The sequence below is a fragment of the Mus musculus genome, chromosome 2, assembly GCF_000001635.26.
Source record: "Mus musculus strain C57BL/6J chromosome 2, GRCm38.p6 C57BL/6J".
NCBI classification, from domain to species: Eukaryota; Metazoa; Chordata; class Mammalia; order Rodentia; family Muridae; genus Mus; species Mus musculus.
This window is the reverse complement of record NC_000068.7, coordinates 64340451-64412539: the sequence shown is the minus strand read 5'-3', so window position 1 is coordinate 64412539 and position 72089 is coordinate 64340451. Positions and strand designations below refer to the sequence as shown.

General features: G+C 38.2%; 1 long non-coding RNA gene across 5 annotated transcripts; it reads left to right on the top strand.

Moving 5' to 3' along the window:
* Positions 1-18658: 18658 nt before the first annotated feature.
* On the top strand, positions 18659-48841 carry Gm13575. Of its 5 annotated transcripts, XR_374581.1 has the most exons (4): positions 18659-18771; positions 22427-22509; positions 39603-39868; positions 41824-42193. It is a non-coding gene; the product is annotated as a predicted gene 13575 (long non-coding RNA). The 5 variants fall into 5 exon arrangements; XR_374582.2 differs by lacking the exons at positions 39603-39868; positions 41824-42193 and adding an exon at positions 46928-48841; XR_374583.1 differs by lacking the exon at positions 22427-22509.
* The last annotated feature ends 23248 nt before the right edge of the window (positions 48842-72089 follow it).

Sequence of the window (72089 nt, the reverse complement as noted above, 5' to 3'; positions counted from 1 at the left end):
CTTGTGCTGTGGATAAACTTTCCTATAACGTGTCTATTGTGAGTAACAGTGTAAATAATGTAGTAGTGCAGATATTCTATTATATACTAATGTCAATTATTTTTCATGTGAATCAAATAATGCAGTTGTTGAACCTCTTAGTGATTATTTTGAGAAAACTGGAATCTTTCCATAATGGCTCTGTGGTGGTACATGGTTCTGTTTTCTTTATGTACATTTTCTTTTTCAGTAAGAATCATCTAGTACTCTCTGACAAATATTGATACTGAGAAATTTTCCACATGCCTGCCTCATAGAGATTTGTCTAATCTTACTGAGAAATATTTCCTGAAGTCTCTTGTTCATTTTCATTTCAAGATGACTTTGTTTTGTTTGGTTTGGATTCTTTTTTCTTTGAGATGGGGTTTCTCTGTGCCATCCTGGCTGTCATGGAACTCACTCAACAGACCAGCATGGCCTCAAACTGAAGGGATCTCCCTGCCTCTGCCCCCCAAATTGTGTAATTAGAGGCACCTGCCACCACCACCTGGCTAGTTTCAAGATTTTTGTTTAAAAAATTAATATATTCCCTATTGATAGATTTTTGTAACCTGTCAATTTACTACGTTTATACAATCTATTCTGGTTGTTCTCTCTCTGTCTTTATCCCATTCCCATTGGCTCTTTCACATCCCTCTCAGTCCCTTTCTCAGATTCATGACTTTGGGTTTTGTTTTATGAACTGTTTGTCTTAATGAGGGTCATCTGTGCAGTTATTGGATTGGGAGATCCCATTGGAGCCTGATAGGAATCTTCAGTGGCTCTACAGTAAATGTCAACAATTTCCCAGGTAACTGAATCTGTCAGTAAATAATAGCTCAGCAATGAGTGTTCTGAAGAGAATGCCTGAAACTGTTCAGCAGTGATATTGGTCTCTAGTTTTTTCTCTTTGGTGTCTTTACCTGATTTTAGAATCAGAGTAAAACTGTTCATAGAATGTGTTTTTTCCATTTCTATTTTGTGGAATAATTTGAGAATCATGGGCTATAGGTCTGTTTCAAGGGTCCTGAAGACTCCACTGTAAAGCCATCTAGACATGGACTTTTCTTAGTCAGGAGGCTTTACAATTATTGCTTAAAGTTCCTTATCTGTTATATATTATTGTTATATATAATTCATTTTCACCATTTATTTTCTGGCTACTGAATTTTATTGGTATTTTCAAATTTCTGGGAACAATTTATTTTATTTTATTTTTTATTAGGTATTTATTTCATTTACATTTCCAATGCTATCCCAAAAGTCCCCCACAGGATCCCCCACCCACTCCCCCACCCACCCACTCCCACTTCTTGGCCCTGGCATTCCCCTGTACTGAGGCAGATAAAGTTTGCACGACCAATGGTCCTCTCTTTCCACTGATGGCCGACGAGGCCATCTTCTGATACATATGCAGCTAGAGACAGGAGCTCTGGGGAGTACTGGGTAGTTCATATTGTTGTTCCACCTATAGGGTTGCAGATCCCTTTAGCTCCTTGGTTACTTTCTCTAGCTCCTCCATTGGGGGCACTGTGTGTCTGGGAACAATTTTATTGTATATATTGAACCTTCATTTTTACGGGTTATTTTCTTTATTTACACTCCAAATGTTGTACCCCTTTCTGATTTCTCCTCTGCAACTTCCCATCCAATCCCCCTTCCCTTCACCTCAGTGAGGATGCTTCCCCATCCACTCACCCATTCTTGCCTCACTGCCTTTCCATTCCCCTACATTGGTGCTTCAAGTCTTCATGGGACCAAGGGCCTCCCCTCTCATTGATGCCAGATAAGGCAATCCTCTGCTACATATGTAGCTAGAACCATGAGTTCCTCCATATGTACTCTTTGGTTAGTGGTTTAGTCCCTGAAAGCTCTCCTGTTAATTGATATTGTTGTTCTTCCTATGGGGTTGCAAACCTCTTTAACTCCTTCAGTCCTTCCCCTAACTCTCCCATTGCGTTTCCTCGGCTCATTCTGATGGTTGGCTGTGAGTATCTCCATCTGTATTGGTCAGGTGCTGGCAGAGCCTCTCAGTCCCTGTCATCTCCTGTCAGCAAGTGCTTCTTGGCATCAGCAATAGTGTTGGAGATTGTTATCTGCAGGTGGATCTTTAGGCGGGGCAGTCTCTGGATGGCCTTTCTTTCAGTCTCTGCTCCATTTTTTGACCCTGCATTTTCTTTAGATAGGAACATTTCTGGGTTAAAATCTTTGAGATGAGTGGGTGGCCCCCATCCCTCAATTTGGGGCCATGCCTGTCTACTGGAGTTGGTCTCTACGGTTCTATCTCCCTTAGTTGGAGCCAGAGACAGAAGAGAAGTACAGAGGTTCAGAAAATTGAACAGAAATAAATATGTAGCAGTGGGGATGGGAAACTTGAGGTAGGCACTAGACATTTCCAGATACCAGGGAGGCAAGAGGCTCCCAGACCCAAAGAGGATATTAGTTGAACCCTTAATTTTTAAGATGTCTCATTTCAGATTCACTTTGAAAATCAAAATGGTGTACAGGAGCTATATTAGAAGAGTAAGTAGGATGAGAAGAATATATTCTCTTCATGTAACAAGGATCTAATAGGGTTTAATAAACCTAATAGGCTAAAACTGAAGAACCTTTTTTCATTATCTGTACATAAATTACCCTGCTTGTATTGTATGTTGTGTTTTAAGTAAGATGATTTTTGTTTGACTTGTTGAGATTATAGTAAATAATTATTTTGTGTAGGATATGCACATTCTATTGACTTGATGATACATATAATTTTAATTAAAACTTAGTTCACAACATGCTATCTGAAACTTCTGGAAAAATGACATAAATGTCTAAAAGTTTGTTCAAATGTACTCTTAGGCAAACTCATTTCACAAAATTCCTTTACTTGTAAATGAAGAAAATATCTAATTAAAATATTGTTTAAAAATTCCTTTACTTTAATCTCTAATCAGCTAGTCTATAGCCTATCTCTACTGAGGGAGGTTGGGAGACTCACTCCTGCTTGAGGTCATGGGGAAGTTTAAGCATTATTAACTCTCATTTAAACGTGGCTAAGCTATACTAATAGTGATAATAAGTGGCACGAAATCCCAACTATTTACTTTCCTCTAAAAAATTCAAATATTTTAAAGAAAATTCTGTATAACTCCCTAACATGACAACAAGTGCTGTCATAGCTGCCTTGAGCAAAACAACCATCAATCAGGCAATCAGCAAGACTGTTTTCTATCCCAGAACTAGTTGTTTTGAACACTGTACAGGTACCTTGATGAAACTATATAGTAAGCCCTACTTTTCAGCTAAATAGATGTGGCTGCAACCATGATAATTCCAAGTAGCCTGAACTGGAATTTCCCTGCAATTATTTCTACCCAATTCAGAAGGGAGAAGAGAGTCACTCTAGGTGACATAATATATATTTACATACCTATATATGTATATATACATCTATATATTGGGTTTATACCATATGCATTTTATAGTGTGTGTGTGTGTATATATATATGTATATATGTATATATATATATATGTGTGTGTGTAGCATATATATTTTATAGTGTATATACATAAACCATATATATTTACTGTATATATGTTTATATTAGAGATATCATTTTACATATATACATATACACACACATAGAGAAAGAGAATGAATCCACACACACACACACACACATATATATATATATATATATATATATATATATATATATATAAGAGAGAGAGAGTGAGAGAAAGAGAGTGAGAGAGAGACAAAGAGAAAGAGAAAACAATTGGGGATTGTATAAGCACAATTTTTCTTTTACACAAAGGTCTCTGCTATGGTTTGTGTAAATACCAGTTTAGCCAATGTTGTAACCTATCTTGGTGAACCATCTTGAGTTGATTGACTTGGCATTGCAATGCTAGGCTTCTATGAAATAATCTTCCCTGCCTCCTTTTGATGTCCACTATTACTAGAGTGGGATAAGTGCTGTTACTGAGTGGATGACACAATGAAAGGAGAGGTGGTAGTGGTAGTCGCCTTCAGGCAAGTGAGCTGAAGAGGTGGGCTGGAGAGGGAATGGCTGGAAGTTTTGAGAAAACAAGTTATCTCAATATATTTCAATGCTTTTGCCACAGAAGTGGAACTGAAGGGTGCTCTGAGGGCTTCACCACTGCACAAAAGCAGATGGTGGTCAGACTACCACCCTAAATATAACAAGAGGAATGCAGCAATAGAGACATAACAGGGGCAATGGTGATAGCAGCAGGTGGCATAATAGTAATAGAGACAGCTGTGGCAGCTTTCCTTACACCAGAAATAATAACCGCACAAGTGACAACAGAGGCAAAAAAAGTGGTAGATGCCACCCCAGGCATAGCAGTAGTGAGAGTGTTCATGGCAACAAGAGGCAGTTCAACATTCAGCAGGATAATTAGGGCAACACAGCAATCATGGAAGTAACAAGGTGAGTATAGTGGAGATGCCACTGAAGAAGGATTGAAGACTGAAAATGTTTACTGAGATGTTGCATGTCCAGATCAACTGAAAAGTTTCAGAGAGCTGTCAAACTTAAGTGGTCAAAGGTCTTAGGAACACTAAGTCATAATGGCCACTGTCAATGGCCAAGGAATCTTGAAAAACTAACCTAGGAATTATAATATTACATACTATCGAAAAATGGCGTTCTCATATGAAGTACCTAAAGTCAAAACACTAGCTGCTGTAAAGGGTTAGGAATTCCCACTTCCTAGAACTATACAACAGCTATAACATCTATTACTGTACAGATACATAAAGATATAAGAGACATACATAACAGTTTTAACATTGTCTTAGGATCCTGGTACCCAAAACTTGTGCCAAACTGTAACACTACAGGAAGCCACCTGCTTCTGTTCCCTTCTTCCTGCTTTCTAATACTGCTTTTCACTGCTATCAAATATAGAAGGTCATAAAAGCTGCCCAAGACTAGCATGAGAATAACTCCATTGCCTCCCTGAAATGTTTTTCTTTGCAGAAAAGCAGTACCCTAGGCAGCTGGTTGATAGCACTACTAAATACAAAGAATGAATTTTCCATGCCCCCATGACACCCAAGATGAACCTCTCTATATTCATTGCATCTAGGACCTTGTTGATTTCTCAGGAACTTTCCTCTGGCATCATTAGTGCTTCCTTTCATACTACCTGTCTTCCATTAGCAAATAACATCAACAGTGGCTAAATGCCCTGCTGGGTGCCTTGTTGGTATGACACACGCTGCTAGCTGACACTAAACCCGTTTTATCTACTTCCATACAATTAGCCTACATTTCCTAGTCAGTCACTTACAATTAGGAGTCATTTTGTCTGTAATCTGCAGCCAGTAAAATGCAAACAGAAATGACACCCTTTCAAGTTTGTTCCTAAACCTTCTCTGTGTTAGCTGCATGCTGTCAACTTTTCTATGTAGATGCTGACAACAGCAGAGTTGTGGACAGTTCTGCAAACCCTTAGGTTTCCACTAGAAAAACTATTAACTACTCAGGACTCACTAGGACATGATATAAACATCAATAGTGTGAAACTAAGCAGTAGTCATTTGGACCAGTCTATTAGAACAACTAATGTTACCTTAGCAAACGAAAGTGGCGAGATTAAAGGAAAACTATCAGGAGGCTATTGGAAGGCTCCATTTTTCTACTCTCTAAAAGCTCCTCAAAAATAATTAACAACGTTCCCAGTGTCTTTCTTCCAGTCAGTTTTTTATGTCAACACCAACTCCTTCCTCCCCATTTTCCAGAATCTAAATGCTAATTAAGACAGTCATAGATCAGAAATGTCATTCTCATAGCTCTTTGCCATTCTTCTTGATGCTCGTTCTACCTCACAGAGCTCAACTCATCACACCACGTGTAGGATTCTCCTTAGCATCCTGACATTTATTATGTTTCAGCAAACCTGAGCTTGACGTCAGACTATCCTCTTCTGTCTCCAGCCTTGGGTGATGTTCTTAACCTCGTGGTTACAATTATCATCTACTGGAAGGCTTGCACACATGTGATAACTCCAGTTTCTGCTTCACTTATCATTTCATCTGTGGCAACATAGTAACTCATTTATCTAAAGCATTGCATGTCCCACTGGCAAATCAACTATTACCGACCTCAGAGAAAAGCCGCTTTCTTTTCTACCCTTTACACCACTCATATTTTGATGAACTCCATTTGTTTAAGTAGTAATATTAAGTAAATAGAATCCTTAAGAACCAGAACAAATAGCAATAATAAACAAAGCATAACCAAACAATAAAAGTTTCTCAGCAATGCTATGTATTCTCACAATATGGTCTTTGCATATGCTGAATTTTCATGTTTTACACACACACACACACACACACACACACACACACACACACACACACACACACATCCAACTATACTACAGATTCATCCAAACTCATCCAAACCATCCAAACCATACTTTCTTTTTCTTCCAGGCCCACTCTCCACCTGCTGACATTCATCTACACTATGTACTTGCATCTTCTGCCTACTGACCCTCTTCTACCTGTTATCTACATAATTTATCCTTGCACATTCACCACCCTCTGCTCAGTGCTCCTTTTCCAATAATCCTCCTCCTCCAACATAGAAATACCGGCCTTCCCTCAGGCATAGCTTTCTGTCAGCTTGACCTGCATGTTTGTTTTTCCTTGACAACATAAAATATCTCTTGGCATGTAATGTGCTTCTTTCTTCATCTGATGATGTTAGTAGCTGGTGAATGAAAAAAATGTCTCCAATAAAAAAGAAAATAAATATGATAAGTTAAGGAGAAGTTAATGGCCCCTTAACTTTTTAAAGAGAAGGGCCATTCTTGACTTCTTTCCTAATACTGCCACTGACTTGTCAGGATAGCAGATACCGTACTAGATCTTGAAAATTCCACAACATAAATTTTCAAAACTTCCTGACAACATGAAACTTAGTGTGTTCAGATCATAGAACACATTCATGTGTTAAAAGCTGGGAGGTAATGATGGAGTCTTGAGGAGGGGGCGCCTAGTTAGACATCTTCATCCTGAAGGATGAAGGTCTTCCTTCAGCCACTCTTTGCTCCCTGGCTTGTGATGTAAGTGGCTTTGCTATGTCACACACACTTTCATCAGATGCACAGAGCTACAGATCCAGTAGATCACAGACTGCAAATGCCAAAAGCAGAATCCAGAACAAACCTTGTTCTTTATGTTAATTAGCTCAGATATTTTGTTATAGTAATGGGCTATAGTGATAGAAAGTGACTTATTTCTAAATTTTCCAAAATCTATATGCATTATTATGTAAAAGTAAAGCCATTATTTTGTAATATAGTACAATACTAAAAATATTTTAATGAAATGTGAATAAATACTGTGGTTTCAGAAATAGTAAAAATCTAACTAAATATGTTTGATTTCTGATCTGCATAGATTTGCCATTAAAAAGATCTCACTTTGAATGTGTTCCCTAAATATGACTAATTTATTGGAAATGTTTTTTTTTTCTGATTTGCTTTTATATTCCTTTGTTCTGTGAAACCTACTTAAAATACTTCTAGAGTTAATTGGGATATGCATGAAACATGAAATGAATGATACAAAGTAGATTACATGAGACACCTGATTATGAGTATGAAGATTCACCATAATGCTCTAACTACACAGTCTGGGTCACGTCTCCTTCATGTACAATTGGAACAAACACATCTCAATCCTACAGTATCATTAGTCCTTTAAGTTTCATATGTAACTGTTGAAGCAAATAGGTACAACATGAGAACTAACAAATACGTTTTCTTGGGAATAATTAACAAATTTATATGTTCCAACTTATATGCATTCATACCCTGTGCTTTGGAGACTCTCTAAACATATGATCCATCCAAAAGTTCATTAAAAAGAAAAAACTAGAAGAAACCAACTATTTGGAAAATAAATTCAATAGATTTTTCCGCTTAAGAAATACTACTATGACACTGCATTTGGGACACTGTATGAGCATTCACTTATCTAATCCCATCTCAGTTATCACCAGGGTGGGGATGATGTAAATAATACATGTCACTTTGCCTGAGATTTGGCCCCAGATTCACACACCCAATTGAAGTTTTTCAAACCCTTTCCAACTGAAGCATCCTAATACTAGCCTCATACTGCTATGACCCTGCCCAACAAAGTTTTCTCTTAAGTTACCTGTACTAAAAACAAAACAAACAAACAAAAACGCCACAAGAATCTTCTCCAATTTTGAAGCTTTAATTGTGATGTTCCCTGTACTTAGCCTCTCCCCACCCCACCCCACCCCACCCTGCCCCCCTCATCATCTAATGAACCCAGAAAACTGCCTTGGAGCATATCTCCCTGCTTCAATGTCTTCAAGCCAGACTAGCCAAAAATGATTCTTTTCCAGAATATAAATCTTACTTGCTTAGACAACAATACCTTCCCTCAATATTTTTTATATCATCTAAATATCATTTTTATTAGATGTTTTCTTCATTTACAAGTCAAATGCTATCCTGAAAGTCCCCTATACCCTCCCTTCGCCCTGTTCCCCAACCTATCCACTCCTGCTTCCTGGCCCTGTCATTCCCCTGTACTTCGGCATATAATCTTTGCAAGACCAAGGGCCTCTCCTCCCATTGATGGCTGACTAGGCCATCCTCTGCTACACATGCAACTAGAGACACAAGCTCGGGGCCGGGGTGGGGTGGAGGGGGAAGGTACTTGTTAGTTCATATTGTTGTTCCTCCTATAGGGTTGCAGACCCCTTCAGCTCCTTGGATACTTTCTCTAGCTCCTTCATTAGGGACCCTGTGTTCCATCCAATAGATGACTGTGGGCATCCATTTCTATATTTGCCAGGCACTGGCATAGCCTCACAAGAAACAGCTATATCAGGTTCCTGTCAGGAAAATCTTGCTGGCATATGCAATAGTGTCTGGGTTTGGTGGTTTTTTATGGTATGGATCCCTGGGTGGGGCAGTCTCTGAATGGTCCTTCCTTCCATCTCAGCTCTGAACTTTTTTCTCTGTAACTCCTTCCATGGATATTTTGTTCCCCATTCTAAGAAGGAATGAAGAATCCACACTTTGTTCTTCCTTATTCTTGAGTTTCATGTATTTTGCAAATTGTATCTTGGGTATTCTATGTTTCTGGGCTAATATCTACTTATCAGTGAGTGCATATCATGTGTGTTCTTTTGTGATTGGGTTACCTCACTCAGGATGATATCCTCTAGTTCCATCCATTTGCCTAAGAATTTCATAAATTTATTGTTTTTAATAGCTGATTAGTACTCCATTGTGTAAATGTATCACATTTTCTGTATCTATTCCTCTGTTGTGGGACATCTGGGTTCTTTCCAGCTTCTGGCTAATTATGTATAAGGCTGCTATTAACATAGTGGAGCATGTGTCCTTATTACAAGTTGGAACATCTTCTGGGTATATATACCCAGGAGAGGTATTGCTGAATCTTCTGATAGTACTATGTCCAATTTTCTGAGGAATCGCCAGACTGATTTCCAGAGTGGTTGTACCAGCTTGCAATCTCACCAGCAATGGCAGAGTGTTCCTCTTTCTCCACATCCTCACCAGCATCTGCTGTCATCTAAATTTGTGATCTTAGCCATTCTGACTGGTGTGAGGTGGAATCTCAGGGTTGTTTTGATTTGCATTTCCCTGATGATTAAGGTATTCCTCAGTTGAGAATTCTTTGCTTAGCTCTGTACTCCATTTTTTTTCCATTTTTTATTAGGTATTTAGCTCATTTACATTTCCAATGCTATACCAAAAGTCCCTCATACCCACCCACCCCCACTCCCCTAACCACCCACTCCCCCTTTTTGGCCCTGGTGTTCCCCTGTACTGGGGCATATAAAGTTTGCAAGTCCAATGGGCCTCTCCTTCCAGTGATGGCCGACTAGGCCATCTTTTGATACATATGCAGCTAGAGTCAAGAGCTCCGGGGTACTGGTTAGTTCATAATGTTGTTCCACCTATAGGGTTGCAGATCCCTTTAGCTCCTTGGGTTCTTTCTCTAGCTCCTCCATTGGGAGCCCTGTGATCCATCCATTAGCTGACTGTGAGCATCCACTTCTGTGTTTGCTAGGCCCCGGCATAGTCTCACAAGAGACAGCTACATCTGAGTCCTTTCGATAAAATCTTGCTAGGGTATGCAATGGTGTCAGCGTTTGGATGCTGACTATGGGGTGGATCCCTGGATATGGCAGTCTCTACATGGTCCATCCTTTCATCTCAGCTCCAAACTTTGTCTCTGTAACTCCTTCCATGGGTGTTTTGTTCCCAATTCTAACGAGGGGCATAGTGTCCACACTTCAGTCTTCATTCTTCTTGAGTTTCATGTGTTTAGCAAATTGTATCTTGTATCTTGGGAATCCTAGGTTTGGGGCTAATATCCACTTATCAGTGAGTACATATTGTGTGAGTTCCTTTGTGAATGTGTTACCTCACTCAGGATGATGCCCTCCAGGTCCATCCATTTGGCTAGGAACTTCATAAATTCATTCTTTTTAATAGCTGAGTAGCACTCCATTGTGTAGATATACCACATTTTCTGTATCCATTCCTCTGTTGAGGGGCATCTGGGTTCTTTCCAGTACTCCATTTTTAATGGGGTTATTTGATTTTCTGTAGTCCAGCTTCATGAGTTCCTTGTGTATATTGGTTATTAGTCCCCTATCAGATTTAGGATTGGTAAAGATGCTTTTCCAATCTGTTGGTAGCCTTTTTGTCTTATAGTAAAATGGCTATCTCGCCGAAAGCAATCTACAGATTCAATGCAATTCTCATCAAAATTCCAACTCATATAAATATCTTACTTCTTATTACCTTACCTCTCACGGTCATCAGCCTTATTTTTCACAGTACAAGGCTCATTCTTCTTCTGTACCTTTCTTTACCAATATTGTAATCTATAACCATGTGAAGAAACCACAATCTTTCTGAGGGACCCTAAACATGTGCTCCTGTCATCTCTAGGCTTAGACAGGTTCTAGTGTGTGCCTCTCATTTGCTGAATTTTCTTGGTCCTTTGGTTTAGAAATGAAATATTTGTTTTAAAATTATTTTTTTCCATTAAATGTAGTTATATGTCTCTTCTACATAGGGAGCATCCACCCTTTATGCTCATTGTTATGGCCATTCCATGATGGAAGAACATCCATATTCCTCACAACACAGTTCCTTTCAATCAACAGAAAGAATTTATGTACTATTTATTGAAACTAATGAATCAGTTAGTAAATAAATAAACAAACAAACAAATAAATATATAGAAGAATGGTTTTAGGCATTTGGAAAAACACATAGAAACCTAAGTAGATAAGAGATTTGGTGTTTGGGAAAGGGGAAGGAGATCTTTGACTTGACTCAAGATTGGTGACAATCTTGTCTGGAGTGATTTCCAGGGAACAATTCAAGATCCATGGAGAAGCTGTCAAGTACAGAGAAAAAAAGAGAGAGAGATTTATTCAAAGTATTTTGTAGTATAGTCTCAAAAACATTAAGAAATCATAGATGATTAACTGGTGCATTTAGAGGATCAGGGCCTACTGGGAGTTATGAAAGAGAAGATTTAATAATTTAGACTTTCTTAATCTCATATTTTTTATATTTAAAATTTTATATTGTAATCTGGAAACGATGTAAGTACACGTATGTAAATAAATTCAATGATTCATATAGAAAGAAAATTAAACAAATTAGGAATTAATAAATCAAGTTAAATGTTGATCCCTTTGAATGGAAGTTTTTAATCAAAAGAATAAAAAAGGTTTAAATATGACTAAGACACAATGATCATTAGGTAAAATTCAATTTTCCTTAATGAAAATAGCTAAAAGTTTTGGAAAATGAGTACAAAAAGTGAAAGTGGTAAGTTATTAAAGGTACCAGTCTATTTTGAGACATGGATTAATAAAACTTTCACAAATGATATTTTAAAAGTAATATTTTGAACAATCCTGAACTTTACATCATAGAATAAAAATGAATAACCAAAAAGATAAGCATAAAAGTAAATATATTCAGGTATTATCTCTCTGCTTCCATTTGTTAACCTTCATTAATTGACATTTCAATTTTAATTTTTTAAAAAGTTTAGAAGTTTTCTTGCAATTCCACTTTTATCTTGAATATTAATATAGTGAGTTTATACATTCAATTACAAACACTAAAACCTAATAACCTTTTGTTAAATCCAACTTTGCATTTCTGAGTATATTTAGTTTACTTTAAAAATATTCTAATTTTTCAAATTATAAAGTAAATGTATTTGTACAATGAAAACCTTGAATCATAGAATAAAGAACGGAGATAAAATCCTCAAGCACTGGGATGCCAGCATAGAAATCAAACTCCTAATACTTTCATAATTTATACCCAGTCCTGACATTCAGCAAAAAAAATCTATCCCCAGGTTTCATGACCATTTTTCCAACTAATGAGTATATATTTTGTTTTTCCAATACTAAATTGTCATATTTAGATGTTTTACACATTTTCACTACTAACTACAGCTTATATAGTTTCAAGAAAAGTTTATCTTACATTTCTGTTTCATGGAGACTGTACTAAATAGCAGACATTAAATTTAGTCTACATTAATGCCACATGCTGTTTACATTAATTGAGCTTAAAAACATCTCAAAGGAAGATGGCATGACATGAGTCTGTCCCAGTTTCCAACTTTCTTACATTTTAATGGTGGAAACAAAGCAGGGGCAAGCATAGTAAAATTGGTTGGGCTATCTCTCAGAAGACATTCAAGTTGAATCTAAGTCTGAACAGACTGAGTGATCTTAATAAACATCTGCCTGTTCCTTCAAACACACATCCAGTTATCAACTATGAGCAGAATCTAAGTCACTGCCCAAGGTAATGAAGCTATATCATCATTATCTTAGAGTCAACCTAAATTGATGCCCTTTTGGTAACACTGGACAATGAGCTCTTGGTGGTAGATTTGTGTCTTTATCTCCACATCTAGTACAGGGTCAGATAATTAGAGCTCTCAAATGTCGAATTTTGAACACATTTTTCATAGAGATCAGTCTTCAAGTTGATATCATTTATCACTAATAATTAAAGGTACTTATAAAAGAGCTAAAACCTTCACTGAGTGCCTTAAATGCTATTTCATTTAATCTTCCTGTAATGTTGAAGCAGTTCTCTATCAGATGGCTAGCATTAACTTTATTTTAAAGATGAGGAGGTCTATGACCAGTTTAATGTCACTTAGCAAATGGCACCAGAAGCAGAGATTGACATGTCTGTCAAAATTGGAAGCTCACGTTCCTCCTGTGCTTTCAAGATCTTTTTCTCTCACTTCTTGCTGGAGTGAATAAACTATCAGAGAAATTAAGACTATGTGTTCTGAAACCTGTCTTCAGGGCTTTGGATTTAAACACTAGCTAACCAAATCCTAGCTGCATAACACATCAGCCAACAGCTTCACTTTCTAAGCCTCTGTTTTTCCGTAAGTAGAATGAAGACATGGTCTCTATTCCAGGTTACTGTGAAAATCTAATACCGAAATTCACATGAAAGTACTTGCTATATGATAAGTGCTCATAAACAGAGACAGTGTGGTAACACATGCTCATGGTCTTCTTTCAATATACTTTATATTTAACAATTTACAAATCATATATACACATGAACATATTTGCCGACATAGTGTACACAAACATGTAGAATATGTATTCATGCTGTTTTTTCTTAATTATGTTAAAGTAAGACAAGCAATAAAAATTTGTATTTAGGTAAATGAACCATGTTGTAGAGGGAAAGCAGTTAACTCATCTCATAGAAAATAGAGGCATTGACTCAGAGCATATAACTAGCCAGTCCAGTAGAACATATATGATACTCTATACATTGTGTTATCACTGAAGAAAATGAGGACATTTTGTATTCCATATGTAAAAGCTTCCCAATTAAAATACCAGAAATTATTTGGAAGGAGAGTGGGTACTGTCTCTTCAGCCTAAGGCTTCTTTACTCTACTACAGAACATGACAATGTAGGTATTTTGATATGCAATTGTGGAATAGGGGTTAATCAATTTATTTATTAACTTCTAATTATGTATCTTTGGAACTGTGAGATCACACTTTTAAAAAATCATTTTGTATGTCCTTTTACACATTTCCTGTTGCTAGCCTTGAAGTCAAAACAGGGACATTCAACCTTAAGTCAAGTGCACTATTGAGGAGAATGGATGAGGGGCAGTCCATGGGCTGGCCTGTCTTCACTCCTGCAAATTACATTCTTGACAAGAGGACTGCTACAGAGTGCAGACTCCCTGTTAGGTCAATGATTTGGAAATGGAAGTTGCATGGTGATTCTACAGGCAGTCTCTGATCAATGGCAAAATCGTCCTCAAAGACACAGATGTGACAAGAGCTAGGAGCAATGTGGGCTACTCTCTGACTAACGTCGGGCTTTTATATCATAAGCTTATAGGGTCCACTTGGAAAGTCAACTTAGCAGCAAGATGAGGGAGGCTACATATGCTGATCTGCCAGTTAGCAGCTCACATAATTTAAAAGCTAATTGTTAATATTGTGTGCAGCTTTTTGGATAAAAGCTGTTTTTCTCTAGAACCTAAAGTCATGAATTTTGTTAAGCAAAAATCTATGTTGCAGAAGGGTTGAATCACACACACACACACACACACACACACACACACACACACACACACACACATCTTCAATTGGCATTGCTGGAAAGATGAATGATGACATAGAGCATCACTCTGCAAGTTCGGTCTAAAAGACTAGAGAGAGTTTGGACCCCATATCTAATGTATTTTGAATACTTCTGATTGTGTCATGTGATAGAGACTCACATGATGTTTTGCTGAAGCAAGACCCATGAGAGGTCCCTTGTTGTCAGTGACAGGGCACTTGCATAGAAAGCCTTCACACACTTTCTTGGTCTCTTGTCTTCTATTATCTTCCTTTCTTTGAGAAAGGCATGGTAGAGAACTTCTGATGTTCCTTTTGGTTCTGGCTGCTATGGATAACTCCTGCCGATTCTGAGGAACTTGGCAGTTTCTACTGGATCATGCCACCACAGTTGATTTGTTTTTGGTATTCTGACACTACTGAATTGGACTGCTGGTATCCTGACAGCGGAGATTGGATTCATACCAAAGATCTACTTCTAAACAGGTCCACATCCCCTTGTTCTATTTACTGTATTTTCTCCCCTACATTTTGAACAGTGTATTACCAGGGGTGCCAAAAAGTATTAGAACCCTCATTAAAGTCGTTTTTTAAAATAAGAAGCCTACACTTACATGTGTAGAACACCCCACCCCCGCCAAGGGTAAGTAAGAGTGGAGCCCATATTTCCCAGAAGAAACTGTATGCCCATAGAAAAACAGTGTTTTCAAAAATTATATAGGGTTGACAAGACATCTCTCTAGGAAAGTTGCTTGTTAACAAATATGACAGTGAGAGTTTGATTCTTGAGCACCCCATGATGGATATTGGGCACTGACTTCTGTAAGTTGTACTCTGATCTCCAAAAGTACACATACATCCGCACATACAAACACTTACATATGGGCACTGTATGTGGGAGGTTTGTGATTTTTCCATCATGAGGTCATTTGATAAAAGACTTTATCTGTGCTGTTTCTGACTGTAGTGATAAGTTTAGAAGTTCATTTAAAGGTGTTATTACCTTCTTATGTTTGCATGTCAGGTTGCAGATTTCCCTGGCATGAAACTTTTTCATAGATTGAAATTAACATCTTTATATTTGACTGTCTGGGCTTGGCTGTTATCTGATGCCATGTTAGTTGTGCTACCAGAGTTGTAAGCCTGCCCATTCAGCCTAGAGAGTTCATTAGGCTGTCTATGAGGTGAAAAAGAGGAGCAGGAAGCCTGTGCGAGTTATTCATCGCCTTATGACTCAATTCTAATCACTTTAACGGTGTGACTGACAGAGAAATGCTCACTACTCTGATTGGGGGTATTGATTTCCCAACCCCTTTAGGGGCACACTGGAGAGACACAATCAGAGGCTTTGGTTTTCAAAAAAAGAAACCTCTTCATCTGCCTTAATCACCTGATCGATAATCAACACCAAGCCTGCGGATCTTCAACAAAGCCTCTTCCAGTGTCTTTATTTTCTGTCTTCCATGGGATTACAGATCTGCTGAGTCATGCTGATCTGACCAGATCTGAAAGAGAACAGTAAGCAATGGCAAGAGCAGCCTACACACAGGTGTTAGATCTAGACGGAAACAAGTGAGGTAACAAGAACAAAGAGAAACAACTTTGACTGTCTTCCTCTTCCTCCTCTCCACCCACATCCTTCATGGACCATTGGCTGGCAAACCATGCCCTGCATACATGGCTGGATACTTACACCCATCAAGGGAACTGTTCCCGCTGACCCAGCCAACTGGAACAAGGAGTGTGTGGGGGAAGGGGAAATATTCTCGAACAATGAGATTGCTCATGAGAGTCATATTTACAGTGGAAGCTACTGGCAAAGTTAAGTATATGTCACTGTAGCGAAGAACAGGAGAATAATGTAGACCGCGCCACTTGCCTGAATTTTGAATGTTTCTGGAAATAAACAAAAAATCCAAAACAAAACAAACAAACCAAAACAATAAAAAACAACCCAAAACAAACACAAAAATTATTTGATGCTTTTAAATGTTTGAAAGCACGGGTTCTACTCTAACATAAACGTTTCGTGGAGGATGTTCGTTCCACTTGATTTCTTCAAAGTATTTTAATCTGTATCTCTTAGAAGCTTGGGCATTTTAAATTAAAAATTGAAAAATAGATGTTTCTGTATCTTGTGGTTGACTTCAATAAAATGGTTAAAGTTGGTTCGTAAATGTTGGTTGTACCCCTCCAAAATAGTCAGCATCACCTCCCTTACAAGTTTGCTTCTGGAGTTTTAGGGGACTTGTTCACCCGACAGTTCTGCAGATTTCTTTGTGTCAAGTGGTTAATTTGCGAATCTACTTAACATATTTTTTATTCAGATCTAAGAATTCCCTCCTGAATGGGAAACAGTAACACTTATCAAATACCATCTACATTGCCAAAGTGTGAAATGTTTCCAATTAAAATTTCATTCATGTTTAGCCAATTTTTCAATTGAATTAAAAAAAAGAGCATAAAACATGCATCATGTAATGCGTCCTCTGTGAGGAGTGAGTCTTTCTATTTGCTGAATTCAGAAGCGCCACATCCAATATAATCACTGCATTCATTCCAATTACAGGAGCAAAGTTGCACAGACTCCTTCTATGTTATGTGATGTCAGGAAGAACAGTGCCTGAGCTCTAATACCTCCAGTGAAAGAGGCAGCGATTTCCCACAGCAGTGCCTTGATTTAAATTACAGAGTACATTTATTATGCTTCTGTTCCTCAGACTGTGAAATGCCATAGTACAGTAGCTTTGTTCTGACCCCTTCTCCAAAGCCCTGCCTCAAAGTGTGACTAATCTAGTGCCGGATGACAGCTAACTTCAACATCAGACAACACGAAAATTGAAGACACTTTTTATCCTCTTGCCAATCTGCGAGTGTCTGAATAAGCCTCGTCAACTTCATTACAAACTCATCATCTCTTGTGTAGATAATGATAGCCTAGGCTGGTGGAGAACTCGGCTTCTTGTTGTTTTTACTGACTTTCTCTGCCTCCAGGCCAAGCATCTGTGGGGATAATGAATGGAGTAATTCTTTTGGTACCAAACAAAAGGCTCTTGGGGTGGGGAAAGGCCCATGGCGTCAGTCTAGGCTCAGCCCTCCCAAACGAAAATTCTTTGTTATGAATTGGTTCTCAGAAAATCGCTTGGTCGTAACCAGAGAAGTGAAGGACACAGAGTAACTTTGTACTGAGGCAGGGAGGTTAAAGGCAGTGACCATGTGAAAGAATTTCAGAGGGATTCCATTCTTCTCTTATTTATTTATATTTTGCCTTGGCTAAAGCCTGTTTTTCCCAACGAGAATGACTGTGTAGGGCCAGCTAAACGGTTCAGAGTACTTGCAGCCTTTTCTGTCTAAAGGGTAGGCGTTCTGAATTATGGAGCTACCTGTGGCATAAATCAGGAGAATAAGGGAGCTACGAGGTTACAGCATAGGAAGTATACACCATCTGCGAGCTCATTCTCGGCAGGGCGTCATCTATAATTATCCTTGCCTACTAATAGATAGAGCACATACTTCTTTAGTCTTAGCCGGGAGGGCAGGAAGTTACAGACCCTATTCATGCAATATTCAAAATACTGAAAGTATACTTTATATAATTTTATAATTTATATTATTTAGAAAACTAAATGATAAATATGCCAGATTAATCTAGTAGCTTGATTTCATTTATGCATATCCCTCAGTACATTTTTATTTTATAATTTATATTATTTAGAAAACTAAGTGATATGTATGTCAGATTAATCCAGAAGCTTGATATCATTTATGCATATCCCTCAGAGCTATTTGGTCACTTAGCAGATTCCACTATTTTGAATATCAATCGGTCTCACATTTACTAAAATGGCTCTGTTAGTTACTTGAGATGAATATGATAAATACAACAACCACTTTGCCCACTCCTTCCTTTTTGCTTTGAGAATATAAAGCTGGTGTAACACTCCCACAGTGAAACCTACTCCCTCCAACTGTATTATGTACTCTGCAGTGATAAGGCCATTACATTATGCGGTACCTTTAGTGTTTGTTGCCTGGAAAAATCGTAAGTACCGTCTCCTGCTAATTTTACCAGCTTCTTTCTGTATGCACCTAAATAGAATGTGTGCAGTGTAGATGACCTATTCATTTTGTTTATGTTAGATTGACTCTTCATGTCATTTCCATGTGGACAGTAAGGAACAAAAGAACAAATAACATATATAGAGTCTTCACGTCAATTTACAGTGTCATGAGCAATTTCAGTAATAACTGTTAAGTTCATAAAATGAAGGAAACATCAACATACTGGAAGAAAAAAAAATAGCTGCAAATCTTTAGCTAAGAAGTAACTATTTTCTTCTTCTCCATCTTCTTTACCTTGTTATTATTATTACTATTCTTATTTTATTGTTTGGTAAATGCTATCCTTGGGTATTCAATTCTCATAATTAAATAGCCCATGCTGTATTTTACATGGAGAAACACTGATATTTTCTGAACAGAACAGATTAATGTAATGTTTTGCTACCTTTGACCTTGTATCCTTGAGTCTCTTGATTCTATGTCACCAAACATAGCACCGTAATAGAGTTGAGGTCCAGCTAATAGTGTGTGCCATTCTGACTGTCATGCTCCATCATTGTAACTTACTGCATGAGGTCCCCAAAGTAGCCTTGTGTGCACATGTACGGATGCACGCACATGAGTGCTTCAACCGCCCACACGAAATTCCCACTGACAAAGTAAAAGAGAAACCAGAGATGCTTTTAAATACAAATTCTCCATTCAACCATAAAAAATAAATCAACTTGTTCGTGGGTTAAATTCTAAGCAGTTATGATTCAAAGCATATTCAAATTCAGAGCTTTTATGAAGCTACTCAGGAAAATGAAGTAATAATTGATCCAGACCCTTGTATTTTGCACTGGGCCTTTGCACTAAAATGTCACCAGTCCATATTCTGTAATTATTAGGACTTACATAGTATGAAAGTGCTCTGTGATATGTCTCTTGAAAATGTTTCCCTGCACTGAGAGGTTTAGGGAAACATCTTAAATATATATTGTTATTTACTAACAAAATATTCTTTTACTATCTAGTCATCCCTTTATTATCTGGGTCCTTGTTCCTATATAGATATATAGGAACATTATGTGCATGCACACAAGTGTGTGTGTGTGTGTGTGTGTGTGTGTGTGTGTGTGTGAAGATATTCTTCCAATTAATAGGAAAACGCATGGCTGCAAAGCGCCTGACCACAGCCCAGAAGCTGTCATGTGATCCTTTAAGCTGAGAGAATCTTTAGGAATGCCACAGGTTTTTCACAAGGTATCTGTTTCTCTGTTAAAGGGATGCCAAGAAGTAACCCTTTCAGTTGTAGATCCTAAATGCATTTTTTGGTTTCAAGTTCCCATTCTGTCCACTCACTGCTCCCTCCCTCTCCTCCTGACCTCCCTCCTACCCCTCCCCAATCCTATCCCTTCTGCCTCAGGCTTTTCCTTCTCCACCATTATGTTAGGGACTTAGGCTCTGGACTTCAGGAGCCATTTTCTTTTATCTGACCATGATCATTTCTTTCCCTAAACCAATTTTGAAGCCAATGATTCTAAATACTATTTTAGTTCTAAATATTTAGTTCTAAATATTATTTTAGATGAGTGACCTATAACCGCCCAACATTCTTTTTTTTCTAAACAGAAATTTTTAAAACCTTGAAAAAGATGTGGACACTAGATAGAGCTGAAGCTGTGAAACACATTACAGATCCTTCATTTTTATAAGGAAAAATGGGAGCATTTGCAAACTTTATTTCCTGTGCATAATTACAAGCACTCGTAAAATTAAAAGAAAAGTCTTTTTATTTAGTAGATTATCAAATAAAAACTTAGACATAACCATAGTCATGGTCAAATATTGGATGTACCTGTTACCTAGATTCAGAAATGATTTTAGCCAATGAAATTTATTGTGCATGTCAGCATTTTCTTTAGTCTTCCTGAAATTAAGAATAAACTTAAACTTTACATATTTGTACCTGGAATTTTTTGATTCAAATATCAAGTCAGAGGTATAAAACTTATCTGCACAAGTTGACTGTTAGTTATATGAGTTCTCTTTAAAAATGTAGTCATGAGACTGTCCTCTAAGTGGATGCTGAAGGTGAAATAAACAGACTAGCTTTCTTTGAATGTAGCTAACAAAGGTACGGCTGGGCTAAGGCCGTCCCTAAGATCAGTGAGTATATAAACAGGATACTAGCTCCCAAGTCAATTAGAAACTCAGATTGAAAATGTCTAATTCTATAATTAAAGCAAAGGCTTAAAAGGGGAAACAGCACATTTCCAATTAAATCAACTAGGTACAAGTTAGTTAGTTACTACCACGTTCCATTTCTAAAATAGTAGCTTTTGTTGGCACGATGTAGGAAGTAAATATTTACCCAGAGAAAGGCAATTTCCCTTTTCCTTATTTAGAAACTGCATGAGCTAGTCTCTGCCTTCTAATTTTCTTTTTACTACTTAAGGTGGGAGAGGGAATTTCTCATTTTCTTCATTTTGATATTAGAATTGCACATTTGAACTTGTGTGTATTTAGAGGGGAAGGACATTTCCCTTCCCTTTGTAATTAGAAACATTCTACTTCCACTCTGTTTTCCTTAATTAAAAAAGAAAGTCCTAAACCTTGGCATAATATTGATGCTTATTTCCGAAGTTATTTTGAATAACATCAACTGACGAGAAGCATGCGCAGAACTTTCATGCCGGGAAATGTGATTACTAATAATTTCATCATGATTGCTATGACTACAATTTACTTATTCTTAATTTATTTTTGTAATGAACTGCTTCAGTAAAATGACAAATGATTCCATTAGTTAAGAAGCTAAAATGTCAATTTACATGCAGTCTTTGGTGACTAATTTGCTGAGCTGAGGTTTTTGTTTTCGTTATGATAATAATATTTGGTTATGCTCTCTGAGCAAAATTTATGAGTTCTTAAATATTAATCTTTTGATTTACTGAAACAAGGTAATTTCCAGCCTAAAAACTCTTAGCAATTTCTTTTTTAGGGACTTGACTGCCCTGGTTTTAGGAGCAATGTTCTGAAAAGTTGTCATCCAAAAAATAATGCTCACTGTGTTTCCAGCGATCACAACAATTCTTTGTCACTAATGACTGTAAATATCAGCCCATTTCAAGCACAGTTTCCAACAGCAAACATTACTCAGCTGTCAGTAAAGGCAAAGGGATTACATCAGCATTAGGGGGTGGGATGTGATGTTCTATTCTTCCTTATTCCATAGTCTATATTCATTCAGCCTGGAGCTAATGGAAGCCCTTCAGTGCTGTGAAATAAACAAACACAGTTGGTCAAATAGTGAAAAATCAAATCTCGTACAAAAGGTAGACAATACATAGTTAGTTCCATTACTGACTCCTCTCTTGGGAGGTCGGGCAGCTTCCCAGCCCTTCTCATTACAAACCAGCACCATCTGTAGCCAGTCTCAACCTGATTTGGGAATGTATAAAGTACATGAGGAAAAAAAATAGACTCACAATTGGGAGTCAGAGAATCCTATTTCAAGTTTAAATTTTGCCCGTGAAAGACTATTCGGTTTTAGACTCTGGCAAGAGCAGGCCTCATCACTCACAATGAGGAATGCACATAGCAAGGATTACTTCAGATCAGGGAGATTGAAGGTAATTGTTACGTTACAGGGGCATACATCTAGCTGGAGTACAGCTGAAGAGAGCTACAGAGTGGTCCTCTTAGCCAGAGCACTCCCGTGACTCTTCAGATGGTGAGCACTTTTCCCCATGGCACTCGTTTCGGGGTTATCATGTTTCTGTTGGCACTTCGCATTACTGAATTCTGAACTCCATATGGATAGCATGGGCACTATGTGAGCATGTGCGTGTGTGTGTGTGTGTGTGTGTGTGTGTGTGTGTGTGTGTGTGTGTACGTGTCAAATTTAGGAAAGGCTCTGATTTAAAAACAGAATGAAAATAAACCATAAATTATTCCTAATAGGAACTGACAGTGCTCTGTGCATCTGTTTGGGTCCTAATAAGGAGAGACACTATTGGAAATCTTGAAATCTGTTGCACGATTCTGAGCAGCATCTGGGTACTTGCTGGACAGACAGGTCCATACAATCCTTTCACTTTCATACCTCTCTTCTCCAACCCCATCTCTACCTTCACCTAGTATCAAAATGCATCCTCCTGAAACCCTAATTCCTTCTGTTTGAACCACTTTCACGGAAATGGTTGTATACCTTATGTGAACAACACAAGAAGCTCAATGCATGTGTACACACGAATGCACATAGCATTCAGAGAGAGGTGCTATACATATTATGTTTCTGGAGAGTTGTTGGAGGCAGAACTGATTATGTTTATTTGAGGGCATCAAAGTTGTTACTGAGAATCGGTCTGCTTCTTTTCCTATCCACCTTTGTAGTCTAATCCTAAAGAGGAATAAGCAACTCTCTAATTCTACTCATTTCCCCCCTGTTTTCTCCACAACACCGTGGAGAGATTATCTTATTGTCAGTCAAATGCTTTTCTGGCTCTCATCCACTTTCAAGACTGCCGTTAGTCTTACCAAAGGAACTACCTTTGTAATGACTGCTGATCTCAGACCTTGTGGTTTGAATGTGAAATGTACCCCCATAGATGCATGTGTTTGAACACTTGCACCCCAGTTGCCAGGGCTCATAACAAGATGTTGGAGCTTTAGGGAGCAGAGCCTTGCTGAAGAGAGTAGTCACTGGAGTCTGGCTTTGGTGTTTTATAACCTGAACTTCCCGTCCATTACCTGCTTCCTCTTTGGCCAGGATGTATGGAGGTGAGAAGTCCCACGCACACATGCCCACCTTCTGGAGGCACCTACTGCCATGCCATTCTCCCCACAGAGGACTGGATCATCTCCAAATGCTAGGCAGAATAAACACTTCCCTTCTCCCATTGCTTCTTACCAGACATTTGGTAATTAGGAAATAAGGAAAGTAAGACACAGAAATACTGTTCTATTTTTGCATTTGTACCATGCTGTTTATTTTGTCCAGTTTTTGATAAACTTGTGTCATAGCCCCAGTCTGAAAACTGCATTATAATCCCTGAAACAATGTATCCGATTATCTTCTCACATAGATGTAATAGTGAAAATAATGTGAACTTAACAAGTAGTTCACACTGCCAAATATTGAACTAGATACATTGTAGCACTTAAACTGCTAACATAAGAATGTATGACTGCTTTTGCTATCTTAATAAAACTGAAGTTGAGATTCAGAAAGTTTACGTGATATCTCCAAATTATCCTAAAGTAAGCTTCATTGTTGAGAACTGAGCATAGCTTTATGTATAGGAAAGATGACCTAGATTTTTTCCTCCTTTTTCTTGGATTCACAAACTATATTTTCCAGCATCCCTTCCAGAAAGAATTCTCCAAGGAGCTGGTTTTTACTGGAAGTAGCGCAGATTATTATACACAATTAAGATGTGCATTTAATTGTCCACCCTGTTAGAATCACTCCTACAAAATCCTCTGGGCTGGGCCAGAGAGATGGCTCGGTGGGAAGAGAGCACATGCTAGGTAAACATGTTACCCTATCTTGAACCCAGTGCCCATGGAAAAAGGAGAGAACCAACTCTCTAAAGTTGTCTTCTGACCTTCCCATATCACTCACTCACACAGACACACACAGACACACACAGACACACACACACACACACACACACACACACACACACACACACACACACACACAATCCTCCAGGCTGGATGCCAATAGTACATTTTAAAAATGGGTCTCTATCAACTTGGATCAATGTATGATTCCATGGAGTGTCACACAGGCATTGGCAATTGACTTTGAACTAAAGTAATCCTGTTTTAGGCATGGACATTGTTTTCAGTTATAAAATCACAGTTGGATATAGCTATCACTAATACAAGACCCAACTGCAAAGACCTTTCCATTTCTGCTATTTCATATCACCAAATGAACTATCCAGAAAAGTAGCTATTTCCAAAGTCACAAAGGAACCTTTCAATGTTCTTGCAGGGGCCTTGTCACACTTTCGATTTAAGGTAATTAAGCTTTTAATTATTTTAGAGTATTATAAAATGAGGGCCATTAATTAGAAAAGCGTTAGTTATGACTGTTACTTTAGGTGGCATGATATGCACCTATAATCACAACACTTGAGAGGGTGAGGTTGGAGCAATTCTCAAAGTTCAAGGCCAGCACAGACTATACCATCTAGAAATCCTGTTTCAAAGAAAACAAGAGGAGCAGAAAGAGAAAGAGGAAGGGGAAAACTCTGTTATTCTAAATAGTCTAAAATTGTCCAATCATGCAAAATGACAGACGATGGAATAGTCAGGAGAGTACCCTGGAACTCAGCCCTTAGTGAAATGCGTGATGGACCACTGTGTAAAGAGTGGAACTGCTAATTGTCATATGTGGTCATCACACACGATATATATGTGCTGAATTATTCTGTTGTTTTCTATAACTGTAAAAAATAATTATATATAAAACTTACCTTCAATACCATCATTGAGGATACTATAGCAGTTGAATCTCTTTGAGTTCAAGGCCAACCTGTTCTACATGTCGAGTTCCAAAATCAGCCAGGGCTACAAAGTGACACACTATCTCAAACAAACAAACCAACAAACACAATAAACAAAAATTTAAAAAGTCAAATAATCAAAGGATTAGAAATAATTTTAAAACAACTTAATAAAACACTAAATTTAAAATACCATAAATGTTAAGGTTTGATACGTTAGCTACCATTTTATCCCATATCAGGTCTGCTGAGCTGTGTTCCTACTGAAAAAGTTAAGCATCAGGTTAAATAGAGACAAGAACAATGAATCATATAATTTTTAGTCAAATTTCATGAAAGATTGAACGATTTTTTTAAACTTAAAAAAAAAACTATAAACGTTTCCTTTGAAAATCGTCCAGAAGTGTTTTCCACTGCACTCATGACCTTATGGCAAAACTGTGAGCTGAACTAATTCTTGTTAATCCATGTGATCAAATTTACTAAACTACTACTATACCAAGAACCTATGTGTGCTGGGAAATATAAACCCTTAATATTATTAAAATATTGCCTTATCATATGTGTGTGTGTTGTTTGTTTGTGTACGTGTGTGTGTTTGTGTGTGTGTGTGTGTGTGTGTGTGTGTGTGTATGTGTGTGTGTGTGTGTGTGTGTGTATGTGTGTATCCAAGTTGAAGGCACAGGTGACTGTGGAAACATAAAGTGTTTCCAACCAGGAACTGAGTTGTAGATTCTATGAGCAAAGCCCTAGGAGAGACCTACCACCCTCCCAGCCTTAAAAAGAAGCTTTGAAATCAAACAGTTTTATCTCTATAGCTATAGATATATTTACCTGTGTGCCTTGTTCTCCATACTTAAAAACAATGTGACTTTTAGAGAGGCTCAACTGGCCTTGTTTATCTCCTATGTGAAGTAGGGACATTAATTATACCTCTCCCAAAGGGTGGGTTTGAGGAAAAAGTATAAAGAACAGAAGATCAAATGACACATTAAAGTTCCATTTTATTAATTTTCAAGTACTTTAATTATTAACTAAAATTTTCAAGCATATTATTTAAATTAATCTTTACATCATAAAGTGCATCAATTAAATCCATCAAATGAAAAAAAAGTAAATTATTATATTAGCATTCACAGTGTCTTGCGAAGAAGACACATTATGAATGAAAATTGTTTCATAGATATTTCCAAAAGATTTGGAGTTTTTATTTCAGATTCCAGGAAGCAGAGATTTAATAGCTAATATTTAAATGACAGGAAAGAAATTTTTCATTTGGGGTCAAAAGCTTTCTCCTTCTGTTAATGTAATGAAGTCGAACAATTGCAGGACTCCACTCCTCTGCCTTCGTCTGGCCCCTGCTGATGATGAAATAAAATACTGTTTTGTCTACTGAGAGAACAAGATGAGTTAGGGAAAAAATAAATTATATATGGTCTATTTGTGGTTTTTGTTCTTTTCTGTGTGTGTATGCATTCTTTTTTACCATAGAAACTAAAAAGTATTTCACGTCTAGGTCTTCTATTTATCTCTGTTAAGTCAACTTCTGTGATTCTTAATGGAAGATCTGAGATAATGAACTCAGAAAAAGAAAATGTTCTACACAGGCTGGTGTAAGACCCCTGGCACACATGTAGCAGGGGACTGCCTTGCCTGGAATCAGCAGGAGAGGATGCACCTAATTCTTCATAGCCTTGATGCCCCAGGGTGGGGGACTATGAGGGCTTGCCCTCTCAGAGGCAAAGGGAAGAAACAGGTGGCAAGGGTGGGGAGCATTTGGGATGAAAATAAACAAATAAATAAAGAGAGAGAAGGTTCATTTTTATCTTACAGTTTGGAGGTCTCAGTTCATGAGAAGTAGACAAGAATATATGGGCAAGAAAAACCATTGCCCTAGTGATCTGATCAGGTAACAAAGAGTAGAGGGGGGAGCTGGGGAGGCTCACACCCCTCAAAATCATTTCCTGATGATCTGAAGAACCCCACCACCACCACCACACACACTATTCTCAATTTCCAAACTACAGAATTTCATCAGTATCTCGTGTCTGGCTCCTTACTCACTACCAAGCCATCGTACCTCCTGAATGTTATCTGTAACAAGTTAGAGTTACATGAAGAGGAGAATGAGGGGATGGTCTACAGATGTTGCAGGCTGACTATTGTGTTACTCAAAAGTCTCTCTTTTAGCACATCATAAAGGAATTTTATTTCAAAATAAACCCGGGGCTTGACTCTTAGTAGTAAAAGCACTTGGTGAGCATGCTCAAAGCCATAGGCTTAATCCTTAACCACTACTTGTGAAACAAAAGAAGAGAGGGAAGGAAGCAGGGAGTGAGGAAGGAAGGTAGGGAAGGAACCGCATTTTAGTAGCTTCCCATCCAGTTGTTTCCCTGTAGCTAACTAAAATCATTCTTCTCCCCTTAAATTAGTCCTCATCCCTATCAAAATGGTGTACTTTCTCTGTTTGTCTTTCTGTTTGTGAAAACATCTTCTTAGATCAAAACAGCCTCTTTCTCATCTTTCACTCCTTCCTCTCTCTTTTCAATGTCTGTACTCAGGCACCTCTAGAATGATTGCAGACTGCCAACCTTGCCCCTCCATCTCCATAGACCTCTCTATAGTCTGGGAGGTCCTTGGCTGTAGCTTAAGCTAATACAGAGTTCTTTTTTTTTTCCATTTTTTATTAGGTATTTAGCTCATTTACATTTCCAATGCTATACCAAAAGTCCCCCATACCCACCCACCCCCACTCCCCTGCCCACCCACTCCCCCTTTTTGGCCCTGGTGTTCCCCTGTACTGGGGCATATAAAGTTAGCAAGTCCAATGGGCCTCTCTTTCCAGTGATGGCCGACTAGGCCATCTTTTGATATATATGCAGCTAGAGTCAAGAGCTCCGGGGTACTGGTTAGTTCATAATGTTGTTCCACCTATAGGGTTGCAGATCCCTTTAGCTCCTTGGCTACTTTCTCTAGCTCCTCCATTGGGAGCCCTATGATCCATCCATTAGCTGACTGTGAGCATCCACTTCTAATACGGAGTTCTTTGTCTCCACTCACTTTCCTGCCATCCAACACTGCATTCATTATTCTTTCACCATAGTTCTCTTGCAAAAGCGCAGATAGGGCTCTGGTAACCTTCTTCTTCAAACCCTAGGATGATTTATTATAAAATCAATATATTTTGTATTCTCACTATATTTTCTTGACTTCTAGCAAATCCATCCAAAGTGTTACACAGACTTGGGCTTTCTTGAAGTACAAAGATTGAGACCAAGCTGGAAAGCAAGAAGGGCTTGCAGAAAACTGCTTTTGCTGGCTATTTCTTTTCCCTAGCCTGAGCACATGGAAGGATTATTCCCTAGGGAATGGGAGAGCAGTTTCTTTGAAGAACCGAAGTATCCTGCCCAACTTTGAACACTAGAGGACTTTTGCCCTGCGAATGCTTTAATTTCTGAGGGACTAGTGAGACAGATCCTGCCTAAAGGACCGGACACCAGGAGAAATGGGCAGAAGCTTGATTTTAGGTGTGGTTCTTCAGAGGCAAAAAGGAAACGTTAGGTAGAGAGATTCTTTGCCTCCAGAAGAGACTTTGCAAAAACTGAAAGCTGGAAGCTGCTTGCTGAGGGTGTTCCTTAAAGCCAAGTCTTTTAGTGCAGATGGACTAGGGCAAGCGTCACAGTATCTATAGCAGCATGCAATGTGACCTGAGAAAGAGAACCCCGTCACTGTAACCTCTTAGAGGAATGTAACCTTGCTCAGATTCTCTCTTACTCTCAATTAAATGTCAAGCATAATTAAGTGTAAAGGTCTATTGCTAGGAAGAACAAGGCCACTCCTGTCTCACTCCCTCTCAACATCACTGGTGGAAGCAATAAAAGGCAAACCAGCAGGAGCTGAAGCCCTGCCTTAAGGTGTCTGGCAATTCAGAAAACATTACAGTTTTATTAATGGACAATATACATGCTACTGAGTGATTGTCTACTCCTGGACAGAGGTGAATGTTGATTTTGTTTTGTTTTTAAATTCAGAATTATTTAGGGAAGGTAACATGTGACAGAAAATGGGACATCCTGAAGCCGGCAGATACAGATTGAGCAACAAAGATTTGAGCATCATGGATAGGCGACTTGCAATATTTGTGCCTAAGTACATATTAATTGTGTACTTGCAACTTTACCTTTTGTACTTCATTATAAATTATGGAAGTGCAAAAGTGTATTTTATTTGTGTCTGCATACTATTTATGAACTTATCAATTGAATGAAAGAACTTAGTTTATACACTTTTATTAGGAGTCTCAAACTTCTATAATTTATTATTGTATATAGAATATACATTCTCTTTTACTTTCCACAGAAACAGGGTTGGTTATTTGAAAGAGAGCTTATTTTCTAATGTGCATATATTTATACCATAAGTTATCCATATGTGAGTGAGACTTACTGTATTTTAAATCATTTGAGTGTATACCCTGGTTCCATGTACAGAAGGATGTTACATACCTGTGTAGCATGTTTGTTAAGAGGAAGAATATAATAAAGATGCTAGTATAAACATGTGTCTTAGAATAGGCTCATGAAATAAGAATGTTTTTAAAGCCTTGGTCAAATTTAACAAAAATAAATATTAAAATGTTGAAAGTAATAAACTAGTTGCTACTTTGTGTCTGGCATCAACCATACAAAGTAACTGAGGCAAGGAGAAATTAATACATTCCTAACCATATACAACTGACATGCAATACACATGATACTTTCCCTTATGCTTTCCAATTTGAGCAGTGAAGACAAATGTGTCACAATGATCCCTATTTTGTCTGCCTCTGAGCCCTGGATGACTTATGCAGCATAATTCCCTTCTCTGGCCTGATAACCAGAAAATAATGCTAAGTTGATAACAGTTTTAAATACATATGTACTAGACTGTGTTTGTTCATCTTTTATTCACCTGGTTCACAAAATTTCAGTGAGCCCAAAGGTCAATGACGCAAATGATGAAAATGGAAAACAAACAGGCAGAATGGAAGCACCTCCAGGGAGTGACTGGTGGCTGAGAGATGACCCTGTGGAGAATGGGAAGATGCTGCACTCTAGAACATGCTCTTACATAAACCAACAGAAGCAAGAGTTATGGGAGAGGAAACCTCACAAAGTTTCGGATTATAAATATCTAGGTACATAAAAGATAAGAAAAGGCCTACACAGAAGAAAGACATCTCTGCAGAGACCAGAGAGGGCACTGGATTCCCCCAGAACTGAAGTTACAGCCATTTTTTAAGCCTCCCAAGGCTGATGCCAGGAATCCAACTCTAGTTCTAAGCAAGAGCACCTAATACCCTTAACCACTCTTTGCATCTTTTTCTTTCTCCTTGCTGAATCTGTGACTGCCTTCCTGTTTCCCTCTCTGCTTCTTCTTGTCAACTTTCCCTTTGTCCATATCTCACCTGTTTCTGTCTCTTTCCTAGTATTTCTCCCACTGTCTTGTTTCTTGTTTCTCTTTCTACCATTCTTCTATCTCCTTTCTTCTTTACTTTCTGCTATATTTAAAGTTCCCATTAAATGTTTTAAAATGGAATTTTGGAATCATTAAACTGCTTCTGTTGGAGGACACTGTTAGGATAAAGGCTATTTTAGCCAATGTTGAGGGTCAAAGGAGTAAGTATGGCCTCTACACCAACAATGGAAGGGCAGAGAAGAAGACTGGGGGCATAGTTTAGGAGATATTTAAGAGGTTCATTCAAGTAGACTTCATGATAGATTTCAAATAAGAAACTTAGTTGATGAGGAGCATGTGACATTCAATCTGGGAGAGTAGAAAAACAAATATTTAAATATTGATAGAGAGTGAAAAATTGGGCAAGTCTGGACTGTATTTATCTTGAGTATGTGAATGTTAGGTCACCTTCTGTAAGGAGGGGGAAGGTTCCACATAGTGGAGATTAGGGATACCCCTGCATGCAGTGAAGAAGGGTATGTGGAGAGATCTCTGGCTATCTAGAATTATGGTTCCTCAAATGGTGTTTACCATACACTTACTTCCAATAGCAGTGCTAACGTAGACACAATCAAGCCTAAGATACCTCAACTCTATACAAAGAGCTACAGGAAACTAAGGAATACTGAGAATTGGAGAAATAGTTTTCCCCATGGAAGAGCACACCAATTGATTATCCAATACCAAGTAATTATCCATGAAATCACACATATGATTAACATTATATACACTGAGTAGGTCCTACTTATGTGTTTAGGAATATATACTAAAGTTAATGAAAAAAGATGCTATAGATTTGAAAGAGAATAAGGAGGGATATATGAGAAGTTTTAGAGAAAGAAGAGGTAAGGAGAGAATGATGTACAATAGCATTTAAAAATAAGAAATAATTTAAAAAGACATTTATATTATATAGCAAATTAAGTAATTGTTAAGGTAGCATTTTGACAAACAACAACCACAAAGAGGAAATGAAGCTACATCTAAACTAAGCAGAGATTAAATATTTTTTCTTAGTCGTTTGGAACCCCGAGTTTAGTCATTAAATCAAGGGAGGGTGTTGTTTAATTCTCAAGCCCCTTGAATTATATTTGTATAAACAATGTTCTCTGGATATAAAATAAACTAGAAATTTATGTTACAACTTAATTTCCTGAGTAAAATATCATGCAATGTTCATGGTCTCCTTGGCCTTTTCCATTAAATAACATTTTCCGATTGTACTGGATTTGAAAGTAGAGAAGAAAGCTCTTTACTTTTCTCTCAACCACTGTTTTTAAGTTCTTCACCCCTGCTAAAATGAGCTCTTGCCTTTGAGTCATTTTATAAGAGGCAATCAGGAGCTTTAAAGGAACAAAACCCCAAAATATTTTATTAAATTAATTTTAAAAGAAATATTTGAACATGAAAATCTGCATAATATAAATATTTTATATGGAAAATAGCAATAAAAATTAATATTTAGTTATGTTATTCATATGTAGGAAAAAACAGATAGCTAATTTAGATACTCTGGTCTACCTCCTAGAATATTTCAAATGCATATATGAGACTATTTGGCTGAACTGTATTTTATAGCTTGCTTGCATTAACTCTCTTTTACTGGTTTTAAACTGTGCTAATGATTTTATTTTTTGCATATTTCCTTACATGCTTACATACCACAGAGATATAATACACAAACAAATTAATGCAAAATTCACATAACTACTAAAACAAATTTGGAAAGAGCCCAGTATTATACGTATTAAAACTTCCTGATGAAGTGTGAGACTCAGCTATTCATTTAATGTGGGCACTGCAGTATTCAAATGGGCCAGGGGAATTCCCACAGCCTCATGGAAATGGCTCATCGTTAAGAGAAGCTACATCCTTCTGGCTTGGTTCTAAACACACAATTTAGACATGGGCCAGATGCGCCAGAAGCTGGTGTAATGTACTTGAAATACTCAACAATTCATCACTCTCACAAAATCAAGTCTCTTTCTGGTAGCTCATGAGACTCAAATCGTTCCTAAAATGGCTAGATTTTGGACAAGTTAGTATACTTCTTGTTTCTGTGATACTAACCAAAAGCGATCTGAGGAAGAAAAAAAATGATTTGGTTTCTAGGGTACAGTCTCTGGAGACAGGCACTGACGCAGAGACAAGGACAGTGGAGGGATATTGGTGGCCTGTTTGCTTTATGTCTGCTTTCTATGTCCAGCTCAGCTACCTTTATTATGCAGTCCAAACTCATCTGGTTAGGAATGGAAATGCTTACCATAGGCTGAATCCTACAACAATTACCCATGAAGAAAATACCTCACAGACATGAATATAGACCACTCTGATCTGAACAGTTCTTCAGGTGGCATCCCTTTCCTTGGTGACTCTAGGTGTGTGTCAATTTGCTTAAGGTCATTACGATGACCTCACATTGTAGATTATTTTGTTTTGTTTTGTAAGTATGTATGCATAAAGTTTTGGCACAGGAACAAAAATAATTACAAACAATATGCCATATCAAACATCAAAACTCTCTTCATTCTTGTCAGGATAGTTTGATTGTGGAGTTAAATCAGCACTGAGCAAAGTCATAAAATGTGTTTGGCTTCAAAGTGAATTCTTAGGAACTTTTGAAGATCTCTTCCTCGAGGAATATATAAAATGTTTTGAATGTTGGTCTCCATTGTCTTCGGTATTGCTTAAAGAAAGAATTCATGCAATTGACCAAGTTTCATATCACATATTGATAGTTATCAGTTTGCTAAGCACAACCTATGTTAATAGTTCTGGAATAACCTAGGCTGGGTTTGGGCGGTAGCTGAGAGCTACTTCTAAGTGTTAGTTTTAGCTTTGCCAACATCAGCCTCATGAGATTTGTTAAAAAAAGAAATTCTTGGATCTTTTGCAGACTTTATAAATAAAAATAATCCCTTGGTAGATGGACTAAAAAGGTGTTTTTGTTAATCGTCTAAGTAACTCTACTGCAAACCAAAGGAAAATAAATGTCTTAGAAATGGTGTTGGTGAGATGACTCGGTAGATACAGGAGCTTGCCATCACGCCTGATGACCTGAGCTTGACTCTGATGACCCACATGCCAAAAAGAGGGAACAACCTTCTGCAAGTCCTCCTCTGACATACACATGCTATGACATATACATGCTATGACATACATGAAACTACCAAACATCGTGTCACCAACAGAGTTCAGTTTCTTGGTCCAATGAACATCAACACACTCAAGAAAGTACTTGGTGACAAAATGAATAGATAAAAAGGCAGGTCATAAGGTCATAATTTATGAGGATCTTCTATCAGTCTTCAATCCTCATCAGCCTTGAAAACACACACACACACACACACACACACACACACAAACACACACACACACTAAACCTAACTAGTACTAGATAGTGCTTAGGTAAAGTGTTAATATTCTGGTTATTGAACACAATGGGCTGCCATTACCGTAACCACAGACTCATATGTCGATTTTACAGCCTAATTTGAGAATGAGTGTACAGAGCAATATGTCCTTGCCCTGATCACTTGAATAAGCCACAGGTTTTGATAAGAGATGAGCCCAGTGTGACCATGCAGAACCCATGTCACTCTGCCCTGCCCACAACAGAATGCCACAAGACCCTACCACATGCCACTGAAAACTCAGTCCTGTGATAGTAAAAAGATGTGGAGACACCCTCCCAACAGAGCCTCTGATTAGCTTAAACTACACAACACAACCAATTGTGATTGCAGGAAATGCTTCACAATGGAAAACTAAGAATACGTTGAAAGAAAAGTAGAGACACTTTATTTTTAGTTTATGTGACATTTAAAATGTGTAAAAATTTCCAAGGTAATGGCTTGAACGTGCTTCGGTTCACACGTGTCATTTCTGCTGGGCCAAGAAAGTTCAAAGAAAGGGGAGACTGGATTCTTCTCATCTGCCCCTTCTCTGCCATTTCTGCTGCTTTTGTGATCATATTGACAAACTCAGGCACTGAACAAAACACATATGAATTTATGTCAATTTGTTAGCAATGTGCTACCACATAGCTATAGCAAAGAATAAGCTAAAGGAGACATTCTTGCCGTTTGTATATGTTCCTTATGTGTTCTTTCAAATGTAAAATAATTTCTTAGCATTTCAAGAATTCTGTGAGGACAACATTGCATTGATTTATATCTGGCTTTGCTTTTTTTGATTCTTGTTCAGATCTGTAGTTATTTAGAGAACTATAAAATAAGGGTGGTGAGTATATTATATATAACATATATTCCATGTACAGACATATTATACACACACACACACACACACACACACACACACACACACACACACACACACATATATATATATATATATATATATATATATATATATATATATGTAGAAAATCTCTAAAATGAAGCTAACAGAAAGATAGAGGAAAAACTGCTGGGAATTTTATTTTGTCACAATATTGTTGGTCGTGTTTTGGATCTGGGATTGCAGTTTGTGGACTATTTTATACTTCTCAAATTTCTCCTGTTCACTTGTGACTCTCAAATCTAATAGAAATCTCCTTTTTCTCTTTCAAGAAATACTTGTCTGCTTCTAGGGCTATCGAGGGAATACTTTTTCAAAAACTGTTCTCACTAGCTAGAGCAGCTCACAAATACATACCTAGTGGGATCCTATCGAAAAGCAGCCATCAAAATAGCCAGAATAACCTAACAGCTCCTTGCAAAAATCTACAGGGAATAAACTGAACAGTGCCTTACGAGCTTGGTTTCAATTTCTGTAATAATCCACCATTTTGGACAGAGTTAATTCCTCAGACTGTGTACTCTTGGATAATTTAATTCTATAGATAATCTCCCATATTTGCTTTGGGATAAAATGTCACACTTTCTCCATTAAACTCTTTCATGTCCTCTTAGGACAAGTAGTTGGATGTGGAGAGCTTGGGCTGCCCTTTCTTCTGCTGGAACCGCCATGCCAAAGGCACGGAAAGTAGATATGATTTACTGTGCAAACTTGCATCTTAAACATCATTAGGCCAGGTGTAGGGAAGAGGAGGGAGCAATAGAGTAACAAAATATGATAGCCCAAACATTTCTTCTAAGACAGGATTGGTTTAAGAGCATGGGGGTTGTTTGAACATGTTAATACAGCTGATAAAATTCAATAAGCTAAATGAAGAGTGGATGCCTTATATTTTTAGGAAGTGAAAAATTGACATGTCTCAGCTTTTGTCAGAAACAGTATTTGATACTAATACAACTACTCTGTCTGCTAGACTTCGAAATTCCATGTGACATTTGGAAGAATCGCCATTTTGTCTTGTGTGGGATGGGAATTGTTACTTTCTCACAATGATGTTATAAGGACTGATTGAACACTTTTCAGGGCTATGAGCAAGGTGTGACATGAGAAGAGAACAAGAATCAAACTGGAAACCTCAAGTATTCGTTACAGGGTTTCCCAGCAGCCAAATTCCCAAAAGCTCTCTTGAGCAGCAATTGGTGTTTATGTGCTCACCATACAGCATGCTGTGCACTGTGAAGTTGCTAAAGCAACTCATGAAACCCTGAGCCAGTAAACAGACTAGATTCAGAAAGAGACCAAACTCTTTAGAATACCCACCCTGTGGCAGGCAGATAAAGCTAGAGAAACACCAATAATGTGCTTGCATGAGTCAGTGTATAAATGTTGAGCTAAAACTCAGAATTCTCTGCTTGAAGCAATCAACCACTTAGTAACCAAGACACTAATGTGCTGTAGTCATACTTCCTGGGAAATACGATTTATCCAGACACCAAAATCTACTAAGTTCTCACTTATATTCATGAAATACTGCACAGGACATACATTTCTCTAAATAGTCTACTAACTTTTCAATCGCTAGACAAATAAAACAAACCGGACTTTAAGGAGATTGCAGGTGCTTTCTTTTTCCCTTCATATATTTAAATAAATGATTTTTTTCAGCTGCAGTCAGCATTGCTTTCATGAATTACTTCTGCATAAAAGTATATATGTCTAAATCGAGAATTTCTAGATAGAAGATTACACCCTGTTATAAAGATTTTAGGAGATCAATATTTATTTTCTCTTCCTGTAGTCAGTAGATGACTTTTTGTTGTAAGTTAAGGCAACTCAAAGAGCAGAAGAAAAATGCTTGACTTTTTTCTACTTGTTTCCCTCCTTTCAGGTTCTCTTAAACATGATTTTAAAGGCATAGTTCATTATTGTTCATTGTCTATGTGCTGAAATGTGAATTCAGGTGACCACCGAGTTGAGAAGAGGATGTCCAAGTCCCTGGAGCTAGAGTAGCAAATAGTTCAGAGCCACTCAAGGTTGTAGGGTTGGTCTGGTGCTGCTATGTATTCAAATGCTAAATTCCTTACCCCTAGACCAGTCAGTAGAGGCAGTAGAGGTAGGGGGTTTTCAGTTACCTGGATGAGGGCTGCAGCAGGGATCACAAGGAGAAAACAGGGGGAAAAAAGAGTGAAGAAGAAAGAAGATGGCGAGAACAAGGGTTGCCATTAGATATGGTGGTCGAGGGTCACATACCCCAGCAAAATAGACCCTGCGGAGAGGCTGGTGGAGGAGAGATAACCTAGGAAGACACAAAGAGCAAGTATTTGGGGAGTAAAGCTGGGGAAGAGCCAGCCTAGCCATTAGAAAATTAGATTGGGGTAATTCCCGAATAATTGTACAAGAGCTAATGAAACAAATCACTATAATCTACAGAGACCACTTCCAAGTCTGAGTCTCATTCATTTGGAAGCAAGGCAAGGATAGATACAATTTAATTTATTTTACAATCCAATATAGATGATAGGAATCAAACTGGGGTCTTCTGCAAGAACAGTGTCACAAGTGCTCTTAACACCAGAGCCACCTCCCCAGGCCTGAACATTCATTATTTTTTTTCTCTGTTGTCATTGTTTCCACTATGTAATTAAATCATAGTCAGCAACAGTATGTGGACCCTCAAACAGTGACTGTACTATGAGCAAGTACTGGGATGCTCTACTCAAGTGCTCAAGGAAGGCAGGGTTGGCCTAAAGTCTATTTACCAGAAAAGAAAATAACCCTTGACAAAAAGCACTCACAGCCTTGCTATTTGGTATAAGCTTTCCACCAGAAAGAATATTTTACAAGTTCTCCTTAACAGTGCAATAATTTCTTAGAAGAGTTTTTATATTATGGGACAAACACATTGAGAAATTACCGAAGCAGTCGTAACATACTAAAGATTGCTGAACTTTATATATTATGTTAGATGAAGGAAACAAATGTGAAATTGTTGAATTTGAGCAAATTCTCAAAACAGCAAGTAAGTCAGTGTGTGATGCTGTTGGTGCTGAAGGTTCTATTGTGCATTGACATTTTGTAAGAAACAACTTCCTTTACTCCTAAGAAAAGTAACTCACTGCAGACTTTCCATGTCATCTTGCCCAGCAAGTTTCACACTGAAGGACTGGGTGATAATATAATCTCCAGGGACCACTTCCAGGGCAAGGCAGTTCTGCACTTTAATCACTGGTAATAAGGAAAAGGACACATCTCAGAAAAAGGCTTGCAGAGGAGTGCATTATACTCACCTTCTCTATTTGGACAACCTCCAGTTGATAAGGTTAAGAAAACAGAACTTACCTTAACTTTGCAGGACTTTTCAGAACCTTTAGTGAGCTAATAGATAGGACTTTCAACTCTCTTAGATCTACAGAATGTTATCAAAGGCTGCTTCTAGTCTCAGAATACTTATTATATTCTTCTTTTATATTAACACAACATAGAAACTACTTTACGCATATAAAGTCTACATATACCTTATACCATTTCCATATTGTGTTAATCATTTTTATATGGGACAATTTTCAAACTTTTCAGTAATAATTAACAGTCAGTAAAACATTATCAGTAAGGAAATCATCTAGCTGGCCATGGGTCCCATGTCAGTAATTCCAGCACTCAGGAAGTAGAAGAGAGAAACCAACTTGGGATACATATTGAATTCTGGGCCTACATACCAAAAACCCCATTTCAAAAACTGTTGCGTTGAAACACAACAGAACAAAAACATCCAAAGTCACTTGTTAAATATTCTTAAAAAGGGAAACCTTTGAGAATCCTTATGCAACGTGCTATTTCTAACTTTCAATTCACAGTTTTTGAGTACGAGTAAACAGTAATAAAATTAGGGCTGGAATATTCACTACAACTTAAAGAGCTTCTTCTTATATCCCTTCTTCATCAGACCCTGGACCTGCAAAATGTAAAAGCAAGCTAAGAGAAACCCTTTGCAACTCTTACTTACTTACTTACGCACCTCACCTTGAAGTTTGGGACACTCTACTTAAACAGGGGCCTAGGTCCAGCTGCTAAGAGTACGGATCAGAGGAATAGGTAGGGCATTTGACCAGAATAGAACCTTATAGTTCTAGAACCTTATGGTTCTATACTGGTGAAATGGTGAAATCCTATACAGAATGATGATCCAACCCAGCATTTCCTATCCTCTATGCTGGTGAAGAAACATTTTCTATCCTGGACTACTTCTGTCAGAGGTATCTGTGAGAATTTAGTTTCCTTCACATATTCCTTCCCATCCTTATGTTCCTACCCTGGCTTTTGTCCTAGAGGCTATAGGAACACATCATGTATCCATCTATCTCTCTGAGTTTGTCTGGAACTGCCCAAGGGAATGTGCCCTCCAGAAATTAGAAACAAGAGAATCCTATGGAGACAATTTTCTGCCCTGTTCCCTAGGAAGGGCCCACGGCCTGATTCCTGTAAGACTTTTCCATAATCCCATCTGTGCCTCCAGGGTCCATTATCTGCTGACACCTCAAGAAGACCTAGCAGGCTGCAGATGAAGACTGTCAAAGAAAGAGTTGTCCATATTCAAGGCATGGGCTCTTCTGCTTTCCAGAGCTCCACTCTGCCTCGTTTCTAGAGAGCGAACGCCTACCATGAGGTGGGAATTCAGGACCAAGATGATGTACTCATCCAAAATCTACTCTGTCCTCCTGTCTCCCATGTTGTTGTGCAGAATCTAAAAATTCCCTACTCCAATTAGTCTGCATTTCAAAAGTAAGTCAAATTGCTTTCACAAATGCAAAAATTCCTAATCTATAGTTTGAAATGTTAAACTCAAATCTATTGTTCATTCCATGAACACTTCAAAATATTTTTTTGTTTATTCTTTGAGAATTTTATATATGCATACAATATATTATGGTCATAGTCAACCCCTACTTCGTCCCACCAAATCTTCCATGAATTTCTGTATATCCCCCCTCCCATTTTCATGTCCTCATTTTTGTCTTTAAATCCAAATGGTGCTGGGCATATAGTTATGGATTTGGGATCATCCGGTGTAGTATGTTCAACCTACTATGAACCAGACCTGTAAACAAAACTGACCCTGCTCCTCTAGTGGCCATCAACATTCAATGGCTGCCCAGGTAGTGCTGAGACCTTATATGTCCTTCCTCTATCCATGGTGAAATGCTGACTGCCTGAATGCTCTTCAGGTATTGCATAGGCAACCACAGCCGCTGTTTATTCATGACTGCAAAAGGCCAGTTGTATCTAGAAGACACTGTATCTAGAGGTCCTCCCTGACCTCTAGGTCTTATGACCTTTGAATGTCCCTCTTTTACTATATTCCCTGAGCCTTAGGTGTATGTCCATTCTACAGATATACCACTTGGGACTAGATAACCCATAGGAGCTTGGTCTCCCACAAGAGTTTCCCTCTCTTAGTTGTTCGTTGCCTGTATTTTTCCATCTGTGGCTGGGACCTTTTGAGGTTTCTTCTATCCATGATGGCATGTCAACTAGTGTTAGCATTGGGCTGTTATTTAGGAAACCATACTTTTGAGTTTTCATGAGTGTGCTTTTTTTTTTAAATACAGAAGACATTACCTATCAGCAGATGTCCTTGTTCTCTCTCTCTCTCTCTCTCTCTCTCTCTCTCTCTCTCTCTCTCTCTCTCTCTCTCTCTTTTACAGTCATCCTGTCTCCTCGTTTTCAGTGTCATCTGATCCTTAGCTACAGAGGTTTTGTTGTAGGTTGTGGTTGGAAACTCCATAATCAGTTGTCCTCTGTATTTTGATGAGCAGTGGGTTTCTGAGATGGTCTACATCTGTTGTTGCAAAAAGCTTCTTTGATGAATCATGAGAGATATAATTATCTGGACATGTATGGATCTAAGCTTTTAGAATGCAGTCGGGAATTATATGGGTTTAAGAAAATAGTAGTTGTAGTTGCTTCTCTAGGGTCTGTCATCTCACCGGCCATAAATAGCTGGCTAGGCTTACAGTGCCAGACCCAAGTTCATCCTATTGAATGAGCCTTCGGTTCAGTTGAAGAGCTGTTGCTGACTGCCAAAATATGAATGCCTGAAACATTAATTTCAGGGCTATTTGGTTTGCTTTCATTTTTAGCAAAATATCACAACATATATGAAATTTATTCTTTTGTGCCATTTTGTACATGGAGACATCAACAAAGGGCTTCACAGAACGAAAAAAAAAACCTATTGACAAAAATTTCACTTCATGTTGAAGAAAGACCTTGGTTCAGCAACATCCGGTATGGGAGTACATAAATAATTGCTTATTAAAGACTGTCTATATGGAATATTACAACCCCGAAGTATTAGCAATTCAATAATGAAAACAGTATGATTTACTTCCCACTAACATCAGTAATTGACACCATGGATTATATAATATTAGTTCCTGCCAGTAATTTTGATTGAAGCTAAGGAGAAATGACCATGAAATATACATTTATAACTCCGTGTGAAGCAGTGCAATCACTATGAATGGCTGATGAAGTCTTTAACTTTCTGATAGTCATTGACAGGCTGTATTAAATTTTATTCAATGGCATCTGTCAAGGGAGGTACAAAACTCTGTTTGCTGGGCCCATTAGAAAGAGATGTAATGTTTAATGAAATTTATATAAGGTCTGAATAAGTTATATGAAATTTATCCTAGAATGGAGGAAGATGCTTACTCGTTTGTACTTTGATACAGGACAGAAACTGAACAATTGACCTGGGACTTATGACAAAGAGACATTCTGCAAGGTCATATTCTACTGGGAAGACCTCTCCAGTTTAGAGAAGCTAAACATCTGACCCCCTCAGAAAAAAACCAAACAACAACAACAACAACAACAAAAAACAAACAAAAAGCAAACTCCCCCAGAGAGTCACAGAGCATGCGTGATATGAGAAAGCCCAGGATATACAACCCACTGCATTCCATTTAACACTACAAAATATCACCCATATCTATTGCTTATCAGGAAATTCTGAATGCAGAAAATCTACCTCCAATTCGTTTAATTCAGGAGGATTCTCTTATCCCCAAGTTAAGAGAAAAAAATGACAAGATTAATAATGAATGAAAAATATTAAAAATTCTAATATTTCTTACAGAGCAATGTTATATGCGGAATCTTTGTCTCAGTACACATTTTCTTAAAAGTCCTGGTGGTGGTGGTGTATGGGGCGGGGGGTGGGAGTGGGATAGGAGGGGTGCTATAGTTCAGATCTACCATCAGAGGTAGAATTCAAGGGCCCTCTAAAAGTGACCTTAGAAGCAAACACATGAGCCAAAGAATTAAAGAGAATGTGGCCCATGGCCCCTTTAAATTTTTTCCTCAGCTAAACAGACATCTAGTCATTTAGAAAAGAACCCTCCCCCTTGTTAGACTAGCTGAGGGACAATCCCCTGTTGTCATTTTTATTGTCTGCCCTGGAGAAGGAGGCAGCTTGGGATGCCTAATGGAATCTTGATTCTATTTCACAGCTACAGAGCACAGCCAGGAGCCCGTGGTGCTTTTGTGAGCCAGAATCCACGGAGGCTAATTTTGGCTGAATAGAGGCTAAAGAGAATTCATTTTTCCTTGTTACATTTATTTCACTAAAATTGTTCAAACTCACAAGATATTGCTAGGAGGACACCAGCAAGTGCTTCTTAATTGGGGCCCCATTCAGTAGCAAAACTGACTTTGCAGGTACCAGCCACAGAGGTGATCGGGAGTCCAGGGGCCCTAAATGCGCAGGAATTAACCTTAACACAGTAACATCACCGTTCTGTCTACTCCGATGTGGAGTATAATCTTGAAGCCTCTGTTTCACATACTTGCTGGAGAGAGGAGCTTGCTCTCTCATCTTTCAGTTGCTACATATGAAAGGTTTCACGTCCTGGCCTTACCAGTGGATTCTGCTGAGCATGCTTAGAGAGATAATTGCTATTCCCCCCAAAACACTGAGAGTCTCTAGAGAAAACTAGCAGCCATAGAGTATTAACCAGTTTTCAGGAAGCCCAATGGACAGGAGAAATGTAGGATGGATCACTCTGCCTTTCAATCCCACTTCAAATTTTAATGAGTGAGAAAATTTTTGTATTTATGTTTAAAGTGTGCAACATCTTTTCTTTATGTATCCCCCCCACTCTTAATATCATAGAATCTTATTCTATAATTTTACATTTGTACATATTGAGAGTCCTGTGTACAGTTCCAACTTCTCATGAATTTTAACTCAATAATTAATAAGGGTAACCATTAAAAAAATAAAATCTCACAGAAAAATTCCCAAAGATAGTGGCATGTCTTGCTATTATTTTTACTGTTTTATATCAGATCTCCAGTTTGCTAAGAAGGGAAACACCATCCACTCAAGTTTCCCAAAAAGCAATAGAATTATTCCCATTTTACAGATGGGGAAGTGAAAGCTATGAGCCATAGATAGGTAAAAGAGCTTCATGGAAAAAAAAAAAGAAAGAAAAACTTTTATTTTAAAATTCACCCTTTTGAAATCAACAACACAAAATAATCCCCAAGTGTTTATTGTCCCCAAAATGAGTTTAAAACATAAATCCAATATCGAAACTGGTATGTTATAGGGCAAATTTAGGGAGAAAATAAATTTGCCTGTAGCTAGCACTCTACACTGTTTGTTGTCCAGAGGCTCCTGATGGTAGTTAACCCAAGCTCACCTGCATTAAATATTGACCCTGAGGGGCAACTTCAGGCCTTGCTAATGGGGCAATTTGGGGCCTTAATGATGCAGACAAAAAGGTCCACAATCCTACTTGATGAACTGAAGAGCTCATTAGCATGATTTTCAAGGGTGCTACTCAAAGAATTAGCATGCCAACCAAAGCCATGTCAAAACTGGCCAAAGAGATAGAGAGCTCTTCATTTCGTTAGAGTGCTGAATTCAACCAGAGTCTCCATAATCCTGCACAGTTGTTTCTCCTCTCTTTCTTTCTTTCTTTCTTTCTTTCTTTCTTTCTTTCTTTCTTTCTTTCTTTCTTTCTTTCTTTCTTTCTTTCTTTCTTTCTTTCTTTCCTTCCTTCCTTCCTTCCTTCCTTCCTTCCTTCCTTCCTTCCTCCTTCCTTCCTTCCTTTCTTTCTTTTTCTTTCTTTCTTTTTTCCTTCCTTCCTTCCTTCCTTCCTTCCTTCCTTCCTTCCTTCCTTCCTTCAGCAATAAGTTTGTGTTGTTGCCAACACAACCTAAACAGACATTTCTGTGACATTCTACAAACCTTGTGGACATAACACAAACGTCCTACTTAAAGCAATACCAAGTGAATAAATAAGAAATAAAGGTTAATATACACTTACCCCAAGCTAACCATTATCCTCTCTGTGGAAAACACAAGGACACAGTATTTCAGTTCCTGTAGTACAGGTGATATATATATATATATATATATATATATATATATATATATATATATATATATGTATATGTATATGTATATGTAGTACAGGTGATATATATATATGTATATGTATATGTATATATATATGTATATATAAAATATAAATAAGGCATATTAAATTATTTTCAGTGTAAAACCACAACAAAAGTCATGCATGCTAATCTCAATCTTCCAAGAGTTAAGGAAATGTGAAGCCACAAGATTTAAACAGACAGATAAACATTCAGATAAACGCACAGACAACATAGCATACACACCCACTGGTCTTTTGAGTAAAAATGTGGATAGAACAGTTTTCATGCTTCATCCACAGAATCCAGATCCACTAGACAGAGGTGTAGTGACCGCCAGTCAAGTTACAGTGAGAAAAAACATTCCTTATTCTTAGAAAATACGTTGAAAAACCCTTAGCCGTATAAAATCCATTAACTGATAAAGTATTTCCTTTTGGTAAACATTTAATTTTACTAAATAAATAGACTCCCTGTTCTTTTCAGTTACAATTTTGCATTTTATAAGGCAGCCACTGTCTTACTCAATTACCAACGACGATAGATTCTCCTTTGACATACTCTCACCCGCTAGTCTGGATAGACTGAAGTGCCCTCAGCTGTTCTGTAGGCACTTACTGCCTCAAGCTACTGGCTCAGGGTCTGATTGAGCTGGAAAATAAAGACTGAAACCCCACAATGTGACATTTTTAACTAATCAGCGGCAGGATAATTTCTTTTCGGCCCCTGGTAATGGATAGATGGTCCTTCCTGCATGTAGACTCTATGGTCGGTATAAGCTTAGAAACGAACATGGTATAAAAAGGGAATACAGTAATTATTATCAAAACTAATTTGTACCTCAAACAGCCCAAATTAAATTCAATAAGCGCAGTAGAAATTACAGTGATTTAAAGTCTGGTGTTTCACCCTACTAAATTTTTAATTGTGGCAAATATGTTCAGCTTCTGGGATACAGAATAAAAAGCAGGCAAAGACTCCCGACATTCCTCCATATAAAAATGTTTTTGTAATCACTCTATTTAAATAGTAACATCTTATTTTTTTAAGCACTTAGTTTCTTGATCAGGATCCATATTCATGGGCTCTCGCTATAATCCACTTTACCACTTAATGTTGCAATTCAAATGTTCAGTCAGAAGCAAAGCCCTCCAGAATAAAGCATGAATATTACCGTGTGGGGTTGTAAAGAGAAGACTATTAGAATATATCACCAACACACTAGGGGACCATTTAGTCCACTGCTCTAAATACATCATTTAATTACAATGGAGACATTACTTCATGTTTCTACTGATGTAAGTATTATTAGAATTCATGATATTCGCAGGCTACTGTGGGCCATTACATTGGCCATAAGCTATTCCATAAGATTTACTACTAAGGGCCCGCAAGGGTATTTGAACATTCATGGATTCTGTGGCAGTAGGCTTTTATCTAAGACACATAAGTGAGGGACAACCGAGTTATTATCTCTAAGAAACATAGCTTAATATTTTGGATTCTAAAGGTTAAGGTACCATAAATCCTGAATTACTCTGAGATATCACATAAAAAGACATTTTTATTTTATTTTACTCTATTCTGCCTCTTAAAATATTTTATGATGGCAGTTTCTGGAGTTGTACCATGTTGTTTACATTCAGTCCCTGCATGCATCAAAACACTGACACAGCATTTCGTTTAGACTGTAGTAATGAAAGCAAAAACATATTTTTGGTGCGCGCACATGTGTATTCGTGTATGCGTGCGTGCGTGCATGTGTGTGTGTGTGTGTGTGTGTGTGTGTGTGATGTGTGTGGTGAAAGAGGGAAGGGAGAGTCAGGGGTTAACTAAATGTCTTTTTTTTTTTTTAAAAGCATATTCCTTTTCAGTTTGGTGAGTCTTGCTTAGTGCTTTGATTGGCTCTTTTCATGATGGGTGTCATTGTGTGGGCCTGATCTGATCTGATCAGTGACTGGGTGCAGAGCTTTAGGTCTTCTGAGAAAGGCTATTCTAAGGGCTGCACAGGGTAGCTCAGAGCGTGCTTCAAGAAACGGCTTCAAAAGGCTGCCAACATCTTAGACAATGAACACAGCCATCCAAACTCACTAAGGATATATGATGCGTAGCTAAGCAAATTTATCATGAAAACAAGAAATGAAGATAAACTTGATTATGAAATGAAAACTTCTAAGTATCTTCCCAGCAAACAGAAGCATCGTGGCTTGGATGTCAACACTTTGAAAATGCAGGTAAAGCACAAAGTTCTCGTTGTTTTCTGGTGTCAAGGCAAAGGCAGCTTTCCTTTCTCTCCCAACCACTTTCCTTGGGATTAGAGGGCATCTGGTTGTTTGTTTGTTTGTTTGTTTGTGCACAAAAAGCATGAAATTCTTTTGCATTTTCCAGGAAAACTCTCATCACCATTTAGCTGTTTTAGAAATGTCTCAGGACTGCAAAGAGGCACCAAGACGGCAGAAAGGAACCAAGAAGACACAGATAAATATATTTGTCAAGGAACAGACAGAAGTATTGACCGGGACCAGAAAGCCTCCTGGAAAGTTGCAGATGTTGAATATCCGGATCTGCACTAAGCCTCATTGCTGTGGCAGATTTCCTCCCCCCAACCTTCTCTTTACCCAATACAAGTCAACTCTCTGAACATCTGTTCTGGCATTAGGATTTCCACCAGTGCCACCTTGCTGTCTGTCACCAGAAGGGCTAATCAGTATTCCAGGAAGTCGATTTCACAACACATTGCTCTCAGAGCCTTGTAAGCCATGAAAGCTCTGGAAGGTTATGCTTAAAGAAAAGAAGAGTCAATATGATAAGCAGAGCTCCTTTGGTTAAAATCAGTTGCTTTACATTCTATATGAAATACTTAGCTTTTCTAATAACCTTGAAGCAAAATTATTGTGAGTTTGCTATCTAATTACAATGAATTACCATTTACGGCCAAACATATTAAGTCACTACTTGTGTAGCTCACAAATATAATGCATATATTTTATTCTCAATCAGTACATATTTACTTATTCTATATAGTATTTGAAATATCAAATATAGTATTTGATATCCAAGAATTTTATACCATGGTTAATAATAAAATCATTTTGGGGAAAATTTTAACACCTTTTAGTGAAATCACCATGCTTCAAATATTAGCTAATTATTTAAAATAATCTCAGCACTAACCTAAGAATTGATATAGCTACTGATAATAATACAAGTGATATGTGACCAACTAACAATTGTTAAGGTGAAGACCATTAGAATTCTAAATGTCTTATGCATATTACTTTATATGGTCCACATAATAACTGCATCAAGCAGATAGAATCATCTTTCTGTAGTGGTTTGAATGCAAATGGCTCCACAGGCTCATAGAGAATGGTATTATTAGGAAACAGAGTACATGTGGTCTTGTTGGAGGAGATATGTCACTAGGGTTGTGGGCTTTGAGGTTCAAGGTTAGTGCCATTCTCTCTTCCTGCTACCTGCCCATCTGGTTACAAAACTCAGCTCCAGGACCTGTATGCTGCAATGCTTTCCAACATGGCAACAATGGAATAAACCTGTGTACTAACTGTAATCCAACCCCATTTAAATGTTTCATTTATAAGAGTTGCTATGGTCATGGTACTTCTTCACAGTAATAAAATCCAGACATTACAACTTTATGAATGACAAAAATGAGGCTTAAGGAATTGAAGTATTCTCAAGGCAATATGTCTAAACAGAAGCAGAAACACAGTTTCCACAGTGGCCGTCTGGCAGCTCAACCACATTCATAACATAGCAAGGACAGACTATCTCTTCTTCACCACGGATTCTCAAAACTCCACTGTTGTATACACACACACACACACACACACACACACGTATATATATATGAGAAAACACAAAGATCTGGAGGGTTGAGGTGCTCTCCACAGAAACCTCTTTATTTTTCATATACCTTGCTAGGTAAAATTTATTTTGTCCAATCTACCTGTGCTTTTATACTTTTTCCCCCTGTAATCGTACTAATCTCCGATGATGGATTTTTTTTTACAGTTTCTCAGATTTACCATCTACATCATGTTACTGTTTCTTGTTTCTACAAGATAGTCCACTCAATCTGCCCCCTTTAAAAAGAAGCTAAAGTGGTAACATCATTGTTGTCGCAAGATAAGTTGCCTTGAAAATATGATAGTCTAGAAGGTGCTATCCTCTGCTGTGATTTCAACACGCTAGCTCAAAGCAGGCAACACAGGAGAGCCCAGCAGGCAAATCATCTCAGGATGATGGCTGCCTCTTGAACTAGGTACACCACTAGGCAGAAGCTGGAGATGAAAATCATAATTTTTTGACTCCTGTGGAGGGAAAATCTACTCATGGAATGCAGGGATGTCAAACAAGAGCTCCCAGAACATTTGTTCTGAGTAGATCTGGTTTTCAAGTGGGCTGAGGGGTAGGCAGATGGTTGAAAAGAATTAGGATTCTAAGTTGTCCATCAAATGTGTTGAGCAGCAAAGCCTTCTGCAAATCCTTGGGATATAAAAACAAACAAAGCCAGGCAGAAATCCAGACCCTGTGGCTCTATTATTGTGGTAAGAGTGTAAACCCCAAAGAAGAGGACACACACTCAGAAAATGTGCTCCTGGGTCCTGAGCGCAGTGTCTCTCAGGCTCATCCTGTTTGCTTGGCTCTGCTGCCCTACAGAGCATCTCTATCAGTAAGTCTCCATTTTTAGGCTTTGCCACAAGGGATTCAGACATTAGATGTGGAATCCATAAAGCAACTCTCTTTGAAGCCATTGTCTCTGTGTTTGGAATGTGGTGAAAGCCCCATAGATTCCCCTTGCCCGAGGCAAGAGTGGAAACTCAGAGACAGACAGTTGGCCTTAATGGGACTTGCCAGTCTGGGCAGAAGTATATGGTCTTGAACACTGGGAGAATGGCCTAAAAATCTTTCGGTTCATTTGTATATAAAAGTATATTTTTTAATCAGGCATACACCTGTCTATGTTGATAAACTTTTGAAGCTTATATTTAAAAACAGCAGATGCAATGTAAGCCAAGATCCAATTGTTATTTTAACATACATGAATGCTACTCCATCATACTGATAGCTGCTCATCAGTGTGCTTTACAATCTCAATTAACAGAAGGAAAATCTGCACCCACCGTTTTATATTTTAATTTGTGTATGCCATTTCAATGCCCTCAAGAGAGTTCTTGCCAAATGTAGCATTATGTTTGAAATACTTATTCTGGTCCCTCTGACATATGTATTGAACTAAAACGTATAGACAACTCAAATTATAATTTAGATATTATCAGGACCATATGTATTTATTCGTTTGCCTATTTATTTATTTGAAAATTTTTAGCATATTACCCAGGCTATCCTGAACTTGTGACCATGCTTCGGCCTCATTAGCTTACAGGGAGTATCTTACCACGTTAAAATAAATTATAAATCTCTCTGTGAATAGAAGTCTTCTATGCATCCCACTCCCCTAACTGGGCTGCCTTATCTGGGCTCAGTGGGAGAGGATGCACCTAGTCCTACAGTGACTTGGTGTGCCATGGTGAGGTGATACCCCTGGAGGGTGATCCCCACACTCAGAGGAGAGGGGGATGGAAGATTGAGGGCTTGTAAATTGTAATTAATAAGAAAGTAGAAAAGAAAAGGAAAAAAATTAGAAAAGAGTTTTCTGAGGTCACAAGATTTTTCCTGTCTAATTACATTAGTGCAGATGAGGCCTGTGATTGGACAGGGAAATGGGAGGTGGAGCTAAGAGTTGGGAAACAGGGAGCCTCAGAGGGTAGGCAAGAAAGGAAGATGCCTAAGGACAGCAAGCCACAAGTAGTCGTGGTATCGTAAGGTTAGATTAATTGGAATAAAGCTTTTATCTGAAATTATTGTATTGGCATCTTGTAAATTGTGATATTATTGATACATGAATCTGATTGGTTAATTAAGCTTTAAGAGTCTTTATTTTTACCAGGTTGCTGGGCATTGTGATATGTAACTGGGAGGTTCGAGGCTCCATTTAGTTACTGGAATGTGGGATCACCTACATGGGTTTATGGCTGAGGAAGAAGTAGTGACACCAGGAACAAGCGAACGAGAGCTGGCGACACAGCTATCGGGCACAATGGGGGCTAGCTGGAGAGGAGGCTAGCTGGAGAGGAGGCTACCTGGAGAGGAGGCTACCTGGAGAGGAGGCTACCTGGAGAGGAGGCTAGCTGGAGAGGGTTACTAGCCTTAGGCGTGCAGGAGTGTGGTCTAGCCTTGCCGAGACCTGGTAGGATTGTTTTTTGTTTGTTTGCTTGCTTGTTTTTGTTTTTTTTTTTGTTTTTTTAATAATTCCTGCAACACTCTTGGACATACCAAAATGGCTATAATAGTAAACATCCTTGCTACCAAGCCTAATGACCTAAGTTTGACTCCGGGACACCACTTGGTGGCACAAAGAAACCAACTCTGGCCTGTGCCACATGCTATGGCAGAGGTGTCCTAATACACACCCAAATGAGAAAATGAGGATTTAAAGAAGTCCTGGATGTAGGCCTTAGTATAGTCATGGTGTTAATCGAAAAAATTTGAATATATTATAAATGATATTGTTGTCAGCTACTTTTACATCCCTTTAATATGAGGCAGAGCCTTTGGGAAGAGGAACCTTCAATTGAGAAAATGTTTTTCCACATTGTCCTGTGGGCTAGCCTGTGGTGCATTTTCCTTATTGATGATTGTTGCAGGATGACCCACCTCATAGGGGGCAGTGCCACCCAAATGCAGGTTTTCCTGGATGCTATGAGAAAGAAGGCTGGGCAAGCCATGAGGAGCAAATCAGCACACCTCACTCCTCCACAACAGCCTCTGCATCAGTTCCTGCCTCCAAGTTCTTGGCCTTGAACTCAAACACTGATTTCCCTGAAAGACAAACTACAAATTTTAATATAAAATAAACCTTTCCTCCCTAATTTGTTTTATCACAATAAGAATCCTAAAAATGAATTTATGAAATTCCTAGGCAAATGGATGGACCCTGAGGGCATCATCCTGAGTGAGTAACCCAATCACAAAAGAACTCACACAATATGTACTCATTGATAAGTGGATATTAGCCCAGAAATTTAGAATACCCAACATATAAGATACAATTTGCTAAACGCATGAAACTCAAGAAAAACGAAGACCAAAGTGTGGACACTTGGCCCCTTCTTAGAATTGGGAACAAAACACCCATGGAAGGAGTTACAGAGACAAAGTTTGGAGCTGAGACGAAAGGATGGACCATCTAGAGACTGCCATATCCGGGGATCCATCCCATAATCAGCTTCCAAACGCTGACACCATTGCATACACTAGCAAGATTTTGCTGAAAGGACCCAGATATGGCTGTCTCTTGTGAGACTATGCCGGGGCCTGGCAAACTCAGAAGTAGATGCTCATAGTCAGTTATTGGATGGATCACAGGGCCCTCAATGGAGGAGCTAGAGAAAGTACCCAAGGAGCTAAAGGGATCTGCAACCCTGTAGGTGGAACAACATTATGAACTAACCAGTACCCCCCCCCCCCCCCCCGAGCTCATGTCTCTAGCTGCATATGAATCAGAAGATGGCCTAGTTGGCCATCAGTGGAAAGAGAGGCCCATTGGTCGTTCAAACTTTATATGCCTCAGTCAGGGGAATGCCAGGGCCAAGAAGTGGGAGTGGGTGGGTAGGGGAGTGGGTGGGGCAGCATGTGTGGGACTTTTGGGATAGCATTGGAAATGTAAATGAAATAAATACCCAATTAAAAAAAAGAATCTTAAAAAATGACGATTCACACATTTTCAAGGATAAAAGTAGAAATTTGTTAGAAAAAAACTTGCCTCAATGGAGATAAGTGATAATTTTAGTCTCCAGTGTTTTCTATATATTTTGGAGAAATACTACCTATTTATGAAATAATAGAATGCACTTATTACTAAATAGTTTACAGAAGTAGTCATAAGACATCTAGTTGACATAAATTAAAGTAATTTGTCTGGGAACAGTTCATATAAGTGGTAATACAATGTATTTTGCCAGAGCACTATCGTTATAATTCTTAAATCTAAAATTATGTAGCAAAGTTCACAGGGTAATTTATTATATAAAGTTATCTTCATTTATTATTTAAAAAATTAGGCCATTCAGCGTTTTCTTTGTTTTTTTTTGTTTTTTGTTTGTTTGTTTGTTTGTTTTTGGACAGAACAACAAATATCAAATAGAGACTAAAGATTACATTTTCAACATAAGAACATGTGCATGCAAATTTAAGATTCATACCAAAATTACAACCACCTTTAAAGAAAATAACAAAAAACAATGGGTTATTCTATTCTTCAATAATTCATCTCCTGACTTATGGGAAATGAACAGAAATTTATCAAGTAAAAATTGTCACATTTTCCCATTACTAAAAGGTACACCCTAAAAGTGTTAAGAAAATAAAGATAATATGAATTCCAGCATACCTTCTGAAAATAATTGTTTGGAAAAGAACATGACATTGTATATTTTCCTAACTTTTAAAGCAAACCTTGGACCTATTGATTCTGCTTATTCTGTGTAGAGAAAACATTTTTTATGCAACTTAATTGCAAAGCTAGCCTTTATTTTCAAATCAATCATGCTGGCTTCTGATTATAGAATCTCACTTTATTTTTCATTTCAAATAAATGTGCTGATTTTGTGACCATTGAAGCTATTTCACTTTAGAATTTTAATTTAAGGACAGCCAGGTAGGGTTTAATTTTGCACCCCTACCCCCTCCTTTCTTTTGTCTTCATTGGCTCAGAATCTCGTTACTGTTCTGTAGTAACCAGTGCACGGCGAGAACCCAAATTGAAAAATAACTATTTCAATATAGTGTTTTTCAATATGGCAAAAATTCTAGTTTTACTATTATGTACCATCTTTAACAGACCAAGCTAGACAACAGTTTCAGAGGGTGTTTGGGTCAGCAGGAATCCTCTTCAAATGCAACATTTTATGAAATCTCTTTGTTTTGAACCTCGATGTCTCTACAGCCAGGAGGTAAAACAATGTTAAGATTCCGGATAGGCAAAAGATGAGTTATGTGTTTGGCAAAATAGGTGAAGGACAAATGCACAGTGAAAGAGTAAAAACACTATAGATCACTATGTTCTTTGGTAAGTCAGTTCACTTCAAATATACTCTGGTATAGGCGAGTGCATGTGTCATCATGTGCATTCTTGCATAGGTGCCAGTGTGTATGTGTGTTTGTGTGTGTGCATGTGTGTGTGTGTATTATCAGCACATATCCACAAACTTGCTTGAAATAGAAAAAAGAACATTTGTTATTTTCATATCTTCCTAACCAAGCCTACTGATCTAGCTTTTCGGTGTATGGTATATATTTGCTATACATCTCAATAGCAAAGCTAGCCTCTATTTTCATATCATTGCTTCTGTGGTTTTCAGATGCTATTATTAGATTAGATATGGTTAACGTTATTGTTTGTTATTTTTAAAGTTGGTCTGATGTATGAGATTTCATTTGCAGGGATCCTGAGATGCTCATATCTACATGTCTAAGGAGATATCCCGTTGGTTCTACCTTTTTCATTAATGTGCACCATAAAACACACATTTATATTCTAGGAAGGCATTGTAGCCCTCACATTTTATCTTCTATCTGCCCTTTCCCATGTATATTTATGTTCAAATTGTCTCCTTTTCCTTTCAGCTTCCTTAAGGGCATAAATTGTGTCAGGGCATCTCTCTATTCACCTAATGTTTGGAAAATTTTAAACCAAGAGAAACCAAGTTTACTGAAAGACAGAGCTTAACTCCAAGTGAAATTTCCAAAAGTGAATATAAATGACTACTCTATCATATGTTTACAAATGTCTGTTTCTGTATGGATACTACAGCTATTGAAAGGAATATGAACAGCTCAAGATTCTGAAAACATCTCTCCTGTCTTATGGCAAATTCCTTTCTAGCAAAAATATTTGAGTAGAGCAAGGTGCCTCATTGTCAAAGGGGTTATGAGTTATATGTTTGCCTAGTTAGATGGAATTAGTAGGTATCCCCCCTTCATCATTTTGGTACCCCCCCCAAAGAATTACTGCATCTCTCACCTTGTAGTTCAAGTGAATTCAGTAGAGGAAGACAGAATTGGGTGCTAGAAAGGCTCTTGCGATTGCAATTAGAATAATAGATACTCACCTTCATCTAGTCCAGAATGTCTAACAAGGACTAAGCCAGTTGTGTAAATAAAATAATAAACATAGACAATGCAGTAATAGCTGAAAAACATTTTGATCTGCCATGTAAATTACATGTAAATTCATATATTTCTAACTAGATCTGGGTAAAGAAAATTACCTAACATTTATGGAACACATAATGTATATCTGATACTATAAATAAATTATTTTATCCAATATTAATTCTAGGCACTAATTATTGTGGTTAATTTTGTTTTAGAAAATAGGAAATTAACTTTCCAGTATTTACTTGAGGATGACTTATAAGATAGAGGATGACGTAATTGATAGAAGATAAAAATCTCAGCCCTCCTCTTGGGCGTTAACTTCCTGCCACAGACAAAACAACTTGTAGCAAAAAATTAACATCCATAAGCTTGACTGAGGGTTTATAGTGACCTCAGCCTTAGAGATGATAGTCTGGTGATTCCTGAGTTGGAATTAATTATGAATCTGGATTGTGTTTATTGAGCAGAGCGCTTTGAGAACAGAGCTCACAGCATTCACGTATTTCTCCTTTTATCAATATTTACAAAAATGCTTTAGATTATCCATTTTCGTGGGAAACTGGAGGCAATTTCAAGTATGAAACACAGCAGAGTTACATGTATTGTTTTCCACATCCAACTGAACATCACTAGACACCATTCTCAGTGTAACCATCCATCTCTCCCCCTAACATAACTTGAAAATACCATCCACATAGTGGTGTCAATACAACAGGAAGGATGGTTTTTGGAAAGAGCAATATAATTGCAGACAGAAACTGTATCATTTGCAGTAAGTTATTTTGCAGTTTGATTAAATGTACAAATGCACTAAAACCTTCTTTTTCATTTAGTCAGGAAGTCTCATGTAGCCTAATTAGGAATGCAAAGTGATCTTCCAATTAATCATGGGTGATGGTGAGATTTTTGTGTTGAAATCTGCAAGGACGTGCATCTCTGAAGACATCATGCACTAATAAAAACCAGGGGGCAGCTTATAGTCCTGAGCCCTTTAGAGAAATACACAGGTGGCATAGACTGAACTGTTCAGAAGAAGAGTGCAAGGCAAGTTACTTGAATAGAAGTATCTTTGTACTGGCTGTCATTAAAAGATTCAAAACACTGTCAAATAAAATTATAAATCAGACCCATCACTGGGAGGGGGGGGGACCTTAGTCCTTAGGGTGCTTGATGACCCAGGATAGGGGGTTGATGACACCAGGCCACTGAGGCAGGAGTGGGTAGGCAGGTAGGGGAGCACCTTCATAGAGGTAGGGGGAGGGAGGAGGGGAGGAGGGTTGTGGAGGGGAAACTGGGAAGGGGGATAATGTTTGAAATGTAAATAAATAAAAATAACCAACAAAAAATTTGAAATATATATGTGTGTGTGTGTGTGTGCGCGCGCGCACACACACACACACACACACATATTGGTTGAATTCTAAAACTAGCAGTGCTATCCTGACTCATTGTGAGTTTGACCATTCTTCTGGTAATCTTAGTAGAGATCTTTTTTTCTGTCATACTAAGTAAACTACCTTAAACTTCAGGCTTTAATACAAGTTTATGTCTTAGCTCTTCTGGAAATCAGCAGTCTGAGATGGAGTAAAAGGTTGGACTGTTGAAGTCCTGAAGTGAATTCCATGTTCTTTCCAGGGGTGGGAGAGGAAGAACACTGCTGGCATTTCCTGCTTCTAGAGGCTGTTTGCTCTTCCGGCTTATGACTGCATCATTAAAATTTTGCTTTTCTCATTTCTCCTAAGACTCTCCTTTTCTAAGGCCCTAAAAAATTACTTTGTGCCTACCTGGGATACATGTAATAATCCTCTCATCACAAAATTGTTTATTTAGTAACATCCATAAGAAAATAAGTCACATACATTAGCACTACAAAAGTCAATATAGTCACATGTTTGAAAGCCTAAGACAAGTAATATTTGGAGGAGAAATATTAATTTTCATATCACAAGGTATATGTTTGTAAGAATAGACAGATTATTCTAGGGCAAAAAGTCTGGCCTTTGGAACAGGCAGATACCCTAAAGTTGGATCCCAGTTCTTACCTAAGCTGGTAGCATCTGATGTGACTGTTATTCCTGGAATACCTCATAGACAAGTCAGGAAGAAATTTTAAAGAAGGTCCAGTGTGGTGTTTTGAATATGCTTGGCCCAAGGAATGGCACCATTAGTAGTTGTGGTCTTGTTGCAATAGGATATTGTTGGAGAAAGTGTGTCACTGTGGGGGTAAATTTTGAGAAACTCCTGCTAGCAGGCTGCCTGAAAACAGGCTTCTCCTGTGTTCTTTCAGAAAAAAAGCATGTAGAACTCAGTTCCTTCTCCAGTGCATTCAGTGTCTACCTGGATGCTGCCATGCTTCCTACATTGATGATAATTGACTGAATCTCTGAACCTGCATGCTATCTCCAATTAAATGTTGTTCTTTATAAGAGTTGCCTTGGGAGTGAAGCCCTGAGGGTCAGCAGAAAGAATAAAATCCAGAAATCTTGGGAGGTAGGCAGGGGGCAGCTGGTGGGTGGGTGGGATCCCTTTAGAATATAACAGAGACCTGGGAGGTGAGAGATATTTAGGGCTCAAAGGAAGGAACCTTAGATGAAATGAGCTACAATGGGGAGGGGAAACTTGTAGAACCCATCTGCAGTAGAAAGACAGGGCATCAAGTAGAGGGATGGGGTTATCATCCTACAGTCAAAAGTCTTGACCCAGAATGGTTTCTGTTTAAAAGAACTATCGGGACAAAAATGGAGAGGTTACTGAGGGAAAGGAGATCCAGTGACTGACCCAAATTGGGATCCAACTCAAGGGGAGGCTCCAAGGCCTGACACTATTACTGATGATATGGTGTGCTTACAGATAGGAGCCTAGCATGGCTGTCCTCCGAGAGTCCCAAGCAGCTGAAAGATTTAGATGCAGGTACTTACACCCAACCAATGGACAGAAGCAGGAGAGCCCTGTCATTGAAGTAGGGAAAATCTGACACAAGAGGAGGAGGAGGAGGGCAATCCCATAGGAAGACAGCAGTCTCAACTAACCTGGAAACCAGAAGTCTCTCAGACACTGAGATACCAATCAGCCAGCATACTCTGATACAAGGCCTCTGATACATACATAGCAAAGGACCACCTGTTCTGGCCTCAGTGAAAGAAGATGCACCTAACCCTCGAGAGACTTGAAGCCCCAGGGAGTGGGGAGGCCTGGCTGGTAGGGGAAGCCTCTTGGTGACAGGAAGGAGGAATGGGATAAGGAACAGTAAGAGGGCCAATGGGGGTGGAGGGATAATGACTGGACTGAACAAAAAGATTAAACAACAACAACAACAACAATAAAAAGAGTTGCCTTGGTCATGGTGTCTCTTCACAGCACTGGAAAGCCAAACTAAGACATCCCCCCAAATGCTTTGTTTTTATTGGTTCACATTATATCCCACATCAAACATCAATAAGGAATCTGGATAAAGAATAACACTATTTTACATAGAACTAATAACTTTAATTATGGGTTATTTCCTAAGACAGGAGCAACTCTCCTGAGTTCACATTGAGTAACCAGACAAATAACTAAAAATAATAATATTAAAAGGGAGTATCCTTAAAAAAAAAAACGAGTGAAAAGGGATAAATACTAAAGACTGTATGTACTGCCAAGCACTCAAATTTTACCCAGTAAAAATTACAAGGAAGAATAATTTTTAATATACACAATTACCTTTACTTTATAATGAGCAGTATGTCGAGAACACAGAGTATTGTGTCGCAATTCTTGTAATATTACTACCATTATTATTATGTAGTAACTCAAGAATCGTTGGAATATGAAAGATTCTAGAGACAGTAATGACATCTTTAACTTTGTATGCCATCTTTAACTCTGTAAAGGGTGGGAATCCTTCACCTAAATGGCCCGTGTCCTGACTAGACTTATTTCATCTGTTGCTCCTCATGCTGCAACACCATTACCAGGTTTGCATTTTTTCACCTTGTTCAAGTTCTTACCCAGCACTTGTTCACATTAGCTTCTAAACTTTATCTGAGATTCTTCTGTATGACTATAGGCACAGGTTCATGATTCCTTTTCTCTCTATCGGGGAGGGGAGATCTCAGCTTTTTCTTCTCTAGTTGATGGATAACTTCTTAGTTTGCCCCTCTTCCATGATAATTGTTTCAGCCAGAGAGTCCTATGGCCAGTGTGCTGCTTGGATGATCTTCATTGCTGCCCTGGCTGGACACCATCCACTGCTGGTTCTCACACAGTAAGCTGTCAGGGCCAGAAAGGTATCTTTCCCAAAGATAACACCAAGAAGGATCGTGCTTTCTATTTGATGAGTAAAACTAACTTTTCCAAACACAGTCTGGTGGAATAGGATAAAAGTGTGTATTAGTATGGTAATATCACAAAGTACACTGGTTCTGGTAAGGCTAGTATGATAACTACAGGCAACTGAAGAATGCTAAGAGTGAGAAATAGCCTTCTCCAGGGAAGAGTACACCAATTGGTTACCCAATATCCAATGGTCAGCCCTGGAAACATAATACAAATAACATTATATAGACTGAGCAGAGCTTATTTAGGAATATTTCTACATACATATACAAATATTCATGAAAAAAAAGAGGCCATGAATTTGGAAGCGAGAAAGGAGGGGTATAATGGGATGGGGGTGAAGGAAGGAAAGGGAAAGAAAATAATGTAATTAGATTTCAGTTCCAAACATAAAACTACGTTTTAGCCTAGGAATCAAGGACAAAGTTTTCTGATATGGGATTTTTGTCTTGTTCACATTCTGTCCAAGTCAAAGTTCCTCTTAATAAGGATCCTAAGCCTAGGATCATTGCCATTGTGCTGGTCAATATGAGGATAGACCAGCTACTTTAAGGAGGGCAAAGTATTCTGTTTGGACCGAACTTTTGCTTTAACTAAAACACTTGTGAATGCTCGTCATAATTGGCAAGTTACTTTTAAAAGATAACAGAGTATGATGCCAAGCTTACTGAGTTAGGATAGACACAGCATGCAGATCTTGTAAGAGAGTTCTTTAGTCTCTCCTACAGTGTGTAAGAAGCTGAACATTCATCAGAAATGAAAATATTTACAAGCATTTTGCATATTCTTCTCTGGCAGTATGGACAGATGCTCTGGGGTAATGGTTAAATGCTAGTTTGGTTTACACAACTTTGTATGGAGAACAGCTAGCAACATTTCAATGTGTATTCTGACTGGGTTTAAACTATAATGGAATCTCCACTTTCTACAATGCAACATCCATTGTGTTGCCTCTTCCTGTGACATCCTAGAGTGCTTATGGCATTGATCTTAAATGTGGTAAGAGTCATTGGGCTTAGAAGTAGAGAGGTTCTCAGGATCCACCCATCCACATCACCTTCTCTGACTGCCTACATATAATCTCATTCAGAAGGCATCCCGAGAGGGGAATGTCCCAGACTACAACTCTCCAGTCTTAGGGTTTTTTCTCACAGTAGGTCCTTTTCTCTAAGGTCTCTTCTCCACTTTGCACTCTTGGCCATCCTTTTGAAACTTCAGTCTTTTAGAGCACTCCTGTCAACTGTTGACATAAAACATAGAAACTTTCTAACATGGTGAAGTGTATCAGTCTATGAAGCACTCCTGGAGGCTGGGGAGATGACTCACTGACAACGAGGACTCACTACTCTTGCAGAAGAAGCCAAGTTAGGTTTCCAGCACCAACATGGCAGCTTATAATTAGCTGTAACTTTAGTTGCAAACAATCTAATACCTTCTGGTGATGCAAAACTATATGCTCTTAGTACACATACATTTATGCAGCAAAAGCATATATATATGAATTATAAAAAGCATTTCTGCACAGCTTTCTTAGTTTACCAGCATAACACTGTTTTTATGGTTATTGATATACTGGATGCTTTATCTATAACCAAGAAAATTGAGATTCACAGTCATTAAGAGACTTTAGAGGGGTCACATATCACATACAAGCAAAGGACTAGAGGACGCTATGGGAAACACACACGTGATTTATCCTTCTTACTGTATGAATTCCTTCCCTGTTTATTTAAAATATTTCTCAAATACTTTATTCCATCCTGTTACTAACCAGAAGGTCAGCTCATATGCTAATGCAAAATTGTTGTTCCCCAAATGATGTAAATTATTTTTTCGTATGTGTACAGAAGTTAGCCTTTTTATTGACTGATGAGAAACTTCTGGGAAACTTGAGGAGAAAAAAATAAATAAAATCCAGTGTATGCTTTCAACCCAAGGGCTAAAATTTGAGGTGTGGTAATTTTTTGGAAATCTCCTTTCAAGTCTCAAGGGTCTCGGAGAACTGATAGCATTTGGTGACCCTCAGAGGCAGTATATCATCCTCAGAGGATTGAAATTGATTTTTTTTCATGTTGCTGTGTAAGAATTCAGAGCCTTTCCTCCCTGACCCGCATGCTGCCTAGGAGTGTGCCATGGTGCTAACAGTGAAGGCTGTGAGCACGGGGCTTTGGGGGAGTCATAAAGGGTCAGCAGTAGGGCTCTCTTCCTGCCTGCACTGTTTTGAAGTTATTCTTCCAGATTGTATTTTCATTTTCCTTCATTCTTCCCCGCACACCAGCTCGCATGTCGGATCAATCTAGACTCGCTTTATATTTTTCTTTTAGCTTCTGAGCAACATAGATTGTTTGCCTAGTAACTGGTTTTATTCTTATAAAGGATTTATGAATGAAAGTAGCCAATGCATTTGAAATCTTTATGTACCACTCAACAGATAAAGTGATAAAGACCTTTGGCTGAAGGCTTCCCGGGTTGTTGGTCAACTCAGCTTTCAGAGCAGTCTGTAGTAAGTACGAAGCCACATTGTACAGGGTTCAGAGTGGCTCCACAGTCAAGCTGGTCACACTGAAGGTGCAGAGATATTCATTTGTACAGACCTCTTCTAAGACCCAGGGGCAGAGTTGAGCAGTAGTGTGCTTGCATGTTATGTCTTTCTGTAAAATGTCCCCACCTAAGGCATTTTAGTACAAAGGTTTAGTGAAGACTGACTTTCCACCCTGTTCACTTCGGTGTCAAGCGTCATCAAGAGAAGAGGGGTTTTGAGGGGCATTTTTAAAGGAGGCTGCAGTGGGGATACACTTAGCTGGGGGCATACTGGAAAAACATTCATCTGGTTTTCAGAGGTGTCTGTACAGCATTAAGTCCACACAAGCCCTTTCACTGAAGGAGAAGCAACCAGGTGCCAAGACAGTCATGGAGACAGCCGACCTGACTGTGTGAGGAAGGTAGCAGAGGAATCACCCTCGCAGGAAAATGTCCTGGTAGAAAAAGAACTCTTATAGTCAAAAGACTGCACAGTTGTCTGCCATAGATCGCATCTGTTTCTAGTAACAAAACAGCCATTGTTCTTTTTAAGATTATACTCACTGGAGCTGCATCTATAATTTCAGACACTGTCTGTACCCTTTATTCTTTACTTCTTTTAAAGTAGGGTGAACAACATAGCTCTAGCACTCAGGGATTCATAGGGTCTTAATTATGACGGGGACAACAGAAAGCTTACTTTCCACAATTTACCTGGGACATAAACACAATAGACATTTTCCAAGCGTAGTAACAATTTTAATATATACAGAGCAGTGTCAATAATTATTTTGGAGGCCAAAATCAACTTTCTGTAGCTATTGATATTGGGAAAAATGTTTGAATTCTCATGAAGATCAACAAAGAATTCAACTGATAATCTTTCTGTTAAAACATAAGATTTGTGACTATAAAGAGTTCATCAAGATATGACAGGAAATGATAAATATGGACATCCTAGGCAATTTATGAATTCATAAAATGCTATTTTTCTGTAATTTGGAGTGTAGTATATTTGATTATTTTAAATTTCAATTTTATCTTATTTGAGAGAGAGATTGAAAGAGAGTTTGTTTATGCAGGCACATCGTCACACACATGTGGAAGTTAGAGAACAACTTTCACTCTAGGAATCAAACTCAGGCACCTTTCCTTTTACACCTGGTGAGCTATCTTTCTGGCCCAACTTCTGAATTTATTAAATTAAATAAGACGGTCAATTTTCTCATTTTAAATAAATATCCATGTTTGAATCAGCCCACCTACCTCCTAACATCACTGAGGCTAAGAAAGATCATCACATATACGCACAAGTAACACATGCCTAAATATCTCAGTTTAAATAACATTTAGAGACTATACTTTCAGAAGGTATTCCTACGGTAAAACTGCAAACAATCATAAGCAAGCTACATTTCTAATATTCACAACTCCGTAATTGTAAATTTAGGATAAGCTTGATTATTTGGGATGAATTTGGTTTTGAGAGTTGTCTTTAGATGTTTGGAGTTGATCAAATCTCAAAACTGAAATTTAACATAAATGACACTTTGTCAGGAGGAAAAGAGTTTGAATGTCAGACCCAGGCAGAAGCTTAGCATCTAGTACATGACTAAAAATTCACCTCTTCTCAGTTTTAAAATATGAAAAAAAAATGTAATCACAGTATTTGGTAACTTTCAGAAATAAGATTAATGAGCTCTTTCCTGGGCATTTGAGATTATTATGTCAAAGGAAACACAGTTTTCATGTACGTGTGGCAATCAATGGCTTGATGTTATTAAGACTGAGTTCAAACAATAGTGCATAAGACTGAGTTCTAGGAAGGGTGTCAACATCACTACCACCACCACCACCACCACCATCATCATCACCACCACCATCATCATCGTCATCATCACCACCTCTTTATTATGGATGAGTGAACCACAAGACAGGGGTTTTTGCTTGATGACTAGAGAAGTAAAAGAGATTTTATATTTTACCCCCAAACAAAATCATCATATAGAAAAGCCACACTATACTCTTTCCTATTGGCAAGGCCTCAGTTCTTTTGGGAAACAAGTTTCTGGCTTAGTTGTCTGCTAATGAAGGAAATACTCCAGAATTCTTACAATTTATTATCTCAAAGGAGGCAGGTTATATTTGAGTTTGTTGAAAGGTGTTTTGCTGCTTTCCTCCCTGCCTCCATATACAAAGCTCATTTTCATCTATTGAAGGGGAGGTGCTATCAGTTCAAGATGACCCCCAAGCCCACTGGCTTAAACAATTACTTGCTTCTCTCCCTGAAAATGTCATGCACGTTTTAAACACATTGACAAGTAAGCTTGAAATGCTTGTCACATTTGGAGATGCTACAAAATGCAGCCTACAAGGATAAATGGATCTTTGGAACAAAAACCTTTATTACGTTCAGTCTTTATGATGGTTGTTTGAATCTTCAACACAGGAAAGGCATTCTTGTCTTCTATTTCCACTTCCCAATATTTTCTGAGTCTTGTTGTAATTGTTAGGATTCTTTTAGCTACAAGCTGAAGAATCCCCAGTAAAACTTGACTTAATTAATGTGAAAATAGTTCCATATTATTGGAAATCTAAGTTAAATCACATGGGCAAAGTCATTATCTCCAACCTGGGTGATCTTCATCTCTTTCTATGGTAATTTCTGGAAGTAGCTCCTCCTTCTCATTAGTGGAGACAGGATGTTGGAAATACCAAGAGTCACATCTAGACATAATAGCTTGGAGAAGAAAGACATTTTTGAAACAGGACCTCATTATAAAGCCCAGAACTTACAACCTGCCTCGACTTCCAAAGCATTGGGATTAGAGGTGTGTGCTCTATAGCTGCATGACGCTCTCTCCTTATAGAGTTCTAGGAGCAAAAAGGAACCTCCTTAGAAGTCCTGTGCCATTTCCTTCTCTTAAGATAAAAGTATGTACTACATGCTCACTCTGGAACCAGTTACAGACAAATATCTACATCAAAGCCCAGGGAAACAACAGGAGAAATGGAGGTTATAGCATCAACAACCAACACCCTTCTCTTCTCACCGGCCAGCAAATCCTTTATTTCACAGGGTTCTTTCTTTCTTTGCTAGTGTTAATGCCAAGTCCAAGAACAACTCATGGTAGGAGGCTTGTATTAAATCTCAACGTTATGAACCTAAGTGCAATTATAATCACAGATTGGAGATCACTTCTCATGTCTTGGTTTTCATCAAAATGTCCCTTTATTAACAGGTAATTCAGAAGCAGAGGCAGAAAATTGTATTTTAAGTATTACCTCCTGTACTCAGAAGCTATATGGCGTTAGACAGGTTACTGTTTACTTCTGTCAAATTAATATACTAGGGATCACTGAGTGTGTGTGTGTGTGTGTGTGTGTGTGTGTGTGTGTGTGTGTGTGTGTTTGTGGCTGAGATCCATCAAAACTTTTAAATTATCTAAAAACATGGTGAAACCTTAAGGGTTATGTGGAGCTACAATTTATTGAGTCTTTGAAGTATGTATGATGTGAGTAACAGTAGGAAACATTACTTTTGATCATGACAAAAGTTTTATCAGTATTCTTTCTGTCTCTACAAGTGAGAAAAACTAGGTTGCAGAATTTGATTAGCCTCAATAAGTGGTGGAGCTGAAATTTGAAATGCACCCATGCTGAAGCCCATCTTAACTACCACGCTACAGAGATACAGAGTCATCACTGTGTGTGAAACTTCACTTAGCCTGAAGCATCCTCAATATGTCTCTGTCAGAACCTACTAATCCAGAGATATTTTCTAAATACTTTGTGGCATGTCTTAGAATTTCACTGTGAAGCGTCTGGGTAGTTACATAACAGGCTTGAACTCCAAGGACATTATAATCTACCCAAGGAAGCTAAGACACTTCATCATTTCAAGCAGCATGCAATACATGTCAATGGCGCATCAGATAAAGGTTGTAAGTCTTACTGGACAATGGGCTTGGGTAGAGATGGTTAAAAAAAAAATAGAAAGTTGAGGTTAACTGGTTTAGAAGGAAACCAGGAAACCAATAGGAAATGACAATGAGGAAACCTTCCAAGCCAGTCACTATAGTTCACTGAAGGACATTAAATGGGGAGTTACAAACCTCTAGGGGAGAATTAAATTAAATGATCTGCTCATGATTAGAAGGTCTTCAGTAGAAGCCCAGTAGTTAATGTTGATGAGAAACTATGATAGTCACTCTGTACAAGTAAGAAATGATTTTTCTCAAGCCCAGGAGTTAGCTGGAGGAACTGGGCCCAGGACTGAGCACAAGCACTCTTGATGGTGAGATGATAGGGTTAGGTCTGGGGCATTTCACTTTGAATGAGAATATTTCTAGACCGTTTTCATGTCTATAAGTGTCTCCTTCCCCCCTGATTTTAATGATTGCTTAAAGAAAATTCCCCAAGGAATGTTTGAACCACATTAAGGATCTCAAATTAGAATTAGCAAGCTAAAGGATGCTAAAAATTTATAGAACCTTGAAAAATATGAGCTCTTGGTATCTCTTGCAGGATCTGATGATGATACTTTATAATCTTGTCTTATATATTTTGTGCTTGCTAGGGAAGTCCATTTGAACTTTTCTACCTGAAGTGACAGATTTGTTTTGTCTAATCATCCAACATTATAGACATATATCAACATCTATTTGCATTTCATGAATGCACACAGTTATAATTTATCAAAGGTTTTTTTCCATTTAAAATTAAAAATTAAAAGAATCTTTAAATGGAAATGAAAAAATGAACCCTGTTCTTGCCTGTTCTTTCTAGCCCTCGATACACTCTCATTCGTTCATGTATAGGAATTTATCTCCATGCCCTTGAATTTTCTGCAATAAACAAGCAAGTATCATCCCAACTGGAGCTTCAGTTTGTACTTTCATGGTTTTTAAAATTCACACACACCCTCACACACACACATGCACACGCACACACACACACACACACACACACACACACACACACACACACACACACACACACAGAGAGAGAGAGAGAGAGAGAGAGAGAGAGAGAGAGAGAGAGAGGGTCCAATCCCCACACAGAGGAAATATTAACTCTCACCACACATTCTACATTGATCTCATTTTCAGTCCCCCTTCCTGTCCATGGCAACTCTCACCTGTAATTCTTGTATGTGCCCAGGAATGTAAAGGAAGAGAATTGTGAATTCAAAGCCTATGTCACATGGTGCAAGTCTGCTTCAAAGAAAGAGAGGAAGAAAGAAAGAAGGAAGGAAGGAAGGAAAGAAAGAGAGAGAGAGAGAAAGAAAGAAAGAAAGAAAGAAAGAAAGAAAGAAAGAAAGAAAGAAAGAAAGAAAGAAAGAAAGAAAGAAAGGCTGGCTGAAAGAGAGAAACTGTCTCACTGGAACTCAATTGAAATGCAGTTAGCATAGGTACCCAAGGAGCTAAAGGGATCTGCAACCCTATAGGTGGAACAACATTATGAACTAACCAGTACCCCGGAGCTCTTGACTCTAGCTGCATATGTATCAAAAGATGGCCTAGTCTGCCATCACTGGAAAGAGAGGCCCATTGGACACGCAAACTTTATATGCCCCAGTATAGGGGAACGCCAGGGCCAAAAAGGGGGAGTGGGTGGGTAGGGGAGTGGGGGTGGGTGGGTATGGGGGACTTTTGGTATAGCATTGGAAATGTAAATGAGCTAAATACCTAATAAAAAATGGAAAAGGAAAAAAAAAGAAAAGAAAAGAAACCGGAGGGACTTAGAAATTCATAGAGAGGTAGTGGAACAACAGAAAAGTGCTAAAGTGAAGGCAACTGACACAGAGAAAGGGGCAAGCCCAGCAGTGGCCTAGGCAACATTTCCCAGGCCTGGAGAGGGAAACCAGAGGGAAAGAGGTCAGGAAGATAAACAGGGCCTTGGTGAGAAAGCTAGCAGATCCAGGTCAGGAAAAGACCACAGCTCCCCAATGTTTCCCATTGCAGAGCTACCAGCCCAGCCATGGCACTGCTCAGAGTGACCTGGACCCTCCCACATCTCTGATTCGCCAAGAAAATGCTCCATGTGTTTGCCCACAGCTTCTGCTTTCCAGATGACTGGCCAGCACGTGTGACTTTCAGTGATTCCTTAGTGGAGGGTTTTATTTTGGAAAGAAAAAAAAATTGATGGTTAAAATTTTCAGTCAAGGAAAAAAAAAGAAAGAAAGGAATGACGAAAGAAAGAAGGAGGGAAGGGAGAGAAATAAGCAGAGAGGAAAAGTAATGTGTCCGTTTTGTGCCTATGTGCATGTTGAGGCAACATTGTGTTATTTCAGGGGAGCTTGAAATAAATACTAGAACATTTGAAATATATTCGTTCATGAGTCCAGGAATCAAAGAAATTCACTTCAGCCCTTTTATACCTTGTTCTGTTTTCTTTGTGAAGGATTGAAAGTAACCTAATAATACATTTGAACACTCAGGCATTGTTACTATATGCTCCAAGCCAATACCTACTTTAAGTAGAGTGTGGGTCATTTAAGAACCCCATTAATAAATGCGGCTTCAGCTCACATTCTATGGAGCCTCATTATTTATTACTTCCAAAGAAAATGTCTTAGACAAAGCTGATTATATCCAATTGGTTTCCAGGAAATGTATAGTTTTTTTAAAAAAAGAAAAATCACTAATTGCATTTTAAATATTCAGAAGTGGTTTGCTGAGCAAAAGTCATTCCAAAGATGATATTTATAATGATGCTAAATGTTCTGATAAATTCAAGAATGACTTTGCATCCTAATCTTTGATCTCTTACTTTTTCTATTTATCTATATTTTTCCTTTTTTTCCCCTTTTTATTATTTTTTGTTTTTACCAGATGTTATGATGACTACTCAAGTAACAAGGCCAAAGGTGAACGTTTTGTTTGTTTGGTTGGTTGTTTGGTTTGTTGGTTTTTGTTTTTGTTTTCTGGTTCCTCAGTCATACCATCCACATCTTATAATTTCAGTGGCATCTTGGATCAGGACCAAGTCTCTCCCAGTATTCCAAAGCTTTTCTACTGGCCATTCCAGGATATTTCGTTATTTCAGTTCATTTTTTTTTCTGTCATTGCCAGTTCCTCCACCACAGTTTGATCCCATCAAACCCACATATTGACTATTCATTGCTTCAGAGCCTACCTGAATTTTATGTTGTTTTGATAAGTTTTCCTGTGTTGGGGTTGAACCCGTGACTTCATGTATGCCAGGAAGAACTCATACCACTGTGCCACTTCCCCAACCACTCCTTTCTTCCAGTCAGCCACTCTATCATCCCTTTTAGTCTACCACTCTATCATCCTAAGTTGTCTCTGTCTGTCCAGTCTGGTTAGGATTCTACCTTTCTTTAGCTTCAATAAAAGTAAGTCTTCTTGAGCTGTAGCAATAGTCTTTAATCACTGTCTTATTAGAGAGACTCTTCAGGATTGAATTCCATACCCCAAAATTAGTGCTTTTAGAGCCTAATTCTCAGTAGCTTAGAATGTGATCTTTTAGAAAGTAGACTCTCTTTTTTAATAAAACAGTTTCAGCTAAAACACTTGAGGTCATATTGGTGTAGGGTGAACCCTTGATTGCATATATTTTATATACTTACAAATATATATCCAAAGTACTGCTGAATTCGACCTTTATCCAAATATAATATATATTACATATTTATTACATAAGTTTTATATATATACATGAGTGAGATTTATATATATATACATATATATGTTTATATGTATGTATGTATGTATATATATATATATATATATATATATATATATGTATAAAAGAGTGAGGAGATTTTTTTTAATTCCCTTGGTGCTGAGTCAAAATACCTGAACTAAGGACTATGAGGAAAGAATGGTATATTTTGAATCACAGTTTCAAGGTACAGTGTATTATGCCAATGGGATCTTAAGTAGCATGTTACATGTGTTTGCAGACAGGAAGAAGAAAGTGGTGCGATCTCTTGATTAAATTATTAATTTATTATTAATTATTAAATTATTTTTTCTTTTCATATAGTTGAGAATCAGAGTCAGGTATGTCTTCCTTTACCTTAATCTAGAAATCTCTCACATGCCCTTAGGTTCATTTCTGTGACCATTTTCAGATCCTTTAAGTTGACAATATTCATCATCACCAGTCTCCTTTATAACTTGACATAACAATGCACCTTCTTTAAGCCATAACTCCTACCTTTTAGCCCCATAGGCTCATGCCATGGTCTTCTCATAGTGACAAATGCATTTAGCCCTGCTTCCAAAGTCCCCATTGTCATTAAGAGTTCCATCACTATTCAAAGTGCATCAGCAAAGCCTCCAGTGATATTTAAACAATTTTTAAACTATGAGCTCCTGTGCAATCAAACAATGTTGCACACTTCTTGACCATAGTGACAAAGAGTGAACATTCCAATCACAAAAGAGAATAAACATAAATATAGCAAGAGCAAACCAACGTCCAAGCCTTAGTATTGATAAAACTAAGTTCTGCATTCCATGTCTAGGACTTAGAATTATCGGGGCTCCAAAGGGACTGAGTAGTTCTTTTTCTCATGATCTGCCAGATGCAGCATATACAGCTTGTTTCTTAACCTATTCAAGTTTATACATAAAGCTTTCCTCATTTCCAACATCCTGGGGCTCTACTACAATGTAGTGCTCATCTTCATAGCTTTTCTCAGTGGCCTTTCATGGACTTCTCTCAGGGACTCCAAATATATGACACATTTCCTGGTTTCAGAACGTCCTAAGAACATGGCACCAGTTTGTATAACCAACACTGTATTTAAATTTTCATGCCTACACAATTGTTACCCAGCAGATACTGCTGCCAGGTTCTCACATGTGCTTGGGATGATGCTTATTCACCTCAAACCAAAGTGACATCGATGCCTATACTCCATGATTAATGGATTTACAAAAGTACTTTTCTACATAAGTTTTGATGATTAAGGACCTTATTCTGTGACATTTCAAACAAAATCCACATTTCATAAGCGGAAACCTTTCATAGGTGTGCTCTTTTCTATTGTCCCAGTGCAAATTAGCAGGTTTTTCATTAATGGGGTTATTCTCTTTAACAATCACAATGTATTTTTCCTGGCTTTATACTTCATTGTGTTATTTTCTATGCATACTTGAACATGTTAATATGTTTCTGCCACACTTTATACTTCTTTTCACTATAGACCTAAGTATAAGATATAAAAGGTAACCATATCACAGCCTGAGTGTTAACATGACTTGAAATGTCCTTCACCAAATGTATAGTCTATTGCTTTTAAATTCAGTCTTATTCAGTCTATTATAACATGGGCAGAATATATCTAGTTGGACTTTATTATTATTATTACTATTATTGTTACAGTGTAAACCAAATGATCTGTTACTCAGTTCCCAATAGTCTTTTTGTTTCATTCTCAAATCTCATAAGCTGCCTTCTAGTGTTAGTCTTTATCTCTACCTTCTTGTCTTCCAAATATCTTGCAGAAAGCCCATTAATCCCCTATTTATAGAAGTCTAGGGTTTTATTTTGACCTACAGCTCCAAACTCTTCCTCATTCCCCCATTAAAACAAATACAAAGGCCTACAAACAAAATGGTCATATGAACCACAGCAACAACCTTACTCCTGATACAAATTCTTCAAATTCCTGGATTATTTCATTTGTTGCTATAACAAAGCATCTAAAAAAAAAGAAAGAAAGAAAGAAAGAAAGAAAGAAAGAAAGAAAGAAAGAAAGAAAGGTAACTTAAGAAAAGAATGGAAATAGGCAACCTCCTGAGGTAGGAGGTTGGAGGAACCCTACAGAATACACCAGATCCTGGGAGGTAAGAGACTCTCAGGACTCAAAGGAAGGGACCTTAGATGAAATACCCAAAAGTAGGGAGAGAGAACTTTTAGAGCCCACCTCCAGCAGGAAGACAGGCCATCAAATGGGGGAAGGGAGGTCATCCCACAGTCACAACTCTGACCCATAATTGTTCCTGTCTGAAAATTTTACAGGGATGAAAATGGAGAGGAGCCTGAGGAAAAGTAGGGTCCAGCTCAAGGGGAGGTCCCAAGGCTTGAAGCTATTACTGAGGCTATGGAGCACACACAAAAAGGGACCTAGCATGACTGCACTTTGAAGACCCAAAAAGCAGCTAAAAGAGTCAGAGGCAGATATTTGCACCCAACCAATGGACAGAAGCAACTGACCCCTGTTGTTGAATTAGGGAGAGACTGAAAGAAGCTGAGGAGGAGGGGACCCTGTAGGAGGACCAGCAGTCTCAATTAACCTGGACCCCTGATATCCCTCAAACACTGGACCACCAAACAGGCAGCATACACCACCAGTTGATATGAGGCTCCCAACACACATACAGCAGAGGACTGCCAGGTCTGTTCCATTCAGAGATGATGGACCTAACCCTCAAGAGATTAGAGGCCCCAGGAAGTTTAGAGTTCAGATGATATAGGGAGTGGAGACATC